The sequence below is a fragment of the Phocoena phocoena genome, chromosome 7, assembly GCF_963924675.1.
Source record: "Phocoena phocoena chromosome 7, mPhoPho1.1, whole genome shotgun sequence".
Taxonomy (NCBI): Eukaryota; Metazoa; Chordata; class Mammalia; order Artiodactyla; family Phocoenidae; genus Phocoena; species Phocoena phocoena.
Window position 1 is genome coordinate 112,352,607 of NC_089225.1, and position 70,506 is coordinate 112,423,112.

Here is a 70,506-nt window from a genome sequence, read left to right on the forward strand (position 1 = left end):
AGTTTGTTACAAGAAGGAACCACTGCACGGTGAATTCCAGCCACCGGAAGAGCTTAGAGAGCCCGGGTCAGCTCAGCTGTGCTGGGCTGATGCTCCCCAGGTCAGGTCTGAGCAAGCAAGCTGGGGAAGTCTGTGCTTCCTCAGGCTTCCCGGGTCTCTCATGTGTCACCACACAAGTTCAGAGGCAGAATGAGGCCTTCCCAGCCTCCTCTGCCTCTCACCACCCATTCTCGGCAGCAAGTCCACCAGGGCCACCTTTCTGTCCCCGCAAAGAGCCCTCTTCCCTCCAGCCCCAGGACCTTCGCGCACCTCCTCCCCTGCGCCCGCACCCTGTTCCTCATCTTGTCTTTCCAGTTCCTCATTGGACCTATGGGTCCATTTTTGGCTACTCTGAGTCTCCTCAGGCCCCGGGACTGGTTTTGTCCTCTCAGGATCCCCAGTGCCTGCACCTTGGCCTTTTGCAGAGCACACCCCCGAAGTAGGAGTGGGCGGTTGTAACCCGGGGAGAGGAGGAGGGATGGTGCCCGGGCTGACATGGAGATGCCCTGTCTAGAAGAGCCGCCCTAGTTAAACAAGTGTCTGTCTGTGAAACACTTCAGGAGCGTTCCCCGGAGCCCGAGTGTGCGCTCGCCCGGGAAGGATCCCGGCCCCGCGCTCGCTCCGCGCTCTCAGGGCTACTCGCCGAGGGCCGGGTCGCCTCGCAGGTTCAGCCTCTGCCCCGGCGCCCCGCTGGCAGGTGCTGGCCAGCCCGGCTCCCCCACTGTCGGCCCTCCCTTTGGGTTCCGGCGGGCCGCACTGCCGCCGCCTCCCTCCCGCCCGCTCCGCTCCCGCCCCCGCCCCCGGCGCGCCGCCCGGCGGGCTCAGTCCTCGGCTGGACGCGCGACGGGCGGACTCGGCTGCGGACATGGCCCGGGGCCTGCGCGGCCTCCCGCGGCGCGGCCTCTGGCTGCTCCTGGGTGAGTAGGGCGGGGGTCCCGGCCACCCCGGCTCCGGCTCGGGACGGGGCCGCGGGCGGCGCCTCCCTCGGGGGAAGGGGCGGCTTCGGAGGCGTCGTGGGCTCTGGAGGGGCGGGCGCTTCCCCCCCCACCCCGGCCCCACGGGAGCTCTCGGCTCAGGAGGAAACAGCGGCCGCGCGGCCCCCCTTCCCGCACCTCTGCTCCCGGCTCTGCCCTGCGGGTGCGGCCGTTTCAGGGTTTCGGAATCAGACCACGGGCCACTGACCTAGAAACTTGGTTAAAACTGAGAATCTGACTGTCACAGGCAGCAGTTGCTGATCTGCCAGTAAAGCCTCCTTTGCAGATGTTCTCTGTTCTCTTCGGGGACATCGCCACAGCTTGCTGTTGTTTGTTGTTGACTTGTCACTTCTGGCTAATAGAAGTTCAAAGAGGGACCCTTGGTGAGGGGACGGGACGCGCTCGGCTTTCTGTTTTGAGGGACTAGATGGAAACCCCGTGGTGACAGGAACCTGCACCAGCCTTAGCAAAATTTCACGAGAAATTTGTCATCTTCACTTCCCTGTCCAAAATGTTCTCACAAAATGCTGAGAAACCTTCCTAAACTGCTTTAACTGCTGGACTCATTTCGTGTATTTAGTTAGTTACCTTTTAATAAAAACCAAATCGGTCTTTTAAAGTGAAAGAATCCAGTGGCCCCGGGAAACCTGTGTCCTGGCTGCCGCACCGATGATGCTGGTCTGAAGCACCTGCTGCGAGGTGCCTCTCGGTGAAGGAGTGACACCACACTGCCTTGTAGCTGCTGGAGAAGCAGCTTGGGGCCGTGGGGCTTGTCTGGGACGAGAGGGGCTGCAATTCCGATCTCCCTGTTCGCACACCTTGCCAAGGAGTGTTGGATCTGCCTAAAACCCTTAGTATCTGCTTCAGTAGAGTGTAATCTGAAAGCTGATCTTGCCACCTAAGTGTTTTGGCTGAAGCTATGTGAAAAGCCCAGTCTTATAATAATATTATTCTCTTCTTTTGCATTAGGATCTATGGGCTTGATGTGGAACTCACTGTTTTAGTTTCCTAAGAAATGAACATTTATGTTTTAGCAAGTTAGAGAGCCGGGTTGGCTCATTTCTTAAACATAAATAAATAAATGTTCTTTACAGCTGTCCAGAAACTGCACCCTCTAAAGCTTGTATAAATAAAACACTATTTCACGGTCACATATAAAGACCTTCCTTGCTTACCAAGAAAATAATACATGTTCTGGTGGAAGTTTAAAATCCTAGAATCTTAACATTATTCTGAGAGGTCTGGCTAATGTTACATCTTGGAAAAAGAAACACAGCTTTATGAGGTTATCCGTTAATTAGTGTCATTGGAGCCCAGCGGTAATTAGAAGAATTACAGGAGCACACAGTTTTCTTCCCAAGTGGTGACGTGAGCTAGATCTCCATGGTGATGAAGATTTTGCTACCCAGAAAAGCAAGGTGGCATTTCTTGTTTTTCATCAATCAGAAAAGAAGGGTGTTTCCAGAGGACCCAGAGTTAGTCTATGATGACTTCATTGTAAGCTCCTGTTTTTATGAGTCCACCTTTACTCAGGAGGGCTGGCTGACACTGTCCTCTATGAACTCATCTGTCATCTGTCCTGGGAAACACGCACCTTCCCTGGCATGCTGGGGGCGGTTGGGGGTTTTCTTGCAAGGCTGCTATATTTATTGAAGTCTGTGGCTCTGTATAAATGCAAGTATAACTGTTTGGAACCGACCGGGGCGTCACAGGAAATGCAGTCGATGTGACAACTGCAGGTTACCGTGCTGTTTGACGTCTGGAGGCGGTTCTAATCCTGGAGTCCAGATCGGAAGGATTCTTTTTGCTAATCGACCTGGTGTGTTTGTTTATTACCCTCTCTATTCTATTTAGGTGCAGGGAGAAGTTTCTGGGTTTTGTCTTCCTTCCATAGGTGCATGCCAGTCGGTGTGCGTAGTGTCAGTCCCAGGCCAGGGCTGTTGAGAGATGTTTATGCCCTCATTGGAAGTGGTGGTAGCAACACGTCAAGGAAATGTTGTAGGTGGAATCCTTACTTAAGGCAAATAGCTAGTTCGGAAAGTCTGGTCCTCCTGATTTTTTTCTCCCAGGGTGAAGCAGTTTCACAGCTTCTACTCAGACGTGCCGTCTGGCAGAGTGTGCGACGTGGGCGCCCCATGCGGTGTGAAGATGCTGAGCTGCCGACCGTGCAGCCCCGCGGGTTTGCCCACCAGCATCCCACTCCTTCGGGCACAGAGCCCGTCTTTCCCAAGGTCCACCTGGCACGGAGGGCTCCCCACCCAGAGGGCCCCGGCCCCAGCCCGTCCCCCCAGGCTTATCTCAGGGAGGAGCGCGGGACCCAGACTGAGCGATCTGTCTTCTCCTGGAGCCTTCTGACTCTCTCCTCTCGGCTGGATGTGAGTGCCGGGTGCCAGATCGCATCCCAGGAACCTCGGGGGACTGGGCGTAGGGCACCTGTCCATGCTGACAGAGGCAGGCAGGACCTCTTCTCACTGAGCCTGACTGAGCCTAGATTGAGCCCCGAGAGGTGAACTTTTCAATCCTGTAACCCCATCACATCTGAGCCAGCCGTGTCCCTTGCAGAACAGTGCCTGATATGTGGCAGAGGCTCACGGGGCTCTGAGAAGGGCACACGCCTGAGGGCTGTGGGATCCCGGCCCAAGAGCCTCTTGCTCTGCTGGGGACTCCGAGAAGACCCGAGGAGGAGACGCTGCAGCCTTAGGAGGGGTGAAGGGGAGATGGGGCGGCTGCTCTGGCCTTAGCGCCTATCCTGGCCGTGTGCCCGCCCGCCCCGGGCTCTTCACTTTCTTCCTGGCAGATGGAGAAAAACACGATGCTGCTGGGGCTCTGTCCTGTCGCCAGGCCCAGCCACCAGCCCTCCACACACACACACACACACACACACACACACACAAAACACACACGGAGCCCCTACAGGGATGTCCTTGGCACCAGCCCTCCCTGCTCCGGGATGGATGACCTTGGGTCTGGGTAACATTTCTAGAGAACGCGTTTGTTCTTAGCGAGGAGGGTTATGTCAACACAGCAGCAAGAGGAGGCTCCCAACCTAAACAAGTTATTCTTTGTAACATAATGACGGTATTGTTGTCGGTGGAGAAAGAAGTTTTTTCCCTAAGATAGTTTTATTTTAGTGTTTTCTAAGACATCACTTCAGTCATCATTCAAAACACAGACGCTAATCAGCTTCATTCAAGCAGGATCCACTGCCAAGTCCCAGCAGGGGAGCAGGGGACCCCGTGGGCCCGAGCACCGCATCACAGCCAAGCCGTTCCTATTTATTCCTCATTAGGCCTCACAGTGTCTCCTTTATTTCCCTCCACGATTGCGCCCTCCCTCCCGGGTGCAGTTCCCACGGTCGATTCTGTGGGACCAGAGACCGGGCCCGCATCCCTCTGCCCTCCACGGCCCAGCCGGGCAGTGCCCACCCTGCTCCCTGGGGCTCTGCACCCCGACACCCGACAGGCTCACCGGGAAGGGTTCTCCTGAGCCAGACCTCACCTGAGAGGCCCAAGGGTAGCAGTTTACCCAGCAAATGACTGAATGGTAACACGTGCCTTACTGTCACAGACTCAGGCCAGTTGTCGGCTGGAATGAAAGCAGTTCATGTATCACATAGCAAATCCATGTTACGGGTAAGAGGCCTGAAAGGCGTAGTCAGGTAACAGAAACTTGGTGACACTGACACCCCAGGTTGGTGCTCTCTGCATATGCCTGTATTGCCTCCAGAAGATTCCAGGGGCCATTTGCGAGAGGAAGGATGGCTGTGGGCTGGGTGGAAGGACAGATAAGGGAGCATCGAGGAAGCACTAATTTCTCCTGGTAACTTTTACTTGTACAGAACACAAGTGGGCCCCAGGGTGTCAGGCCTGGAAGGGGCTTCTAGTAGGTAGAAGCCAGGGGTGCCGCTACACAGCCTACTGCTGGGGGCTGCCCGCTGTAGCCCCACACGAAGAAGCGTCCAGCACAAAACGCCCACGGTGCCAAGGCTGAGAAGCCGCGCTCCCGTTGAGCCACGTCTGCGAAGGTGCCATCTGTGCAGAAAGAAGTAAGCCGCGGGTGGCGGGGCCCCAGATCTCAAACCCCAGGGGGTCGGGAAGAGCGCTCCAGAGCACGAGAACAGTTATGCAAAGGCCTTGGAACTTTCCAGAAGCCTTTGTGATGGAAGCATGAGGGGAAGAGGGCTTTGAGCCAAGCTACAGGAGGACCCGATCCTCCAGGCCAAGGGGAGCAGTTCAGATTTCATTGCGAGGGCAATGGGCAGACCTGGAGGATATTAAATGCGGTGACGAGATGGAACAAATGGTTTAAAGAGCCCTGGGCTGCTGTGCGGGAGCCCAGCGGGAGCTGGGCGGGGGCTGGAGGTGGGAGACAGGGCGAGGGAAGGTGGGGCTGAGCTGGAAGGAGTGGAGAGGCTCCAGAGGGTACCACAGGTGGACAGAGGGCTCGGCCGTGGGAAGGGAGGGAGCAGCGAGGAATGCAGAACAGCTGGGCACCTAGCAGGCAGCGGCCAGAGAGCTGGCGCATCACAGCTGAGGCTTCCAGGAAGTCATAGGGCCCCCGCTTAAATTCAGTGTCAGTGAAGCGACAAATTGTTTTAGTATAAAAGTGTCTCAAGCAATATTTGGGACATACTTACACTAAAAAGAACTCGTTTACCTGCCATTCAAGTTTAACTGGGCGTCCTGTAGTTTTATTTGCTAAAGCTGGCGGCCCTATCCACAGCAGCCACATTGGGTGACACGTCCCCTTGGACACTCAGGGATGGTGGCAAGTAGGCAGGTGTCTGCAGGGCACAGAAGAAGTGTGGCTGGGAGAGACGTCTGGGGCGGCATCCGTGTCAAGATGGTGTGAGAGGCTCGGATATAAGGGATGGCCCCGGGGGTGTGGATGCGGGTGGGGCGCAGGCTCCCGTTGGAGGCCGGGGAGGGGAGGCCGAGGCCGAGGAGAGGCTGAGACAGAGACTGGGGAAGGCAGTTCGCAGGGGCGAGTGTGGAAGAGGTGACAGCTAGTGCAGCCTGGAGAAGGTCAGGTCCTCTGAGAAGGTGCAGAGAGGGCTCACCCAGAGTGCTGCCTACTGAGGGTGTCCTCCCGTGCCGGGGTTTTAGACATGCAGATCTGTGATTCATCTGGAATGTCTGCTGATTTTCTAGCTAAGTGACTGTTGGGATTTGAATGGTGATTGCCCTGATTTGTTGACTGATCTGGGAGGATTTTAACAAGACCACCTGTTCAGGAAACAGCAGTCTGTCCTCAACCCCACCCACAGGATTCCTTTTCTCCTGCAGATTACTTCTTCAATTTCTAGAAATCTTGTGGTTTCTGGCTGCTACTATGACTGGGATATCTCCCCCAATTTATCTTCTATCTGGTCATTGCTGGAACATAAGCTCCTTTTTTGTGCATTTGTTTTACACTTGGCGGTCTTTGTGCACATGGTTTCTAACGGTGCCAGCTTCTTGTTTTGTTTTCGTTCTTCTCCCCCTTGGCTTTTTCAGATCATTAGATCATCTGTAAGGAAGGGTGTCACCTCCTCCCCACGTTGACACTCTTGGTTCCCCGCTCCAGCTGGGTTGGAGGGTGACTCTCTGCTGAGTAGGGGGTGTGGCCGCAGCTGCCTTCCTTCATTCCTGGCTGAGGGCAACAGTGCCTCAAACCTTCAGTCTTTCTCCTTTGGGCAAGATGCTTCTTAAATTTTATTTTATGTTTGCTAGAGACGGGGAGGGGAAGGGATAGAGAATGAGTCTTCTTTCCGTGTGTGAAATACTCTTTTATGATGTTGAGGAAGAATCATTTCTTCCATGGCAGTGCGCAGAGCTCTGAGTTCCCTCCTTGAGGGGCGGGCTGCTGGCACTGGTGAAATGGGGCCCCAGGTGGAGAGGGGGTTCGCCAGTGTGAATCTTCCTGCATTTCTGGGATGAATGGAGTGTTCCTTGGGTCCCTGTGCTGGCTTTCAGCAGACTTGGGAGTCTGTTGCCCACTGCTTATTCTGAGTTATGCTTTGCTATTCCTAAGTGAGATTGCTCTGCACTTTCTTTGGTAGGTTTTCTTAGCAGCACTGGGGTTTCTTCCCAAAAGAGGTTTGTGAACGTTCATTCTTTCTGTCTGCGTCGGGGCAGATGGGATGATGTTAATGACCAGCTCCTCCAGGACCTGAAGGACCTTCATTTTCACTTGCAAAACCATCGAGTGGGGCCCTGTTTGGCAGGAAAGATAACTGAGAACGTTTGCAGTGTCTTCGTGGGTCTTGGTCCTCTTGGGTTTCCTATTTCTCATAGTGATGATGTTTCACATTTTCCTGTGAACTTGTCCATTTTATCCAATATGTCATTAATAGAGGCATCTTATTTTTCTGTTTCCCGCTGTATCTGTGGACATATGTTTGCCATGTCTGGTCTGAATTGGTATTTTCCTGTCATCTCTCGATCAGAAGAGACAGTGATTTATCTCTGTTATTAGACCCCTCCCCTCCCCCCAGAAGAACCAGTTCATTTCCCTTGAATGCCAAATCCATTTGTTTCTGTTCTGTCTTTTTCAGGAATGAAACTTGTTCTTTGGCATCATGGCTGCAGCCCCTGAATTTCTTTCTGTCTTGTGCCCGTTGCTAATATTTTCTTGATTTTCTGTCTTTGTGGGTTTTATATCTTCTTAAAATATGACTTATTTGGAAGCAAGTTTTTAACAATCCCAGTGACTCAGCCTTTTGGTTTCTCCCCCGACACTCCGTGGTCAGGAAGCAGTCGTAGACCACCGCCACGGCTTAGTGCGAGTGAAGGCATCGTTCTGGGCCTTGCAGAATTTCCCTTCTTTAAAAGGCCCCTAAACCCACAAGAAGAGTGTGGAGTTTTGTTTGTTTGTTTGTTTTTTGGCCGTGCTGAGCAGCTTGCAGGGTCCTAGTTCCTCAACCGGGGATCAAACCCCGGGCCTTCAGCAGTGCAAGCACCGAGTCCTAACTACTGGACGGCCAGGGAATTTCCGAGCGTGGAGTTTTTATGTGTTGATTCTAGTCATCATTTTAAACTATATTACTTACGTATCCTTACTTATTGTAGTCCCCCAGCTGTGTCAGGGCTGTGAGAACTGTGTTTCAACCCCACGCTGCTTCTCTGATTCACTTTTCTGTCGCTGAGCTCCTGCACGTTCTGTGCCACTGGGACAGTGGGGAATTCACACACCTAATCCCTGCCAGTCACATCCACGTGAGGAGTTCTTATAGCATAACCTTCTGTGTCCTCTTTATTGTTGTTTTTTTTGTTTTTTTTTTGCGGTACGCGGGCCTCTCACCGTTGTGGCCTCTCCCATTACGGAGCACAGGCTCCGGACGTGCAGGCTCGGCGGCCACGGCTCACGGGCCCAGCTGCTCCGCGGCATGTGGGATCTCCCCGGACCGGGGCATGAACCCGTGTCCCCTGCATCGGCAGGCGGACTCTCAACCACTGCGCCACCAGGGAAGCCCCTCTTCATTGTTTTTTTAATTTTATTTTTTTACTTTTAACTGTGGTAGAATACATAACCACTGTGCCACCAGGGAAGCCCCTCTTCATTGTTTTTTTAATTTTTTTTTTTTACTTTTAACTGTGGTAGAATACATAACCACTGCGCCACCAGGGAAGCCCCTCTTCATTGTTTTTTTAATTTTATTTTTTTTACTTTTAACTGTGGTAGAATACATAACCACTGCGCCACCAGGGAAGCCCCTCTTCATTGTTTTTTCAATTTTATTTTTTTTACTTTTAACTGTGGTAGAATACATAACCACTGCGCCACCAGGGAAGCCCCTCTTCATTGTTTTTTTAATTTTATTTTTTTACTTTTAATTGTGGTAGAATACATATAAAATTTACCATCTTAACCATTTTAAGGTGGTTACAGTTCTGTGGCATTGAGGCTATTCACATTGCCCTGCAATCGTTGTCACCACCCGCCTCCAGAACTTTTGCATCTTCCCAAAATGTTACTCTACCCACGAAGCACTAACTCCCCATCCCCTTCCCCCAGCCCCTGGCAACCACCTTTCTACTTTCTGTCTCTTTGATTCTGACTACTGTGGGCACCTCACATGAATTGGAATCATATAGTATTTGTCTTTTTGTGAGTGGCTTATTTCACTTAGCATTATGTCTTCATTCATGCTATGGCATGTGTCACAATTTCCTTCTTTTTTAAGGCTGAATAATGTTCCCTCCTATGTATATACCACATTTTGTTTATCCATTCATCTATCGATGACACCTGGATTGCGTCCACCTTCTGGCGATTGTGAATAACGCTGCTATGAACACAGGTGTGCAAGTATCTCTTAGAGACCCTGTTTTCAATTTTCTTGAGTAAATACCCAGAAGTGGAATTGCTGGATCATATGGTAGTTCTATGTTTACTATTTTGAGGAACTGCTCTACTGTTTTCCACAGTAACTGCACCATTTTCCATTCCCACCAGCAGTGCACAAGGGTTCCGATGTCACCACATCCTCACCAGCACTTGTTCTTTCCTGGTTTTTTGACGGTAGCTGTCCTGATGGGTGTGGGACGCCCTTTCTCTCTTTCCGGGTGGAACTTGACTTTGTGCTTTATTATTTTTTGGTTTTACATTTGTCTGACTCCACCGCCCACCTTTTGTGTGTTATTCTGTATCACTTAGGCGTTTGATCTCATTTAGCATCCTGTTTTCTCGTGGATTCAGGGCACACATCGACAGGTCCTCCCACACCCAGCACAGAGCAGGCGCTTCAAGGAGGGGAGGGAGGAGGGCAAGCAGCATCCCTGGGCCAGAGCAAGGGGACGGTGGGTCTGCAGGCTGACCGCAAGGATGAAAATCAAGTGACAGGAGAATCCTCGAGGTGAGGGCTTCATTGGAGCAAGTTGCTGCTTGAGGGGGAAGCGGAAGGGCCCCTGGGCCGGGAGGAGGGGACTCTTCCTGCTCTCTCTCAGCCTTTGACTGGCTGCTCAGAGAGTGGCAAGGGCGGGAATTCCTCTTGCCAGGCATGGAGAGCATCCTGGGACAGGGGGCGAGCTGGACCAGCTGACCTCCTGCAGAGGGAGGGCATTAGATAGAACAGACGGGAGAGGAAGAGCTCAGGGGAAGCCGAGGAGCTTTCGCTCTAGAGGAAGTTCAGTGTGACGGAGCCTGGCAGTGGGGAGACGCCCAGGGGCCACGTGGAGAATGCTGGAGGGACCACGGCACCCACTCAGGGGCTGACACAGGGACCCACCAGCCCACCAACGATGGAGCGTGGTGACCGATGGAGCCGGTTCAGGAGACCCCCGACTCGCGGGCGGCAGGAATGGGCACTCAGATGGGCTGGGGAGCTCCTCCCTTGGGCCCCAGGCTCTCCATCCTCTGGAGGGGTCGTCTCCAGGCTCTCTTGGCCCAGCCCCTGTCGGTAAGGTCGCTGGGATGTGCTTCTCCAGTCGCTGTGCAGTGATTCATCTGCGTGTCAGAAAAGCATGCAAAGATAGACTCCCTTAACAAGCGAGACGTTGAAATTAGTTTCTAAAATCATGAAAATCCTTTTGCTTTCCTCTGAGGGCACCACATGTTCCTTAAAGACACCAGTGATTTTAGTGGGAGCAATGGGCTTGAGTCGGCTGTACCTGCTCAGGTAGAAAATGCTGGTCCCCTGGGATTAGGCGGACCCGGTGCCGGCAGGAGGCAGCTCGGCCGCTGGCTCTTGGCTTGACCTCATGTCCTTCAGGGCGCCTGCACGCGGCCAGGCATCCATCTCATGGGACTCCCATCTCTCCAGTGAGACCCCCTCCACGGGGAGGTGGCCCTGGGGAAGCCACCTGCGGAGGTGACTTGGTTCGAGGCTCTCACAGCCTCAGCGGACATGGATCATCTATAGCCTTTGGGGCTGCTTTCAGGGTCTCTGGCGTCGAGGTGGCCGCCCTCAGCATCTCTCCCACGTGGTCTGAGATGAGCATGCCAGGGGTTGCATCCCAGCTCCACCACTCCTGGGCTGTGTGGCTCTGAGCAGGTTACCTAGCCTCTCAGGGCCCCTCCGTCCCCATGTGTAAAATGAGAGAATAATACCTGCCCTGTTGGTTACTTGCAAGGATTAAATAAGCTGATGCCCGTAGAGGGCTTAGGACAGGGGCTGGCGACATGAACTGCAGCTGTCACAACCTTCGATGGGGCCTTCCCAGCATGTGGCAGTGGGAGGGGAAGTAGCAGTCCTTTTGCAATTGATGTGTAACCCATCTAGAGCCTGATCTGCATTCTATCCATTCATACCAACTTGCTTCCAAAGAGAAGACAGACAGTGGCTCTTGATAGACACACAGGCACCTTAAGGCACCGAAATATGACCTGGTATCACATTACGCAGTCCCCAAAACCCTCCAGGAGGGGATGAAATCCACAGAGTATTTAACCAAGGAGGAGAGAGAAGCGTCTCACAAGCTGCTGGCTGAGGACAGGCTGACGCCCAAACCACCCTGCGCTTTCTAGAAGCCAGAACAGACCGGGAAAGTTAAGAGAGCTGTCCCTGGCCAGGAGTGCGGTGTGCCCCAGCACATCTGCTCCTTCAGTGAGTGTGCCGTCAGCCAGAAGCCTGCTGAGGGCTGGCGCTGGGTGTGCAGGAGACACAGTCTCCGAGGCCCCTCGGTGGCTAACCAAGGGTTAGAAGACGGTGCAATGCACGGTCAGAGAGGGATCTGTGCTGAGCAGGGCAGAGGAGGTGATGGTTCACTGGGCCTTGAGGGTTGAGTAGGAGTTTTTACTGGACACACAGAGTTCCTGTTTTTTCACTTTGTCGTCCGGGTTTTTGTTTTCTTTTTCCAGAGTAGACTGAGAAAGGCTGAAGGTAACATGTTCAAACCAAGTTCTGTTTACATCATCCTCTGGGGCATTCAGTGACAGGCCAGGCATGTAGCTGCCTCGGCATTTGGCTCCCAAGTGGCTGTACCCAGGAGAGCCCTGGAAGTGGGTGTTTTTCACCCTGCTGGCCCTAGCTGGGTGAGCAAAAAGTGATTCAGCAAGAACACGCCGAGCAAGGATTTTTCCGATACTATTAGGAAAAGGTCTGGACAGAATACAGAGAGAATATTTTAGAAATTATACTTTTAACCTGTGGAAAACGTAGAAAAGCATAAAGCAGAAAATAAAGATCATCTGTAATTACACCACTCAGAGATAACCCACTCGACATTTCCTTCAGATTTATTGTTTTCATTGAGGTATAACTGACGTAGAATAAACTATGTTTAAAGTGTACCATTTGGAAGGTTCTGGCATAGATATACACCCACGTGGACCCAAGACCGTGAGCATGTATGTCTGTCACCTCCAGAAATGTCCCATGCCTTTGTCCCCTCCCTCTCCCGCCCCCTCCCATCACCCCTGCTGGGCCCTGGGGTCAGGCTGGCACTTCCTGTGAGTCGCTAAGGGCCACTCAGTTTGCAAATCCACAGGGAGGGCCACTCGTCTTGAGGTGGGGTTGGTTCTGTGAACACGTCTTCTGGAAGCCAGGCCTGTTTGCCCACCTGGTGTGGGACGTTCCCATTTCACAGAGAAAGAAACTGTGGCCGAGAGGTGGCGAGGCCTCCTCTGGGGGTGGGGGTGGGCAGTGTGCTGGGGGCCCTGGAGGCTCACGGGCTCTGAATTCAGCCCCCAGCCGGTCACTCTGACGAGCAGGCCCCCCAGCAGGTGCCCTTCCCTCGGCTCACCTCCCACCGGTCACCCCAGCCCTGGGAGGACCGTGTGAGTCTGCGGCTCCATCTCTGCAAACGTGGGGTGGGATGAGTGGCAGCAGGATGGGCCCGTCCTGCAGACATGCACCACAGGCCAAGGGCACAGGCATGAAACAACACCTATCAGGTCCTCACTTCTGAGCCCTCATCTCTCGTTAGAAAACCCAAATGCCCCAGAGCCCCGAGGTCCCCCATGGGGAGGCTGCCGCCCCATCTTTCTGGCCCCAGGCACGTGGCCGTAGGGATCTCACTGCCATTTCTCCTCCCGTCAGGGACATTTTCCAGCTGTTTCTCGAGGCGCCGCCAGGCTCGCTGGACTGAACGATGCAGACGCCAGGGAAAGTCCTGCCTCGACTCGCTGCTGTCCGCCCGGCAGCCTTGCAGTCGGCCTTTTAAAGACATGAGTTATGAATGATTAAATTTGCAGTGACACAGGATTGGAACCCATCTGGCCCCAAACAGCTGGTTTTAAAACTTTGGGCAACTTGATTCCATGTTAAAACCATAACGTTTCCTCTCTTCCCAATGAAAGACCACACCAGGCTCTTTTTGTTTTTACATCTAAGTGTCATTCTCCTCTACTTAAGAATGAAACTGGTTTCCAGATTCACGCAAACAGCTTGCGCAGCCTCATCCCAGCTGTAGGAACGACGGCAAAGAGAACAGCGGCTCTGGGCTCCCCCGGGGCAGGAGAGAAAGGGCAGCGGGGTAGGGGTGTCTGTTTCCAGGGAGCAGAGGTCCCGCCCTCCGGAGACAGACAGTGGCTCACAGAGAGGTGGGAGCTGCCGCCCAGGGACCAGCCCAGAGCCAGGCCGGGTCAAGGCCACAGGGCAGGCCCTGCAGCCAGCCCAGGGCAGGGTGGCGCACAGACAGTGTGGGCTAGAGTGTGACCACTGAGGCCGAAGGGCAGGGTGGCCGCTCAGGCCCTGAGCCGGCCGGGCGGGGACAGGTGGCTGCTGGATGTGTGCAACCCAGAGGAGGGGGCAGCAGGAAGAGGCCGACCCGAGCGTCAGGGAGGGACCCCTCACAGGGGGGACTGTGGCCTGAGGACACGTCCCTCGGAACCCATTCCAAGCAGGCCCTCGGCCTCTGCCCCCCCCCCACCCCCCCCCACACTAACTCTGGGGCTTGTGGGCCCCTGCTTCCCTGACATTCCAGGGACTCGGGAGCCACGCAGCACCCTTAGATCAGGTCCCTCCAGCGCTCACATCAGCCCGTGGCTTTCTGTCGCGAGCACCCAGTGCCCTGAGATGCCCGTGCATCTTCGTTTGCCGTAAACCAGCCCTTCCAGAGCAGGAGGGGAGCCCGCCGCGCTTCCTGACCCTCCTTGGGACAGTCCGAGACACCATGCTTCACTCCCACGTAGAATGTCCACTGATAAACTGGGCGTCACCATCTGGTTCACCTGACAAATATTAACATGCAGAGCCGCTGGGTACCAGGGAGGACATCCGCGTGAGTCAGAAAGAGTGGGCGAGGAGAGGACAGCAAAGCGGTTCTGAGAAAAGAAAGAACCGTCTGCCTGCCCTAAACAAGGCACTAGATGCAGAGGTGGGGCGGGGGGGGGGGGGGGTGGGGGGGTGGGGGGGTGGGGGGGGTGGTGCTGGGACCTTAGGGAGGAGGACGGGCGACATTTGAGCCTGAGCTTTGCCAGGAAGGGCGATCCAGGTGGGGAGTGCAGAGCGGATGCCACGAGCAGTGAGGGGCGGGGGACACACGGAGGGGCGACCGACCTTCAGAACGAGGCTGCAGCTCCTCCCTGAGTCTGTGTCTAAGCCTTCCTGAGCTACCTGCGACCCCCGGCGCAGGTGGGCTTTCTCGGGGTGTCCTGAGAGGGCAGGGGTGGGGAGCTGCCCCTTCCTCACGGCTGGCCCTCGGGTGCACGTGCGCGCCGTGTGGACCCTGAGGGGGCCACACCCGGGCTGTTGGGAAGCGACGTGAACTCAGGGGCTTTTTCAGAGGCTCCAGCGTCTCCCTCCCCGGCCCCCTGAGCGTCCCGGGGGCCTCACTCCTTCACACCCAGCAGGGCGCCCCTTCCCAGGGTGTCAAGGGAGGGTCAGCCCTGCGCCCGCCCCCCGTCCTCTCCTGGGGGCTCCTCCGAAGGGCTTTCCCTCTTGCCAGCCTTTCATCTTCCCCGTTCCCCCCCATTACTCCCGGCTTCTCGAGCTAAAACCCCCGGGGGTCCTCCCCATCTGAGCGGCTTCCAGGCCCCGGCCTGCCTGTCCGGGCCTGGGGGACAGTGGGACCCTCCGGGCGGCGGGTGTGGAAGCAGGCACCTCAGCATGCAGGCAGGTGCAGCCCGAGGCTGCTTCCAGCTCCTGCCACTGGTCTCATCTCCACTTCCACCTGCCGTGGGTTCCCTGCGTTTGCGGTTTTATTTGTAATTAATCACAGAGTTGTACTTTTACTGCTATGAAATGTCACTTTGTTAGCTTGGCCCCCCTGCCGAGATGTGTCCAGCCTGGAGTCTGTCACTTAAATTAGGTAAATGGGCTCGTTAGCCTCCCACCCCGTCACATGTCGGGGGACGTGGAATCCAGGGGCGCGGGGTCGTCACGGGGATCCTGGAGAGGCGTGTGGAGCCCCCGCCATTGCGTCCCCCGGGAGAGCGGAGAGGCCTCGTCGTGGCTCCCTCTGACCACAGCCCTCCCCGACCCCAAGTCTCCGACCCTGCCGGACACGGCGTGCTTGTCACTGGCCACCAGTCCCCACTGTGCTGAGAACCAGCGGTGCCGGGAGGGGACGGCTCTCGTGCACCTCCGCCCGGCTTCCAGGCGCACAGGCTCTGGCAGGAGGTCAGTGCCCTGCACAGGCTCCGGGGCCCCCCGCCAGCTCCCTCGCCTCAGACTCTCGGCGGGGCAGGGACGGAGCATGCTTTTCCTGCCTGCGAGGGGCCCCTGTGCCCGGCCTGCCCTTCACTTCTGTTGAAGGCAGCCCGTCGCTGTTACCTGTAACCAGCACCACTGTCCACCTACCCCTCTCCCAAGTCCACAGGCTTCCTCTGAGAGCCCGTCCTCCCCTCTGCCCCGGCCAGGCCTTCAGCTTCCCGTTCATCTCTCCGTTCTGCCCACCGTGGGCCGGTCAGAGCCCCGTCTGTGGTGTGTGAACTTCTTCATCTACCCTCCTGTCCACCTGCCCAGCCGCTCAGCCATCCCCCCACCCAGCCATTTACCCATCCCCCCGCCTCGTCCCCCCACGCAGTAACTCTTGAGCCCCCAGAGTCGCACACTAGAATGGCTCTTCCCAGCCCCCGGCCGTCACCACCTCTCTGGCCACGCCCCACCTTCCTCACCTACCCCCTCCCTGAGATCTGCAGCAGAGGACAGGTCAGGCCTGGTGCCCCACTTCCTGCTTCCGGCCCGAGCCTCGCGGTCTGGGAGTCGGCCGGGTGCAGGCCCCAACGGGGGCAGGGCTAGTTCAGTCCAGTCTACACCGCTTCCAGTGCTCGGACCTTGGGCCGGCTTCTGAGCCCCGAATCCCCAGTTCCCATCTGTAAGGCGATGATCACCATAGGACCCCACCTCGGGGTAGTCGTAAAGAGCTTTGAGCAGCGCCCGAATATTGTAGGGACTGGAGAACCAGCTCCTCTGCATTTTCCTCTGGGAAGACAGAGGGGGAGGGGGAGGAGTCCGAGGGGCCAGGGGCTCCCACCTGAGCGCACACCCCTACCAGGCCCAAGCGCCCCAAGTGACAGCTTGCCGTCCACCCATGTCCCTGAGTCCCAGAATTCCCAGCGCAGCCCCTCCCCCCAGGGATTTGGAAGGGCCTGCGGGGCGGGGCGGGTGGGTGCCTGCAGGCAGAGGACGCAGCATGGCCTGGGGGGCGGCGGGGGGTGCCTGCAGGCAGAGCCCAAGCAGGGAATGCAGGGACTCCGACCCCACCCCAAAGAGCAGCAAGAAGGTGGACAGTGGACGCTCAGCCTGAAGAGGGGAGGGGAAGGAGGCCTGGCGCGGGGAGGACCCAGTGGAGAAGCCTCCTCGCCTGCCTGGCGTCCACGGGAGCCAGGCTTGGGCTTGGGGGAAATGAGTGAAGTTTGCTTTGTGCACGGCACTGCTTGGCCGTTTGTAATTTCTGACTGTACCTTCATCTAGGCGGGAGGGTAGAAACATTTCACGTGACAGTTTGTCTGCTTGGTGGTTTCTAACTGGTGAACATCCAGACACGGAGGATGTGAGCTCGGTGCTGGGTGCTGCGGCGCGGCCCACAGGTGCCGCGGAGGAAGAGGGGCGGGCGGCGGTCTCCAGGACCCTGTGCCGCTGGCCCTCCCTGGGGCGGGCTGATTCCTTCTCACTCCCCAGCAGAGGCCTGGTGGCCTCGCGGTGATGAACCAGGGTCCGGTCCCAGCAAGCTGTTCTCGCAGCCGCAGTTTCCATGTCAGTGAAGGGCAGGCCTTGGGAACCATATCGGGAGTGGTGTGAGGATGAAACAGTATGTGAGAGTCAGACCCTGTGCCCCGGACAAGAGGAAGTGCGGTCCCCATTCTGTCGCTGTCGCCCAGGGAGACCTCATCATCAGACCTGCTATTAGCAGGCAGGGCCTTTGCTGGGCCCCGAAACAACTGACGAAGAAATGATCCAGTTGGAGCCTAGACGCCCCCTCCAGGGATCACGGGGACCCCAGGGCATCCTGGTGGCCTCAGAGTCAGACAGGGCTCCCCGGCGGGCCCTGGGCTGGGAGCCCCGATGGATGTGGGCTGTGGACAGAAAAGTCCCTGACCCGCAGTGGGGGCAGGCGGGCCCGGCGAGGCCGGAGGGTGACAGTCGTCTGGGGGCTGTCGTTGCAGTGAGCCACCTCTTCATGGCCACCGCCTGCCAGGACGCCACCTTCAGCACCCTCCTCCACGAGCTCTGCCTCGCCCAGTTCCAGGTGGACATGGAGGCCGTCGGGAGGCCGCTGTGGTGCGACTGGGGCAAGACCATCGGGTGAGTCCGCATCTCCGGCGGGGGGGCGTGTCGGGGGCGTGTCGGGGGCGGGCCCGCGGGCCCGGCGAGAGGGTTTCCTTCAAGGCCGCGGTTGCGGTTCTTCACCAAAGTCCAGGGTGTGGATGCGCCACAGGCCGGGTCCAGGGTGAGGGCGAAGGAGGGCGCCCCTGCCAGGTGAGCGTGGACGGTGGGGTGGAGGAGGCCTGAGCGCAGCGACCTGGGGTCACGGTGGGTGGCGGGCGCCAGCGTGGCAGGCGGCGGGCGGAGGGTTCCGTTTGGCCCTTGTCCGGTCTGGGAGGCCGGGAACCGGGAGCAAAGGTCTAAAGGCCGGGCCGAGTCCCTGTGACAGGAGCCCCCGAGTGCAGGGCTGTACCCGCAGCTTCCCTCCATCCCCATGGTCCGGCCAGGGCTGTCCTTCCTGCCTGCTCAGGGCTCGGAGCTTCCTGGAACCATGGGCGGCCCAGCTCGAGCTGAGCCCCTTCCCCTTGCTGACTCAGTCCTTCTGCCAAGACGTCCTTCTTCCTGCCCCACAGGGCTCATCCCTGGGCCCCTCGGCCGCTCAGCGGGGTCGGCGTCTGTCCCTGCCCAGGCCCCGTCCCCTCCGTCTTCTGGAGCAAAGATCATAACTTGGTGTGTCTGCAGGCGCTATCCCAGGTTGTGTTTCTGCTTCAGCGTTCAGGGCCCGGGAGCATCAGAGGGCTCCAGTGGGCGAGGAAAGGCAAAGAGAAATACCCTCCAGATGCCGAGATCACAGGTGGGCGGCCGACCCTGCCAGGTGAGCAGGGTCCGCAGAGTGTCTGTGGGTTTCCAGCCTGGGCTCCGATGTCCTCTGTACAAAGACCTGCACCTCGGTTTACAGCACAGCGCAGGACACACAGGAGCTGGGCGCGGGGATGCTTGCTTCCTGCCCCTGCAATTAACATGGAACCCGCGCGGCCCTCCAGGGTCTGAGCAGAGGCCGAGCGGGCGCCGGGCCAGGTGGGGTTTCCTCACCCTCCTCCTTCTCCGCTGCCTCTTCCCAGACTTCAGGGTCTCCTTTTCTGAGCTGAGAAATCAGTCCTGAGTTAGAAATCAAAGCGGGGCGGGGTTAGAAATCAAAGGGGGCGGGGCGGGGGCCGGATGTTCAAAATCAGCAGAGCCTGTTCTTGAGGCTAATTGGCTTTCTGCCTCCGCTGAGTGATTCGTGTTTAAATTAAAGAGTGCACATTTTTATGATGCAGAGAAAACACCACGAGGGTCCCTGGGGAACCACACGCCCCCGCTCCCGCCCCCAGCTCTGTGCAAGTGATTTGTGTAGACAGATTCCAAACAGGTGGCCTCGCAGAAGAGGTAACGCAATTCGCAAGTGGCGTTCTGAACGAAGCAGTGGTGACATGTTACTAGAAACGAAGCCACCACAGACGGTTTCCGACTCCTCTTAGAGTGCGAACAGGAGTCCTTATCACCCGGGCCCCAGAGTTTGCCATCATCCGAGCTGAGCCATGTGGTGATACAGCTGAAAATAGAAGCCGGGGGTGGAGGTGAGGTTGCTAGGAAATTTCTTTATTTAAAAAGAAAATCGAGATAATCGTGGGAGGAAGAAGCAAAAGTCCTCATCCTGAGAGCATCTCGGCAAATCAGCTGGGGCCAGCCAGCCCCGGGGTCTGTAGTCAGCAGAATAACAGCCCCTAGAGGTGACCACATCCCAATCCTGGGACCTGGGACTATGTTACAGTACATGGTGAAGGGGAGGTAAATTGCAGATGGAACTAAGGTTGCTAACCAGGTGACCCTGAGATGGGGGGATTATATGGATTATCTGGGTGGGTCCAACACCATCACGAGGGTCCTTAAATTGTCCCAGCTTTGGCAGTTACAGCACCTTCAAATTGGCCTTTGTGTTCTTTTGACATCCCCCCCGCACCCCGCATCCTTTTGGGGGCAGTTCCTTACTTTCTGGCACCATGAGATTCTCCAGCCTCATTTTGTGCATTTTCTGCCCCAGTCCTGGAATCAGCCATTTTTCCAAGGAGCCCCGGTTCCTTTGATTAAAGAATGATGCTCAAAAGCCAAGATAAACATACACATATATTCCTACCAGGGATTTAGATGTGACCAATGAGACCACCCAAGCACAGAAAGAAAAATAACATGGGAGAACCCCCCTTTAACCTTGGTGTAGGGAAAAGCTATATATAACGATACTTATTTCAAGGAACTGGCTTACGATCATGGGTGTGTCAAGTTCAAATCTGCGGAGCAGGCTGAGGCTGGAGACTCTTGGGCGGAGCCAAGGCTGCAGCCTTGAGGCAGAATTTCTTAACTTGCTCTTAAGGCCTTTCAGCTGGAGGCTGAAGCCCACCCACATGATCAGGGAGGATCTCTCTACTTAAAGCCAACTAGTTGTAGAGGTGAACCGCATCTCAGAACTGCCCCAGCAACACCTGGGTTGGTGTTTGGTTGAGTAACTGGGAACTAAAGCTTGGGCAGGTTGATGCAGAGAACTGCCCATCACGCTGGGGCTCTGAGTCAGAGCTGTCCTCAAAGGTAGCTTCCGAGGAGTGTCGTTTCCCCCCACCGCATTTCTCCATCCTTTTCACCCCATTCCCACCCACTCCCTGTGGGTACCAGTCTCATTAGCTTCCGGTTTTTCCTTCTTGTATTCCTTTGTACAAATGGGCAGGTGGACATATTTTTTCCCTTATATCCTCTTCTTTCTTACATGAAGTATTGGGTTGGCCAAAAAGTGCCTTCAGTTTTTAAGTAAAAATAAAAGCCACATTTTTCATTTTCACCAAGAACTGTATTGAAGAACGTATTCACCCTTTTGTTCCACTACCTTCTGTCATTTTTCAGGCAACTTCACAATCCCATCTTCCCAAAACTTTTTATCTTTTTGGACAAAGAACTTTTCCAGGTGCCTTTTACAGTCTTCCAGGGAATTGACATTTTTTCCATTAAGAGAATTTTGTAAAGACTGAAATAAATGGAAATCTGAAGGTGCAATGTGTGGTGAATATGCTGGATGAATTAGAACTTCCCAGCCAAGCTGTAACAGCTTTTGCCTGGTCATCAAAGAAACATGCGGTCTTGTGTTATCCTGCTGGAAGATTATGCGTTTTCTGTTGACTAATTCTGGATGCTTTTCGTGAGTACTGTGTCCAGTTGGTCTAATTGGGAGCAGTACTTGTTGGAATTAATCGTTTGGTTTTCCAGAAGGAGCTCATAATAGAGGACTCCCTCCCAATCCCACCGTATACACAACATCACCTTCTTTGGATGAAGACCGGCCTTTGGTGTGGTTGGTGGTGGTTTATTTCGCTTGCCCCACGACCTCTTCCGTTCCACGTTATTGTACGGTATCCACTTTTCATCGCCCATCACAATTTGTTTTAAAAACAACGTTTTCGTTACATTTAAGCAGAGAATCACATGCGGAAATGCGGTCAAGAAGGTCTTTTTCGCTTAACTTATGTGGAACCCAAACATCACAGCGATGAACACAACCAAGCTGGTGCAGGTGATTTTCAGTGCTTGATTTGTATATTTCGAGTGTGTCGGCTGTCTCCAGCGTGGTATAACGGTGATTGTTCTCAACTAATGTTTCGATTTGATCGCTATCAACTTCAGTTGGTCTACCCGACCGTGAAGCATTGTCCGGTGAGAAATCTCCAGAATGAAACTTCGCAAACCACTTTTGACACGTTCCATCAGTCACAGCGCCTTCTCCATACACTGCACAAATCTTTTTGTGCATTTCAGTCGCATTTTTACCTTTTTTGCCGAAAATGTTGCTGTTTTCTTCCATCTTCGATATTAAAATGGCTACACAAAAATTCACCAATTTGACGTCTTTTTTGAAATGCACGCTGATATGACAGCTGTCACATACAATCTAACACAATTGTTTCCAATGACGTTAAAGACAGCTAAGTGCTACTAGAGCTATCTTACAGAAAAAAAAAACCGAAAGAACCTTTTGGCCAACCTAATATACTATACTGTACTACAGATATTCCTATACTATACTATTCCATAGATTGTCTTCTACTATACTGTACTATAGATAGTCTTTTACTATAGATATTCTTATACTACACTATGCTATCGGTACTCTTATGCTGTACTATATCATAATATAGATATTCTTATACTATACTATAGATATCTTTATACCATACTGTACGATAATATAGATACTCTCATACTATACTATAAATATACTATACTATACTATAGATATTCTTATACTACACTATAGATATCCTTTTTGCACTTGGGGTTTTCTTTTTTCACTGAGAAGTATATCCTGGACATCAGTCCTTATCAGTGCACAGAGAATGTTCCCATTCATTTTTACAGCTGGATAATATACTCCATCATGCACTGTGTTTCCATCGCTTTCCTATGAAGAGGCATTTAGGTTTTCCCAGTAGTCTCCAATTTCAGATAGCTTTGAAGTGAATGACCTTGTACAGATGCATTTTCATGTTGTTGGAGCTGTATCTTCAGGTCAACGGTAAGGGCACACGTGGTTTTATTAAGTACTGCCCATTGCTCTCCCGAGGGTGCACCGGTTTGCACCCCACCAGCAGTGGAGGGCCCGTTTCCCCAAACCTCGCCAGCAGACTGTCATCCGACGTTGAACGTTCCCCGTTGGATGTATGAGAACTGGTGTCTGAGTGGAGTGTTAATTTGCGGTCTCCAGTTACAAGTGAATCTGAACATCTTTCCTACGTTTAACGGCCATCCTCAAATCAAGTTGTTTGTTCATGTCTTTTCCCATTTTCTATCAAGACCATTTCTGGTCCTTTTTCAAGAGTTCTTTATAAGTCAGAACAGAAAGTAGCCCTTTGTGTGTGATACATGTTAGATATTTTCTCCTAGTTTGTTAGTTGTCTTTCGACTTGTTTTCAGCATTTTTGGTGCCACGTAATATTTTTTTTAAGTAGTCACATGAGAGTTGATCTTTTATCACCTCTGGATCTGAGTCATAGTTGGAAGGCCTTTCCCTATATATAGCAAGATTCAAGAGGAATCCACCCATGTTTTCTTCTCGAGCTCATGTCTGGTTTCAGTGGCGACATCTAAACCCCTGGTCTACCTGGAGTTAATTGTGGTTTGCGGTGTGAACTATGAAGCAGATTTTGTCTTCTTCCAGATGACCTGCCCGTTGTCCTGTTTATTCACGAACCCATCTTTGCCCCCAGTGATTTGAGACGCCACTTCGCCCTTTACTAAGTTTCCCTGTGCATTTTGCTCATACTTTTATAAATGGTCCCTTTTCAAGCCTTCCCCATATTGCATCGACAACATTAATTTCTCCTCCAGAACCATCAGTGGGTGCTCACTGCCTACTGCACGCTTACTTAGTTGTCAGTTCCCTCCGTCCAAGAAAAGAGTATATTATTATAGCTCGCATTTACTGAGCACTTACTGTGAGCTGGGCATCGTGCTAGGCCCTGAACATTCACTATCTCGTTTAAGTAGGCAGCGACTCAGGAAGAGGCAGAAATGTTGTACTTCCCACTGGATCTGCCCAGGGTCACAGCTAGTAAGGAAGGTCTCTTTGAGTCAAAGTCCCAGCTCTTGACACTCCCCAAGGGCACTAGGCGGCCGCTTCCTGAACCTCAGGGGGCAATGTGGGGATGCTCTCTGTATAAGTGTGGCTCCCCTGGAGGTGGATGCTGGCCTCCAGTGGCCATCTCTGCCCCCGCCAACATCCAGTGGGCCTGGTGAGGTTCATTTGCATTGGATAATGATGCCGAAAGCTCGGCCTCTGTGCACAGGTGCCGAATGGATCTCGGAGACAGAGTTTTGGGTGAAGTAGAAGAGAATAGCTTTATTGCTTTGCCAGGCAGAGCGGGACACAGCGGGCTCCTGCCCTCAAAAACCATGTGTCCCAACCTGGGAGGATTTGGTGAGGAGTTTTATAGCAATAGTTCAAGGGTGGGGTTGCTGGTAAGATTAGGGTGTGTGCAGGGCCTGAGCGCCTTTAATCTGGTCTCACAGTAATCTCTTGATGAGCTTCTCTGGTTCCTTTTATGTGGCCTCAGTTGGTCTTCTCTGGAATGAAGAATGCCAACATCTTCCATTTGTTGGGGGTTTTAGTTCTGTAAAGATCTCAAATACATTGTTCTGTGTGTCCCTTGAGGAGGGACCAGGACCCTGGCCCAAGGCTGCTCTACTGCTTCCTGGCCGCTCCTCCCTTGTCTCTGCATCCCCTCCCTTCCACGATTAGCAACTGTTTGAATCTGCGCTTTAGAACTCAGGGAAGGTCATGGAGGCTGGAGTCTTGTCCCTACAAACAAGAAGCAGGGGACATGGAAAGGCATCCGTGCCCAGGAGCCCCACAGGGTCCTGCTCGGCTTCAATACCAAGCCTGGTGCTCGAGCCAAGGGCAGACTTTCCAGGGTCTCCTGGAACAGTGGAGGTCTGGGGGACCTTGGGGGTGGACAAACTTGTCCAAAGGATTGGGTGGAAGGAGAACGGAAGAGGGACCCAGAGAGAAGGCTAGGCGTAGTGAGGGTGTAAGCAGGAGGGCCATCACCATGACCAGAGCGCAGTGACCAGCGGGAGAGCAGGCACCCAAGGTGGGGACCCGCAGGCAGAGAGCCGGACAGCGGCTGTGGCTCAGGGGGTTCTCCTGGAGCCGGAGGGCCACAAGCCAGGTGGGCGTCTGGCAAAGGGCACGGGTGTTGGGAAGGACGCCTGTCCAAGCCAAGTACAGCTAAGGTCTGTGGGTGAGGCAAAGGCCACAGCCCAGCAAGCAGCACTGGGCCGTTGTTGGGGTCTGGGGTTCAGGGCCAGGCTGCAGCTGAGGGTGGGAAGCCCCTAAAGCAAGCGCAGCTAGGGCCAGAGCCGCCTGGTGCCTGCCGCCTGACGTCAAGGCAGCTCTGATCTGGCAGAGGGAAACTTCTGGGCTCTCCCGAAATCAGAAAAGACTCCAGTTCAAAACAGCTGCAAGTCAGAGATCACCTTCGCACTGAGTGACACAGACGAACACGAGCCAGACAGTCTTCCATAGGCCGCACGCTCCAGAACACTCGGGGATAAAGTCCACCATGGGTACGTCGGGGCCTGGCCCTGCTGGCCGGCTCTCAGCAGTGCTGTGCATCGCTGCTCACGGATAGGAATTTCTCGAGGGAAAGCAGAGGGCTGATGACTTGTTCTAACAGGAGGACAGTGGACATTCTTGAGTGACCTGCCCTGGCACGTGGGCCTGCTCGTTTTTGCGTTTCAAGGTTTGTAACAGAGCTCACCCTGGGACCATAGCTGCACAGCGAGATTCTGTGTTTGAGCCAACGCAGGCACCTCTCTCCAGCAGCCCTGGACCGGGACCCCTGGCTCCTCCGTCGTGAGAATGGCTCGGGGGTTACTCCTGAGTCCTTCCGTGTGAGGATGCTTTGGGGGGCCTCAGACTCCGCAGGTGTCTGACCCATCCCCACTCTGGGTCCCTGTAGGGCCAGTGAGCCCAGCAGGGCAGGCTCCCCACTGTACGCCAGGCCAAGTCCGCCGTGTCCCAGAGGTCAGCTCGTTAAAGTGCAGCCCTGGTTCACTAATGGAAATTTAACATGATTTAACATATTAACTGGGAACGTAATCTAATTGGGGAAGCTATAGAGGACTTGGGGAAATGTATCATCAGAAACTCTCATTTCCAGAGACCTTCCTGTTGGTGTTGTTTGGGGAGGGAGAGGAATCTGGAACGTGCAGAACTCAACCAGGAAAGGGCTGGTTTTAAAGTGACCGCATATCGATTTTCTCCCCCAGACAATAAATGCCGGGTGGATTTAGGAGACCAGGGGGCAGCCCTGCTCCCCCACTTCCTGCACAGCTTCAGGCTCTAAGGTGTCACCTGGGCCGGGGAAGGTATCAAAGGTGGTCAGAGGTGGCCCAGGGGCACGGGGCACCGCCATCGGAGACTGGTCATCAGAGAGCCCAACTTCACCTTCATCCCAGCCTCTCTGCCCCAAAGCCTCCAGGTCTGTAAACCCTGACCATGTCCGCCTTGGCGCACGGCAGCTTCGGGGTCCAAGGGACCCGGGTCTCCATGGCCTGCTCCCGGGAACCCCTCCCTGCCACGCCGGCCCCATGCTGGGCCGTGAGAGCCCTCCAGCCTGGCGCGAGCCGGGGCCCAGCGATGAGGCTGGGTCTCTGGCCTGCGAGTGGAGGAACAGCCCAGTGAGTTAAGTGAAGGACCCAGAGCAGCGCAGAGGGCTTGCAGACCTGCTCCTGCAGCCGTGGGCTGCAGGCCTAGCCCCCCAGTTCCAGGTGCCTGTTGGTTTAGCCCTGGTGCGCTGACCCACCGCAGGGTCTTTCCTGGGCCTGCCGTGATCCCCGGCCTGCTGTTGGAACAAAGGGCCTTCTTTGTGTGTCCGGAGAAAAGGGTCAGGTCAGGAAATTTTTCCCAGCTCAGCGGCAGCATTGGAACAGCTGCTTTGGTTTTGATCCCAAGGGGAACTGAGAGCGGGCGTCTTCCTTAACCACGGAGGTCTCTCTGGGGTAGCGGCCATCACCCTCCCGGGGTTCCTGCTGTGCTCGGCCCAGCCCGCCTGGGGCTTGGGGGGCCCACGCCCAGGGTGCTGGGCAAGCCTCTCACCGGAGCCCTGCAGGATGCCTGGCCTGGAGACCGGCCCACCTGCGCGCCCCTCACAGCCGGGAGCTTTCGGATCTGGGCCCCGGGCCCTCGTTGGTTGTCTGTCAAGGATCTGCCCTGATACTCACCCGTGCTCGGGTCACACGCTCGTCGGGACAACCTGGCACAGACGCCCCTCCCACACCCTCTGCCCACCTGCATGCCGGGGACCCTCCAGGTGTCCCACAGCACAGCCGCCCCCTCAAGCCAGGAGTGCGGACAGCTGGCGGCCAATCTTGGACCTCTGGGGGCCTTCGGGGAGGGGCTGTGCCAGGAACACCCGCCAGCTCACCCTGAGAAGCCAAGCCGGCTCTGCTCAGGCCTCGGTCCCGTCCCCTGGCCCGGCCTCAGCTGGGGCTCCTGCCCTCGGGGAAGAGGTGGAGACACGGCTTTCCGCAGGCGGCTGAGGACGGGGCCGTGGGCCTCCCCAGCTCTTCCCCGACCCTTTGCTGCTTCATTTCACCTCCCGCTGGCTCTTCGGGTGTGTGGAGACGCCGCTACTTGCTGCTGCCTGTGGGCCGTGGGGCGGGAGACCCCGGGCTCCCCGCAGCCACCCCGGGTGCGTCAGGTCCCAGCTGTGACAAGGAGGCAGCACGTGCTCAGGCTTGCTGGGCGGCAGAAGAAAGGGGTGCCCTTTGCCCCGTGCTCTCCAAGGCGGCTTCCTGAAGCCCGCACCCAGATGGCATCGCGACAGAGCCTTCGGGAATGCCAGCTCACGGGGGAGGAGTGCACCGTGCGCCCCGAGACCCTGCGGCGCCAACACGGGCCTGTCTGCTGCTGGTGGGCCGGGGGCTCTCAGGAGGCCTGCCAGGCCCCTCCGCCCTGGCCGGGGAGCTCAGCCCCAGCTGGCCTGGGGGACGGATCCAGGGCTGGGACGATGGGACCGATGTCGGGGGCGAGGCATGCTGGAGAAGGCAGGCAGGCGCCGTCTGGGGCTTCGAGCACCCCGAGCTGGGCTCCTGGAGGTGGGGGTGAGGGGCAGGAGGGTCTCAGGAAGCTCCCAGACGATGCGCCTGCGGGCCCACAACCGAGGAGCCCGAAGCTGGGGAGGAGGGCCCGGCCCTCACCGTCCACACCTGGGGCCGCTCCGTCGACCTCAGCTTCCCTTCTTCTCCGCTGCTGCCCTGGGAGGGGACGAACGCATGTCCCCAGATGCGGGGCTAACTGACCGCTGGGCCCTGGCACCCGGCCTGCCGTGACGTCTTTTTCCATCAAACCGTTAACCACCCTGTTTCACAATCTCCACAGTTTGCGTATCAGATCAGGCCAGTGTCAGGACATATAAGGTCATGAGGAGATGACACTCGGCAGATCCCGGCCTAAGCGGAGGGACAGGCAGATGGAACCCATGCGGTGACGGGGCCTCCCTGCTCTGCGCGTCCATCCCTACTTCCCACAGGATACACTGCGGTACCCCCTTCCCCCCAGCCCGGGAAACCCAGGACCGTCCAGGCAGATGGGACTTCTCTGTCAGGGGAGCTGCGCACACACGGAAGGGGGCAGGCCGGGCTCGTGATGGGAGACGAGGATGGGGTGTGCTCTGGTGGGCAGGGGAGGCTGGGTGGGGGGATCCTAGCAGACGTCGCTTCGTAATGCTGTCTTTACCCCAGCGCTCCCCCTGCCCACCAGGGCCCCTGCCCCAAGCCCGGTGACAGGGTCTCCCGGGACGCATCCGCTCGTCAGTCACCCAGGTGGTGGTCCCCTGTCCCGAGCACGCTCAGAGTCTTCTGTGGGAGGGGTCCGGGAGCCGAGGCACAGCACAGCAGCCACGCCCCAAACATCTTTGGAGGTCACCTTTCTCCCCAAGCATCGTACAGGACTTAAGCCCTGGACACGTGTGCGCAGGGTGCCCTGCAGGCCGCGCTCGGGACAGGCCTTAGGTCTGAGATCCCTCCTCTTCAGCTCTTGTCTTAGAAATGGAGACCGCACTGTGTTCAAAACACGCTCCTTTGGGGTAGCAGGGAGGGTGAGTTGACCCTCACTGCCAGGGCAGGGGAGGCAGCCTAGGTCGACGGCAGGAAGGCCAAATTAACATGTCCTGATATTTCCAATCCTACTTGTGTTGAGCCATTTCCAGGGTTTTGATATTATAAATGATGCTGCTATAAGAACTTTTGTACGCCGAGCCTTACTTCCTTTTTGACTAATTTCTTTAGGAATTCTTGCATGTGGGCTTGCTACAACACATGCCATGAACATTCTGTGGTTCTTGATAGGTTTGGCCCAGTCGTCCTTTTAAAGAATTTCACTAATTTACATTACCAGCAACATATGGGAAAATATGTATTTCCATATAGGTTCCTGAGTATTGAGTTTGTAGAGACTATTTTTGCAGGTTTAAATGAGATTTCCTTTTTGGTTTCAAGTTGCCCATCTTTGGCCCCTAGGAGGATTGAGCTGTTCTCCCTCAGTTGTTTGCAATTTGCTTTTTCTCAAACACAGATTAGCTGACCTTAACCGTTGCTATTTATACTTGAGTCATTGGGGGTATTTTTTTTTCTTTTTTTTTTTTTTTTCTTTTGGCAGTACGCAGGCCTCTCACTGTTGTGGCCTCTCCCATTGCGGAGCCCAGGCTCCGGACTCGCAGGCTCAGCGGCCATGACTCACGGGCCCAGCCTCTCCGCGGCAGGTGGGATCTTCCCGGACCAGGGCATGAACCCATGTCCCCTGCATCGGCAGGCGGACTCTCAACCACTGCGCCACCAGGGAAGCCCCCACTGGGTGTATTTTTAATTTGCTTTTACAAACTCTTGACTATGGTAGAGATTAGCTCTCTGTCATTTTGTTCTAAATATCTTCATGTTTCATTTGTGTTTATTCTGGTGATGTTTATTTTCTATGTTTTAGTTAGTTAGTCCGTTAAACATGTGTGCCCCTACTCTCTCCTCAGAGCTCTGTGATTTTGGCGGCGTCCTATCTGTTCCACAAATTTGGTTGACTCACGCGGCCACACATTATGTTCTGTTTCTGTTTAGTTGTTCTGTATTGTGAAATAATGTTTATCTTCTTAATACAGTGGGTAGTTACATTGAGGCATGAATTAAAATTTATATCCTTCCTATCTCGATTATCCTAACATAATTTGTTAAATAGTTTTTCCTCAGTCGTTCGGTTCTTCTTAGTTTAACACATTTAATACCTTCTTGTACACATTAGAGTCTATTTCAGTTAATTTTTAACTCTGTTTTGGGGGCATATTCCAGCACTTAAATTATCATGGCTTTATGATATTTTCTACAGTTTAGGAGAGCTCCTCCGAGACTAGTGTGTTCATGTTTGTTAGATTTCACATTGTGTTGTGCTCTCTTTGATATATTTTCCACCTATTTTTCTGAAACAACTGGAGAACCATTTTGCCAAATTCCATAAAAAGTCCTATTGAGATCTTAATTGAGCCAGCCAGTATCAATCAGTCAACTCAGGAAGCATCACCTGTTTGCAAGAGTCCTTCCCATGGGGAGCCCTGCAGGCCCCCAAGCGTCCTGAGGATTGGCAGCTGGCCTAGTTGGATTGACCACTTGTTACCTTTGGGTGCCGTCTTATAGCAATTAGAAAAAACAAGCGTGGGGAAGAAAGAAGTGTGGAGCTCCAATAGGACCACCTGGGTACGAATCCTGCTGATTCTTTCACTGCTTACACTCTCTGTGGGCCTCTGTTTTCTCCCCAGTGAAAATAGTATAATAGAATTTTCTTTTTCTTTATTTTTTTTGGCTGTACAGCGCGGCACGCGGGATCTCAGTTCCCCGACCAGGGATGGAACTGGCGCGTCCCTGCAATGGAAGCGCCAAGTCCTAACCACTGGACCTCCGGGGGAAGTCCCATAATGGCATTTTCTTGATTGACAGTTCCTGATTTCCCTCTGTTCGAGTTTCCTTAATCGGGTTTTAGGAGTAGACTCCTATTGGCCTAATGGAATATATGTGTTTAGCTGACGATTGGGGTCAAGGGTAGGAAATAATTGATGTTCCCTCGGAAGTCTGAATGAACTCATCATCGAAGCCATCAGCTCTGGGTGGTTTGGGGAATTCCTTTCTCCAGTTTCTTCCTCCACTATTAATTAATTTTGGCTGTTTCTTATTTCCTATTTGTATTTCAGCTATATTTATTTGGGCCGTATCCTCCAGATTTCTCACTAAAACACAAGGATGCGTAGTATCCCTTTAAATGTTTACTATCCTCTATATCCAAGTTTTGTTTTATCTTCGTGTTTCTCTCCCCCTTTTTTCCTTTGGGTGGATGCCACCTCACTCATCAAAGGGACATCAGGAGGCCCACTTTCTCATTAATTGTGCCCATTTTTATAGTCTTTAGAGAATAGGCTAGGTTTTACGTCACAATGTCTCTTTTAAATTTTTGGCATTAACTCAGCATTCACTCTCACCTCTTTTAAAAAATATGTACTTTCCTAAGATATCATTTAGATGCTTAGTTCATCATTTTTTCTCACTTTTTTAAACATAATAAAGGCATTTAAACCTGTGATGTTTCTTCCTAAGGACCTCCTTCCTCACTTTCTGTAGATTTTATGTCCGTTTTTCCATCCTTTTTTCTTAATAGACAGGTATTATCTTCTTAACAATCTTCTTCAGACAGCTTTTTCTTTTCTTTTTATAAAAATTTTTTATTGGATTATAGCTGATTTACAATGTTGTGTTAGTTTCAGGTGTACAGCAAAGTGAATCAGTTCTACATATACAGGTATCCGCTCTTTTTTAGATTCTTTTCCCATATAGGTCATTACAGAGTACTGAGTAGAGTTCCCTGTACTGTACAGTAGGTCCTTATTAGTTATCATTTTATATATAGTAGTGTGTAAATGTCAATCCCAATCTCCCAATTTATCCCTCCCCCCGCTTTCCCTCCTGGTAACCATAAGTTTGTTTTCTACATCTGTGACTCTATTTCTGTTTTGTAAATAAGTTCATTTGTGTCATTTTTTAGATTCCACATATAAGCGCTATCATATGATATTTGTCTGTCTGACTTACTTCACTCAGTGTGACAATCTTTAGGTCCATCCATGTTGCTGCAAATGGCATCATTTCATTCTTTTTTTTGGCTGAGTAATGTTGCATTGCATATATGTACCACATCTTCTTTATCCACTCTTCTGTCGATGGACGTTTAGGTTGCTTCCATGTCTTGGCTATTGTATAAAGTGCTGCGGTGAACACTGGGGTGCATGTATCTTTTCAAATTATAGTTTTTCCAGATATAAGCCCAGGAGTGGGATTGCTGGATTACATGGTAATTCTATATTTAGTTTTTTAAGGAAACTCCGTGCTGTTCTCCATAACGGTTGTATCAATTTACATTCCCGCCAACAGTGCAGGAGGGTTCCCTTTTCTCCACACCCATCCAGCATTTATTGCTTGTAGATTTTTTGATGATGGCCATTCTGACCTGTGTGAGATGATACCACATTGCAGTTTTTTTTTTTTTTTTTTTTTTTTTTTTGCGGTACGCGGGCCTCTCACTGCTGTGGCCTCTCCCGTTGCGGAGCAACAGGCTCCGGACGCGCAGGCTCAGTGGCCATGGCTCACGGGCCCAGCCGCTCCGCGGCACGCGGGATCCTCCCACACCGGGGCACGAACCCGCGTCCCCTGCATCGGCAGGCGGACTCTCAACCACTGCGCCACCAGGGAAGCCCCACATTGCAGTTTTGATTTGCATTTCTCTAATACTTAGTGATGTTGAGCATCTTTTCATGTGCTTTTTGGCCATCTGTGTATCTTCTTAGGAGAAATGTCTGTTTAGATCTTCTGCCCATTTTTTGATTGGGTTGTTTGGGTTTTTTTTGATATTGAGCTGAATGAGCTCTTTGTATGAGATTAAACCCTTGTTGGTCCCTTCGTTTGGAAATATTTTCTCCCATTGTGAGGGTTGTCTTTTCGTTTTGTTTACAGCTTTTTCTTTAGGCAAGTGTATTTTCTTTCTTTTATTTTTTGAATTTTATTTTATTTATTTTTTATACAGCACGTTCTTAGTAGTCATCCATTTTATACCCATCAGTGTATACATGTCAATCCCAATCTCCCAATTCATCCCACCACCACCCCACCACCACTTTCCCCCCTTGGTGTCCATACATTTGTTCTCTGCATCTGTGTCTCTATTTCTAGGCAAGTGTGTTTTAATTCTCATATGTTTTATTTCTGTTTGGTTCTTAATCTCTTCTTGATGTAGTGAGAGAACATAGCTCAAATCATTTCTGCTCTTGTATCTTTATTGAGATTTTCTTTGAGATCTGGTATATGATGACCTTTCTCTGAACATACCATGAATACTCAAAAATGAAGCATGTTCTGTTCATTCTGTTTAACTCCCACCAGAACAGTCATGAATTCTGCGTCGTTGTGTTATCCAGCCCTTTGTGTGCTTCTGAATTTTTTATGTGCTTGACGATGATTCGGTTCTTCCATTCTAATCATATTGTTATTGTTTCTATTTTATTTTTCTAGCGGGTCTTATGTCTATGTTTCGCTCTGTTTTTATAACATTGAGATTCCATGTTACTGTGCTCCCGTTATCAACCATGAAATATCATTTTATGTCTCCTCATCATACTTAATAGTTTTTGTTTTAATGATCCGTGGCTTCATATTAACATCAAAACCCTAGTGTTTCAGCTGCTTGGAGTTTACCCGTAGCTCTTCTCGGGCTTCCGTCTGATTCCGTCTTTATTGTCTCGTTTGCAGGCAGCTTATTGCTGACTTTTATCTGTTCCATCTGGAGAGTGACAAGCATTGAAGCAAAGAAAATTACATCATATTTGCCCTTTCTGTTCTATTTTCAGGCGCTCCATTTTTGGTTGCTGATTTCTTTCCTCTTCTCCCTATTGTTGAAACATGATGTATTTTCTTTTACCTTTTAAAGGAGGTGGAAATATTGCCAAAGCTAGTTTTTCACTCAACCAGCCATGAAATGTGAGACACGGATGTGCTTATTCCTGTACTGATTTTCTTACATTATCAAACGACATACTTTGGCTTCTACTTGATGAAAGAGCAGGAGTCTCTGGGGTTTTGGCTTCCTCCATATCTGTCTGTCAATCTGTCCATCTATCTATCTATCCAGCTATCTACTTATCTATCTACCCCTCTATCCATCTATCCCTCTATCTACTTATCTGTATCCATCTACCTACGTACCTACCTATTCTGTCTATCTGTCTATCTATCCAGCTATCTACTTATCTATCTACCCCTCTATCCATCTATCCCTCTATCTACTTATCTGTATCCATCTACCTACGTACCTACCTATTCTGTCTATCTGTCTATCTATCCAGCTATCTACTTATCTATCTACCCCTCTATCCATCTATCCCTCTATCTACTTATCTGTATCCATCTACCTACGTACCTACCTATTCTATCTATGTCTATGTATCTATCCATCTATCTACTTATCTATCTACCCCTCTATCCATCTATCCATCTATCCCTCTATCTACTTATCTGTATCCATCTACCTACGTACCTACCTATTCTGTCTATGTATCTATCCATTTATCTACTTATCTATCTACCCTTCTATCCCTCTATCTACTTATCTGTATCCATCTACCTACCTACCTATCCTATCTATCTATCTACCTCTGTCTACCTACCTACCTGTCTGTCTATCCATCCTGCAATCCATCTATCTGTCTATCTACCTATCTCTTCCTCTCTGCCTCTCCTCATTGATTTCAGCTAATGTTCTGAACCCTACTTCTTTCTCTCTGCCTCTATTTCGGTTTTTTTGTACTCTTTGTTGTTCTGGCTTTTATCAGTAATAACTGTTGATCTGACAGGGCTCTTGGTTACTTATCTGTGCAAATAGACTGTTAACTCAAACATGGCATTATTTTTAACATCATCATTCCCTTTCACATGCCTCTTTTCAATTCATGCAACTATTTGAAGTAGCCCCTAGAAATAAGCCATGTAATTAGTACTTTCTCAGACCTCAGAAATTTCCAAGGAGCTTTTCGCTGGCTTTGTACTCGAGTGGCAGCTTGACAGGATAATAAACCTACGATGAACAGCCTTGTTTTCTGAAGTTCATGAAGCTGTTGTCCCATTGTCTCTGGGTTTTCACTATGTTATCAGGGAAGGCAGAAGAGATTTTGGTTTGTCTTTTAAATATGAACTCCTTTTTTCGGGCGTGGTTGCTCATGGGTTGCTAGAACTATGGGACCAGGAAGAGATGGCAGAGGCGTAGGGCAGGCACACAGGACGTGTGCCTGGAGCCCTCGTGACTGTGTCAGGGCTGCCTGGGGGCAGCTCTCAAGACACATGTCCTCATACCCTGGCAGCCAGGACCACTGGGGCCATGAGTCAATGGGCAGCACCAATGCCTGACACCCCCTCTCCACTTGGTCCCAGAGCAGGTGGGAGAGTTTTGAGACCTCCTCCCAGAAGCCAGGGTGGTCTGCAGGGTCCCTGTGACACTTACTTCCATGTGTCTTCATCCTCCCGGTGTGCTGGGGCTGCCCCTGGTCCAAGCTTGTGTCCCAGGGTGATTTGGGGTCACGAAGAAGCCCCTGAGGATGACTGGGAGCTTTGCCCTCGCTGCGGGGTGACAGTGGCTTGCCCTCCTGCACGGGCACGTGTTCCCGGGGAGGTGGGACAGAGTGTCGCCGGGCCAGGGGGCCAGGGGTGGCCTGCTCCTACCCTACTTGGTTATGTTTCTTCTCCATTGGGCAGCAGCAGGGGCCGCAGGGAGCAGGCTCCCTTTCCTGGAGCCATAGCCCTGTGGGTTTAGGCTTCGGGACCTGGACGCACCTCCTCCCAGCACCCTGGATGCTGGGGAGCCCCTCACGCTCCCTGGGGGTGAACCCCAGCAGTAGGAAGGGATCGCCCCCAGCTGCAACCCCCCACTGGGTGTCAAGGCCGCCCTGCAGGAACCTGGTGAGAGGTCACCCTGCCAGCCGGCATGACCTTCTGCCCAGGGCGAGGATAGGACAAGAAGCTGTCGGGGTACAGAGAAGCCACAGCCACTGTCCCCTGTCCTGGTGGCACAGTGACCTGGCCTGGGATAGTGCCACCCTGCCCGGAGGTCATCTTCATGGGACCCTGGGGGATGCAGGCTGCCATGCCGTGCCAGCGTGACCGCTGATGCTACCCTGCATGCTTTCCTGGAAGCAGCACAGGGTGGGGCATTTCTCTGTGTTCCCCTCCCGCCAGCCTGGCGTCTGCACGCCTGACCAGACAGGCGGGCCGTTTCGCGTTTCCTGACAGCGTGTCCCATGCCAGGCCCATGCGGAGTTCCGCGTGAATGTCCTACCTGCTGGCAGGTCTCAGTGGCTCCGTCGAGTTAGGGGAGGCCACGCTCCCTTCCTTCCCCCCAGCTGCAATGCCCACTCGGGGCTGGACTGGGAGACAAATGGTGCCTGCCCTCAGGGGGCTTTCCTTCAGAGACAGAGGTTCCTCCACAGCTGTGAGGTCGGGGATGCCCAGGTACCCGTGTGTGGGGTGTGGTGAGCACCTCAGTGGGGGCTTCTTAGCCTCATGACTGCCTCCTACTGGGGCGGGGAGGGGGGACTCACACCCCCTTGCTGTGGGCCCGGGACCACTGTACCTATTTTAAAGGTGGAAGCCCCGAGGCTCAGTACTCAGAGTCCACCACTGGCCGATGTTCCATGGTGTACAATGTTCCACGGCCCTTCCCCCAACACTCAGTGTCACCCTGAGCTCCGAACAAGGCGGGGTGGGGCAGGAGGGGCACAGAGGGAAGGGGGCCACCTGGACAGAGGCAGCAAGCTAGTGGGATATGTGGGTGGGTCCTTGAAGGCTTTGGGGAGCTCTCGGGGGTTCCAGGAGAATCCAGTGCATCAGGGAGACAAAGGGCCTCTTGGGCAGGGTGGGCAGAGAGCAGTGCTCCACAGGGCCCTGGGGGCAGGGCTGAGGGGGGATTGGAGGAAGAAGCCCTACCCTCCAGCCGCCAGCGCCAGCGTTGTTTCACAAGGATAATGTCCCCGGGGTGTTAGTATCCAAATATAGCGCCCGGCTGTCCTGCCTAATGCTGGCACCCAGACACGTGTGCTCACCCCTGTCCCGGGGAGGGCGGGAGCCCTGAGGCCCTGGCAGGCCCGGGTGCGGCCGGCCGGTGGCTTCACCTTGCTGGACCCGGGTGTCCGCCCAGGGGTCCCAGGAGGTCCCAGGGTTGCAGCGGGTCAGAGCGGGTCACGTGTGGCCGGGCCCACGGTGGGCATAGCCCCCAGCGTTCTCAGAGCCCAGGGCGGGATCACTGCGGGCCCAGTCTCACCCCACCTGCCAGGCCTCGGAGGACACCCACTGAATTTCAAAACTGTGGCTTCGTCTCCATGAGCCTGGAGCCTGGTTCCTGCGGCGGTCTGTTCTCCGAGGAGGCATCGTGCCCCGCCACCCGTGGAGAGCCTGGCTTGGCAGCTCCCAGGCTGTGCCTGGTGCCCAGGCGAGCTGCCTGTGGAGCCAGGGATGGATTTAGAGACCTCTCGCTTCCTGCCGGCCTGAGCAGAGGCGCCCAGGTTCCTTCCTGCCCGGAGCAGGGCCCACAGAACAGGCGCAGGGGAGGAGGCCGAGAGGCCAGGGTGCCCCCTCCCCAGGAGGGGCTTCAGCGGGGAGCAGGGGACAGCGGCCTACGTGGCGGAGCCACACAGAGCCGAGGCGGGCCCCGGGGCCACCACCTCGCTGCCACCTGGGGCCCGTCGCTCGGGCCCCTCCCCAGCTCCCCGGTCTGTAAGTGGGGGAGCAGCTGTGAGGGGTCTCCACGTAAATAGCCATAGTGTGTCCTGTCCTCTGGACGGCAGAGGGCCAGGCCTTCCACTGTCACTGGGGTGCGGCGTGTTGCCATCAAGGGTCACAGCCGGCTGCGGGGGGTCTGTGAGCTTCATAGCCCAGTCTGAGCGGGTCCCCATTCTGCATGCCCACAGCTCCCTCTTATTTACGGGGCATCCATCACCCGGGGCATGAGAACTGGGCCTGGCCTGTCCCAGGGCCCAGCGTGCACGTGCTCGCAGCAGGAGCCCAGAACCCCTTGTGGATGTCCGACCAGCCCCACAACTGCAGTAGGGCGTCTGGAGACGCGGAAGGGTGAGCTCCACCCGCCCCATCCAGGTACCTGCCTCGCTCGGTCTCTGCAGCCTTGGGTCCCTAGAACCTGATCTCCCCGCCCGGTGCCCAGCAGCCCCTTCGCCCCCTCTAGGCCTTCCTGCTCCTGCCCTGTGGGTGCGTCTCGCAGGCTGGGCCCGGCTGAGGAAGCCCAGGGGCCAGCAAGGAGCTGATGCTCTGTCTGCAGACCCTGGAGAGGGAACAGGTGCCGTGGCCTGACCAAGGCCAAGCTCAGGACACCAGGGCTGGGTCACGAGCTGCCCCGTGCGGCGGCAAAGCTCTGGGTTATCCACCAAACTCTGTTGAAATCTTCCAGAAACATAGGAAAGCACTGGCGTCCTCAGTTGATAGCAGTTGCCTTGGTTGGGCGCTTCTCCCTACGGGGGTCGGGGAGTGGGGACCACTCCCACGTGCATTGGTTCCCTGGCCTCCATCTCAGCCCTGGGCTGTCTGCCCAGATGGAGATTCCACAGCTCAGAGACCCTGAGTCTCTCGCCCAAGGACACACAGCAGCTTCACAGGGCAGCCAGCCAAGGTAGAAGCTGAAATCCAGCTTGTGCTCCTCTACCCAAGCCACGTGCACTGCCTGGAGGAGGGGGCACCCTTCCCACTCCACACAGGGCCCCACACGGCCCCTCCCACGGCCCAGCCCCCATGTGACTGCCCTCACTGCTTCCAGGTGGCCCGGCCTACCGGTCTGGATGCCGAGCTGAAGAATCTGCTCAGGGCATTCGCCCGCTCCTTCCCCGGAGTCCGAGGGCTCGGTTGTGTGGCTGCCATGGGAACACTGACAGCTCTAATGTAGGGGCTGCAGCCTGTGCTTCAGAGAGGTGTGTGTGTACTGGGGGCCTTGGACTCCCCACGGCAGACCCCATATCCAGGCAGGAACCCCAGATGCCCCCAGGGCTCCTCTGCGCACATTGGGGCCCCAGGGCAGCCCAGGCTGGAAGGGATAGTGACCCCCAACACCCCCTCCCTCCCAGCCCAGGCTCGGGGGAACAAGGGCTCCGAATGGCTCCTGGTGTTGCATCGTTGGTCAACATCATCCGTTGACCATCGTGCACTGAGCCTTACGGTGCGCCTGTCCCGGGGCCCGGAGTACGGCAGGGAGCTGAGCTCTGCCCTCCCTGAGGTCTCAGTCCGGGGAGGACGGACAGCAAGTGGGCAGCTGCAGCAGGAGCAGAGGGATGGGCGAGATACGGGGAGGGGGGCGCGGGGCGCAGAGGTGGCATTCAGGAGGTGTATCCCCAAAGTACTGGGTTGGAGGTTGGAGGACGGGGCGTCCGCAGGCGGGGGTGGGAGGACCGGGGCAGCGGCGAGAGGACTCTCCTGCCTCCCTGCTGTAGAAGCAGGGCTGGGAGAACCACACCCCTCCGGAAGAGGAGGCGTGAAATCCCTTCCGGCCTGAGAGTCAGGGAGCAGGTCATTCCTAAGTGGGCCCTGAGAAGCAGCCAGAAACAAGACCGTGAGAGAGGAGACAGGCTTGGACTCCTCCGTGTCCGCAGGGTGGGGGGGTCCGGGGGGGGCAGGTGGAGAAGGACTCGGTTCTAGGGGAATCGAGGACTGAGGTGAAGTGCCTTTGGGAGCCCTGGGTTCCTGAAGCCCCTCAGGGCCGTCTGTACTGTGTGAGGGGGAACCCCTCTGTGCAGCATCTCCCAAACTCCACTGACACATTTTCCTTGGTGGAACGTCTCAGGGGTGGGACAGCCAGGCTGGCTCCAGGCCAGGAGAAGAGAGCCTGAAAGAGCGAAAGACAGAAGGGGTGAGGCCAAAGGCCCGGGGTGGGAGGGGACATGGCGAGGATGTGGCCAAAGAGAGCTTGTTCAACAGTGGGGTCCCACCGTCTTCCCCGACCACCTTGCTTCCACCATTGTTCCACTGATGGTACCTCCAGATGGGCTGGGAGTGTTTCCGGAGGGATTGTTGTCTCCTACCCAGCAGAGAAAAAACCAGCCCTTTTCCATTTGTCTTCCTCTTCTTGCCTTGGAAACCCCCCTCCAAGGTTCTTTATTCTCCGCTTTATTCGTATCGTTCATTTTCCGAGAGGATGGCGTCCGTCCACCTCGCTCAGCAAGTGCCCGCAGTCGGGGTGGTACAGTTTAGCCAGGGAGCTGGTCACGAAGATGGGAGATGGGATTTACCTCCTCCATTCAGCAGGCTTTGTATGAAGCCTGTAGTGTTGTTCTGTTCATTTACTGATCCGAGAGTCTTAGTGGACACCTCCTAGCGCGGGCTCACCAATGCTGTCATTCCTGGCAATTCCCAGTGCTCCCAGGGAAAACGGGGTGGCCCAGATGCCAGGAGTCTCTGTTCTACAACATAGTCAGAACCTTGGAAACATTCCTCTGCAAGTGTGAGTTTGCACGCTGTGCTCACACTGATTTCAAAACGTTCCTGGTGAGGTGTCCTGTAGGTCAGCCCTGGGCCGGCAGAAATGCATGACGACTCCCGTCACTTGGTGTCGTTGGACTTTCCCAGCTTGATGGGACCTCTCTGATCTGCCTGGTTTAGGAAGGGCTTCGTTGTACAGACCCCCACTGCAAGTCCCGGAGGTGCGGGTGGGCTCCAGGTGCACCGCCGGCTTGGGTCCTGCCGGCCCAGCACGCATTCCCAGAAGACACCAGGGTTGGAAGTGAAATGTTTTGAATCAAACCATTAACAGGACTTCCTTATATGCTCCCTGCAGCGTCAAGAAAAACAAAAGATGCCCTGTCCTGCACTGCCTCCAGGCAGCTCCCGTGTGCCCACCGTAGGTTGTGGGAAAAGTACCCCACGTGGGCTTGGTTACCCACCCTGAAGGCCACTCGGCCCTCCTGTCTGTGGTCAGAGGCCCTTTGCAGAGATGAGCTGGCGGGCAGGCTCGCTCCGAGCCTAACATAGGCCAGGCCCCTCTGTGGCTTTCTGTCACCAGAGGAAGTAGCCCGATGCGTGGGCAGCCCCTCCCCGCTTTGGAAGGGCTCTGCGGTGACTATGAAGCCTTGGCTGGGAGCCCTGACACCAAAGGTGGAAACCACAAGGGAGAAGACAGACCTGGCCGCCTAAAAATCAAATAAATGGATTCCTGACTGTAATGAAAATGCCTCAGTGGCAAATGTGGTGTTTGCTACTGGCTTGAGAGAGATTTTTTTTAATCACATTAAGAAGAACTTCTTGGTGCTTTACAAGGTTGGGGTTTTTTAAAATCAGAAACGAATGTTCAGTTTTATCAAATGCCTTCTCAACGTGTATTGAAATGATTATATGTTATTTTCCTTTGACAAATCGAAGTGTGATTTTATCATAATAGCATTAAAGCATTCCTGAAATAAACCTATTTTATTCTATTGTGTATGGCTAGCTTAAAATTGCTAGCCGTTTAAATAGGACTTCTATGTCTATTTATAAGTGAAAGTGAACATCTGTTACTTGTTCGTGAGGGTTCTGAGGCACGTGGGCAGGTCATCTTAAGAGGTTTGAGATCAGGGTTTGTTAACTTTTTCAAAGAACTGGGAAGCTTGACATCTTTTTCTGTGATCTTAAGAATTTTTTTTTAACATCTTTATTGCAGTATAATTGCTTTACAATGGTGTGTTAGTTTCTGCTTTATAACAAAGTGAATCAGCTATACATATACATATGTCCCCATATCTCCTCCCTCTTGCGTCTCCCTCCCACCCTCCCTATCCCACCCCTCTAGGTGGTCACAAAGCACCGAGCTGATCTCCCTGTGCTATGTGGCTGCTTCCCACTAGCTGTCTATTTTACATTTGGTAGTATATATATGTCCATGCCACTCTCTCACTTCGTCCCAGCTTACCCTTCTCCCTCCCTGTGTCCTCAAGTCCATCCTCTACATCTGGGTCTTTATTCCTGTCCTGCCCCTAGATGTGATCTTAGGAATTCGAAAGAACTACCCGGGCCTAGCACCTTTTGTGAAAGTAATTCTTTAACAACTTTTTCTGTTTTTTCTTCTCAGGTTTTCTACTTTTTAAATCAAGATTTGATCATTTGTCTCCCCAAAAAGCATCCCAATTCATCAAGGATTTTCCGATTTTTAACATACATGTTTTGTACGTTAATCTCATACTTGTTCTAATCTTTTATCTGAGGTTTTGTACAGGGGTGTTTTCTCTGCTTTTTTTTTGGATTAGACTATCCAGAAATGTGATTTCGTTGTAGCTATTTTTCTAAAGAATCAACTGTTGAATTTACTTTTTCATTTTTATGTTTTTTAAAATATCAATAAATATTAGTTTTTAATAATTATTAATGCATTTAAATTATTTGCCCTTTGCCTAGATTTATGTTGTGCTTCTTTTTTTAAATGTCCTGATTTGGATTCTTCATTTATTTTTGGTTGGTAATAAGACAATGTACGGCTGCAGATTTTTCTCAGAATTCAGTTTTGCCTGTATTTCACTGATTTTCACGTGCAGTATTGCCATTAGTTTTTCTTAACAGCCTATCATTGAATTTTTAAATCTTTGTTTGACCCTAAAATTACATGAGTGATCTTCCGTTTCTAGGGATTCCATTTTTTAAAATTTATCCTTTTCTTACTAATTTCTAGTTTCTAATATTATAGTCAAAGAATACTGACTTAAAATCTCCACTTTGAGAATTTGTCAAGTTTTTCTTTGAGCCTAAATAGGATCCAGGGACTTTTGAAAAGATTGTTGATTCTCTGTAGGATAGAAACTTCCTCATATAGTCACTGAGTCAGGCTTATTAACTTTAGTTTTCATTTTTATACTAGTTTCTATTCACCTAACCTGAAGATTTTGTTGAGTCCGTAGCCATTACTCACAGCGGTAGGCTGTCTGCGTCCTATGAAGCTACGAAAACGCTCTTCTCAGTGTGAAACGCCCCCTCTTCCCGTTTACTGTCTTTTGCGCTGGAATGTGCTGTGTTTGCTAAGACCGCCACTCCTGCTGTCCTACTCACATCTCCAGGCAGATCTGTCTCATTCTGTCCCTTCTGCCTTTGTTTCTCTTGCCTTTGAGATGACTGCTGTGAACAGGATGAGTGGGACTTCTCTTCCCCACACTCTCTCTGCCCTCGTGGAGTTTGCAGTCAAGTTGTCGAGACCAACAGTGAGTGAATAATCGAGAGTGAAAGCACAGGTACAGAGTAAGACACAACTATGATGGGAACCCCACTTTGCCGGGGATCCAAGTGAGGCTGAAGCATAAGAAAGCACCTGTTTGAGGAAGTGACGTTTGAGGGATACACAGATGTCGACCTTTAAAGATGGGGTTAAGAGCCTTACAAGTAGAAAGTGCAGCTTGCGCAAAGGTCCTGAGGCAGAAGTATCAGCCAGGGCGGCCAGTGAAAGGGAGAGGGTACAGTTGAGAGTGGAGAGGTGGGGGCCACATGAGGGCTTTTGAATCCAGCACTGGTGCAGCAGGGAGCATTGAAGGCCTGAAGCAAGGGTGAGTCTGTGTGGACAGTGGGCTGGGGGAGGCGGAAGGCAGAGGCCAGGGCTGTGGCCCCAAGGGCCAATGGTGAATGGAGCCCAGGGCTTCAGAGAGGAGGAAAGCAGGGGAGGCGGTTGATGGCTGCCCTGACTAAGCTGGGTTGGGGGAGGAGAAGGGGAGCAGAGATGCCCAGGCCCCAGCCCATGCTCAGTGCAGAGAAGTGGAAGCTGATATTAGAAATGTGGTTGTAATAACCCACCAAGGCTAGTCACTCTGCCCTACTCCTGGTCACAGTGACAGGGCTGGAGGAGGGGAGGGGACCCCCGGAAATGGGGGGATCCATGGCAACTCAGAGGGGGCAAGGCTTCCCAGGCATGAGAGATGGGGCTGGGGTGGGGGGCATCCCGGGAGTCAGGTGTGGACGCCCGTTGTGCACTGGACCAAGGCTTCAGATGGGAGTGGGGATGTCACGGGTGTCGGATGTTGCAGTCTGGGCGCCGGCGGAGGAGGGAAGGAGCGAGGGCTGCAGAGCGCCAAGGCCCCTCACCTGGCGGGAAGAGCGGAAGCAGATGCGCCGGGCTGCTGATGAGGGAGAAGCCTCGAGAGCCAGGGGCGAGGGAGGCAGCGAGCGGGGTGCTGACGGCGAGGGGCGAGGTGAGGCGGAGGAGGGAGGGTCCCTAGGAGAGGGATCGGGGAGGAGGGACCAAGGAGCGGAGGTCCCCGGGAAGGGGGCGCCATCTGGTAGCCTCGCCCTTCCTGCAAGGAGGCCGGGAGGCCGGGCCGCTCCTGCGAGCCGAGTGTCCTTGGGCGCCTGGGACGGGGAGCCGGCGGGGATGGGTGCGAAAGGGGGTCCTGCCCTCGGAGCCCACCCCTGCGTCCCCCCCCCACCTACCCTCAGGGCCCTCCCTGCCCCCAGGTCCGGACGCCCCGCGGGACCGGGCGTCTAATCCCCGCAGCATCCATGCGGGGACGGCAGGGAGGTCCGTTCCACCCCGGAGGCAACCCAGACCCTGGAGGAGGCGAGTGATGGAGCGAAGCCGCCGGCCCGCCCAGGCCCTGGGGACATTTGGGAAGTGAGCGGACATCCGGAGCTCTGCAGCCTTGAAGGTGTGCGAGGGCCCGCTGGCGGCTGAGCCACCGAACTAACGCATTATGTCGCTCGGAGGGGCCCAGCCCCCAGCACTGCCGCCTGGAGCAGGGCTGCCAGCCAGGTGTCCCCTAGGCGGGGGGTCCCAGAGCTCCTTCCACTGGAGTGGCCAGGGGAGAACCCCTTGTGCTGGAAGCAGAGGGTGGGAGAGAGGGTGTCACCGCGGTGGGGACGCTGCCCTGCCTGGGACGGGGTTTACCCCACGCAACTCGAGCAGAGGTAGGTGGGTGGAGGGAAGAAAGGCCGCGCGCTGGCTGCCGGCTCAGCAGGGCCGGGGTCTGCAGGACTGGGCTCCCCAGGCCGGGGAGGCGGGCAGGGGCCACCGCAGCCCTCTGAGCCCTGGGCGGCGCCAGACGTGGAGGAGCCACGCCTCCAGCAAGGTGCAACCCCCCAGGCAGCCGGGGCTGCGGCCCCCAGCAAGCCCCTCTCAGCCTGTCTCCCACCCAGTCCTCCCAGCTGCTTGGGCGTTAGAACAGCACACGAGCCCCCTGCACCAAAGGCACCCCGCTGCCCCAGACACGAGGAAATGTGCGCCCCACGGCTGCAGATTCAGGGACCTCGATGTCCAGTTTTCTGCAGGCCTTTTCCTCAGTGAGCTGTCTAAAAATATAATTATAAAAATAATGTATGCTCACTGCGGAAAACTTGGAAAATGCCCCCGAAAGCGGAGATAGGAGAATAAAAGTCCTATCACTGCCCTCTAGTGGTGACAACTCCTCCTAACATTCTGAGGTCTTCCCCTCCTACATGGACCATTTTATGCTGAAAGCACATTGTATAATGTGGTCTCAACTGCTTTTTCTTTTGTTCAACATTGTAACATAAATATTTTCCTCCTCCCAAATATCATTTTAATAGCTACATAGCCGAGGCTCTTATAAGCAATTTCTTCATCACTGTCCTATTGTTTGCTCTTTTTCATAATTACAAATCTGTAATGTTCATTTTCTTAACATTATTTTTGTCTACATTTCATGTGATCGACTTAGGATAATTCCCAGAAATAGAGTTACTGGCTCAAAGGCTGTCTGTGATTTTGAAGTTCTCGACACATAATTGCCAAACTGCTTTTCGGAAAAAATTTACCAGTTTTTCTTCTACTAGCAATGATGCAAGCACCTGCCTCATTTCTATACCTTCACCAGCACTGAGTATTCTCATTTTTTGAATTACCTTGTTCTTTTATTATTATTGTTGTTGTTATTATATTTATTTATTTATTTTGGCTATGCCGGGTCTTAGTTGCGACGTGCGCACTCTTAGCTGTGGCATGCGTGCGAGGTCCATTTCCCAGACCAGGGATGGAACCTGGGCCCCCTGCATGGGGAGTGCAGAGTCTTACCCGATAGACCACCAGGGAAGTCCTGAGTATATTCTCCGTTTGAAAATGGATTCTATTTGGATGTTTGCTTCTTTTTTTCCTTAAAAGTGAGGTTAGACCTTTTTTTCACCTGCTTTTCAGTCAGGCTCCCCAGGCCGGCTTCAAATGGGCCCTGTTCACCTTCACCTGCCCCGGCTGCCAGGGTGCCGAGGGTGCCACCTCCCCTCCTCCCAGCAGGTATTTAAAGCTGCTGGAAGCCACCAGGTTGTGAATTGTCCTGAGTTGATGGAAGCAAATACTGGTCCAGAGAGAGTGAACCAAAATAGTGGTTCCTCCTCAGATATTCTGAGGGCTTAGACACACATTGCCTGGTCAACGTTTACTCGAGTTTATGGAATAAGAAATGGACCCTTAAGGGGCCACACACCAGTTGTCAGGAAGCTGTCCACTTACGGGGCACCTGTTATACATCAGGCCCTTGACCTTGTTTAACTTGATCTGCCCAGTAACCCTGTGAGGGTTAAAGAGAATAAAGAGAACAAGGTTTGGATGGGTGAGATGCGGCCCTTGGGATCACTCAGCATAAGAGGTGGAGCTGGATTTGAACCCAGTTCTGTGGGGCACCAGGGCCCAGAGTCACATACTCCACGTCGGGGCCAGACAGGGCTAGTTGGTGTCCCCAGAGCAGACGACTCCCCTGTGGGCATCAGTGGGCACCTTCCTGTCAAACAACCGTGAAGCATGGTACCAGAAGCCTTGACTTGGGACCCAGATATATTGGAAACTACTCCCACCACAGTGTTCGGGAACATTCCAAGCAAAGTTCACTTAGGGGCCCACAATAGAAAGTCCTGGCCAAGAAAAAGGATATCATTCCATTACATGAGAACTGAAAATAGAGGTTGAAAGCAAGCATATTTTTTCATGATTATTTTGGCCCCTTCAGTCAGTACAATGTTCTTTTGAACAGAAGAATGTCTGTACTCTGGAGGAAATTCTTTTATCACATCCTTGCTGACAGGGCTCGCAATATTTATTGAAAGTTTCAGCTGTTACTTCGGTATAAATAAACAGGATGAAGTGGGCAGCCGACTGCCCATTAGGGATATTTTTAGACGGGGATGGCTTTGCAGACTGGAAGGGTATTTCAAGGAGAGAGTGCCTCGTCCCAGAATAGCCCACCACAGGCTCAGACTCAGCGTGGCCTCAGCGTGGGGTCCCTGGTGTCACAGGTCCCTGGGTCAGGGGGTCCTTCCCATCCTGGCTGGCCAGCCCGGAGGTGGCAACACCTCCTTCTAGGGACATCCCAGCTTCACTCCTCAGGCAGAGCGTAGGGAACAACATTCAGGACTGACTGTGTGTCACTGCGTCTGCAGAACACCTAAAACTACACGTTGACTCAGTGGGCCTGAGGTGGGGAAAAAGATGACCATTCAAGCTAGTGTTTGTAACATGCAGCCCTGTGGTTGATGGACGGCCAGCTCAAAAGTCTGGACTTTGGTTTTTAGTAATACCTGACACACTTGCACTTACCTTGTGCCAGGCCCTTGATGTGTGCTAATTCATTTTTTTCACAATGAGACCCAGTCTGTCCTGACTTCCCATGGCTTTTTCCACTTCTGTTTTCTACTTGGAACACGAGTCCTCGTTCACTTAGAAGAACCACGCACCCCTGTGGGCACGGGTCCTGCACACCCTCCACTGCCTCTGCCCACTCTCTCCCCCGTTGTGCCCCATCCACTTAGCTGCTCGCTCACATGGACTGAGGGAAGCCCTGTGTGCCCTGTGCACTTGGGGTCATGACCCAGAGGGCAGCCAGGGCAGAAAAAACAGCGACCTAGCGATTGAGAGACTGTATGGTAGGTGCTGGAGTAGAGGGGTGCTTGGGTGCTGGAGAGGCCCCAAACTTTTCCTTTCAACAGCCTTTCAATACCTCTCTGAGCAGTTCCTCGATGTTAACTTACGGCTTCTGTTCCATGTACTCACTTCCTGGATAAAATAAGGAAAAGTATATTTTATATATCTTCATTTTTCCTGTTTAGGGAGCTCCTCATTTCTTTGTATGGGTCCAGAATTCCTTCTGTTACATTCCTTTGACTGAAGAACTTTCTTTCACATTTCATGAAGCACAGGTCGGGTGGCAATGAATTCTATGAGCATTTTTTCTGAAAAGCTCTTTATTGCAAGCTCATATTTGAAAGATGTTTTTGCTGAGTAGAGGATTCTGGGCAGACAGGGGGTTGGGGCCCTACCCCCTAGTACTTGAAAAATGCCACACATTGTCTTCCAGCTTGCATAGTCTCAGTAAGAAGTCTGCTGTAGTTCACATCACCCATTCCTGTGTAAGTGTCTTTCTTCCTGAGTGACTCCAAGACTTTTTTCTTGGATTTTTTTCATCATCTTTGTTTTTCAGCAGTTTGACTTTAATATCTAGGTGGCTGTTTGTTTGTTGTTGCTGTTGCTTTGTTTTTTATCCTGTTTTTTTTTGGTGGGGGGGGTTCTCTGGCCTTCTTGGATTTGTGATTTTTCATCTCATTATTTTTGGAAAATTCTCAGCTATTATCTCTTAAATATTTCTTCTGCCCAATTCCTTCTCCTTTCGGAACTCAAATTACAAGCTGGAGTTGACATCATTGACAGTGCTGTTAATTTACCACAGCTCTTGGATGCTCTATGTTTTTCTTTTTGTTTCAGTTTGGGTAATTCTACTGATCACCTTCACATTCACTAATTCTCTCCTCAGATGTCAAGTCTGATGACGAGCTCATCAAAGATGGACTCTCTGATACTGGGGGGTTCCCCCGCACCCTCCAGCATTTCTCTTTAACTTCCTTACAGTTTCCATCTCTCTGCTGAAATTCTCTATCTGTTCATGCATATTTTCTACCTTCTCAACCACTCCCTTTATCATATTAATATTTTTTAAGTCCCTGTACGATAGTTACCATATCTGGGTCATCTCTGAATTGCTTTATCTTTTGACAATGGGTCCCAATGTTTTATTTTTTTATTTATTTAGTTTATTTAATTTATTTATTTTTGGCTGCATTGGGTCTTCACTGCTGCATGCAGGCTTTCTCTAGTTGCGGCGAGCGGGGGCTACTCTTCGTTGCGGTGCGTGGGCTTCTCACTGCGGTGGCTTCTCTTGTTGCAGAGCACAGGCTCTAGGTGTGCAGGCTTCAGTAGCTGTGGCACACGGGCTCAGTAGTTGTGGCTTGCAGGCTCCAGAGTGCAGGCTCAGTAGCTGTAGTGCATGGTCCCAGTTGCTCCATGGCATGTGGGATCGTCCCAGACTAGGGCTTGAACCCGTGTCCCCTGCACCAGCAGGCGGATTCTTAACCACTGCATCACCAGGGAAGCCCCTAATGTTTTAGTGAATGTTGAACTTGCATGTGTAGAACAGAAGAGATTGAGATAAATAGTATTTACATCTGGAAATGAGTAAGCCTCTTGTGTCAGGCTGTTAGTGTGGGATTTAAGTCAATCTTGTGAGGAGTTGAGCTGGGTTTGGGATTTGTTGTTGCTGTGGTTTCCTTCAGAGCGCCACAGGCCTCAAATACCTCTGGCAATGGGTTACCACTGCCTTGTGCTCAGGGTGGGGCTAGAGAATTTTCCTTCATGTGGTGTGTCCCACCCTGCATGCCTGTGCCACAGAGTGGGTCTCTCTCCACCTCCCTGTGGCAGATTGCTGTTGCTTGTCTTTTTGTTTTGTTTTGTTTTGTTTGTTTGTTTGTTTTGCGGTACTCGGGCCTCTCACTGTTGTGGCCTCTCCCGCTGCGGAGCACAGGCTCCGGACGCGCAGGCTCAGCAGCCATGGCTCACGGGCCGCACAGGCTCCGGACGCGCAGGCTCAGCAGCCATGGCTCACGGGCCCAGCCACTCCGCAGCATGTGGGATCCTCCCGGACCGGGGCACGAACCCGTGTCCCCTGCATCGGCAGGCGGACTCTCAACCACTGCGCCACCAGGGAAGCCCTGTTGCTTGTTTATACCAGGTTCCCTCCCTCCTGGTCCAGCTTCCGCTTAGAAAGCCACCGTGCCCTCGACCTCAGGATTCCTGCTTCTCCTCCCCGTGGCAGCCAGACTCTGCCCTGTATCTGTGGGGTCTTGGTGGGAGATTCCTGCCACTCCCCCAGTGGAAAGAGACCTCAGTTTGGTATCTTGCAGGCTCCTAGGTCCAGGATGGCTTCCTGCTGCTCTCCCAAGGGAAAAGAGTCTTTTACCCATCCTTCTCCTAGGCACGGTGTGCCTTCTTGTGCCCTGGAGCTAACAGGCTGTGCCGTCCCTCCCTCAACTCAAGGCTCTGCTTCCTGGAGAGAAGGGTCTGGGGAAGTAGGAAGGGCTTCAGGCCCGTTCAGCTGAAGCCACTGATCATCAAGATCAGCTGCTCATCCCCCAGGGGCCCAAGCCTGTTGCTGCTTCTGTGAGAAGGGTTTGGGAAATGTGTGGTGTTTGTGCCTGGCCCCAAACAGCAGCCGATCCCCTGCCTGTCCCTAACCTTTCTCACGAGCACCCCCTGGAGCCTCATGGGAAAGATCAGATGGTCGTGGAACCCCGCTCAAGGCATCTGGGGCCCCAGAAATTCCAGAATGACCCTCCAGCCCACGCTAAACCCTGGGCAGTTCAGCTATTATGTAGCTGGTACAGCAGCTGCGTCTTTCTCCTCCTTGAAACTCAGGTTACTTTGCTGCCTTGCAGTCTCAGCTCTCTGATGGACTCAAGAAAATGTATGATTTTGTAGTTTCTTCAGCTTTTTTTGCTGTTCATATGGGATCAACACTGTGTTGCTTTCTCCATCCTGAGCAGAAGTGACTCTTTCTGGAAACTACTGAATACATTTTAATTTCCCCCAACACTGAATCTTCATTTCTTAAAAAACGGGCTTCCTTGGTGGTGCAGTGGTTAAGAATCCGCCTGTCAATGCCGGGGACACGGATTCGAGCCCTGGTCTGGAAAGATCCCACATTGCTGTGGAGCACTAAGCCCGTGCACCACGAATACTGAGACCACGTGCCACAACTACTAAGCCTACGCACCTAGAGCCCGCAAGCCACAACTGCTGAGCCCACATGCCGCAACTACTGAAGCCCATGTGCCTATAGCCCGTGCTCTGCAACAAGAGAAGCCACTGCAATGAGATGCCCGCGCACCGCAACAGAGTAGCCCCCACTCGCCGCAACTAGAGAAAGCCCGCACGCAGCAACGAAGACCCAATGCAGCCAAAAATAAATAAATAAGTTTTTAAAAAATAAATAAATAAAATTAAATAAAAAAACAATTTACTCAAAAAATTAAACACAGACTTATGATATAATCCAGCAATTCCACTTCTGGATATACAGCCAAAAAAATTGAAAGCTGAGACTCGAGTAAATAATTGCACACCCATGTTCATAGCAGCAGCATTTGTCACAATAGCTAAAACATGGAAGCAACCTGAATGTCCGTCAATGAATGGATAAACAAAATAAAGTATGTACGAGTGATGGAATATTATTCAGCCTTAAAAAAAGGAAATTCTGACCCAGGCTACAACATGGATGAACCTGGAGGACATTATGTTCAGTGAAATAAGCCAATCACAAAAGGACAAATATTGTAGAGCCAACTTATATGAGGTGCCTGGAGTAGTCAGATTTCATAGAGACAGAAGGCAGATGGGAATTACCAGGGACTGGAGGGAGAAATGGGGGTGAGTGTTCAATGGGGACAGAGTTTCTGTTTGGGAATGAAACAGTTCTGGAGATGGATGGTGGTGATGGTTGCACGACAATGGAATAGTACTTAATGCCACTGGACTGTACAGGTAAAAATGGTTGAAATGGTAACTTTTATGTTCTTTATATTTTACCACAATTTTTTAATAAAAAATTTACTGGTTCTTGCCATGTGCCAGGTACTCTTCTAGGTACTGGGATTACAGAGGTGAACAAAATAGACAAAATCCCTGACCTCATGGTGTTTACACTCAATAAGCAAAATAAATCTGTAACCCGCTACAGTGAAGGGTGACAGTGCTGTGGGAAACTCCTCAGCAAGTGTGGGAAGATGGGGGGGGTGTGGGAGGTCAGGGTAGGCCTGGGAGGCCTCACAGTGAGTCCTGTGGACACCTGGGGGGCCCTTCAGGCTGGAGGGCGTCTGCTTGGGGTGATGCAGACAGCAAGGGGCTCAAGAGGCTGCACATCTGCCCACGCCTGAGGGCTCGCTGTCCCAGGCTGCCTTCTGAAGATGCCTGGCTGGTCCATCTTCTCGTTTGCCCTTGGTGTGGCATCCCAGCTCCTGGAATCCCTTAGCCCCAGCTTGCCTTCTGGGGTGTGAGCACATGCAGGACATCTAGGGAGCCGGCACAGGACCCGCGCAGGACCTGTGTCTCTCAAGCCAGGGCCACCACCTCAGGGCTTGGACTTTGGGGGAGCTCGCCCCAGTGGGGAGTGAGGTGGGGAGCCCCTGGCTGGAGTCCCACCTTGATCCCCTGCCCACCAGGGACTGACGACCTGCTTCTCCATCTGCAGGAGCTACGAAGAGCTCTCGGACTGCACCAGGCACGTGGCGCAGAAGCTGGACTGCTTCTGGCCCAACGCGGCGGTGGACAGGTTCTTCCTCTCCGTCCACCAGCACTACTTCAGAGACTGCCCCGTCTCAGGCAGGGCCTTGCAGGACCCGCCCAGCAGTGTCCTCTGCCCCTTCATCGTGGTGCCCATCCTGGTGACCCTGCTCGTGACGGCACTGGTGGTCTGGAGGAGCAGGCGCCTGGAGGGCATCGTGTAGGCTGGGGGCTCCCGTGCCCAGCAGGGGAGGGGGAGGGCTGTCGCTCATGGAGGCTGCCGGGCAGGCCAGAGTGTGGGCGTGGGGGTCGAGCCTGGCCAAGGCTTCTGGGACTTCAGTGCCAGAGCAGACCCCCGGTCCCCTCTTCTTCTACCCAAGAAGAGCTCACAGCAGGATTCCGGCGTGGTCACGGCACAGGCATTGACCTAGAAGCCACTCTAGGAAGGGCAGCCCAGGTGCTGGGAGGGAGCAGAGCATAGCTGTCAGTGTTTCCGCGGAGGGTTCTGAGCTGTCTCCCAAGGTGTTTATGAACCACCCCCTGGCTTGATCATGGATAAGTAGTTTGTGATAAAGGATGTCCTTGAATTTGGGAAGCGTCATTCTTTCTGGATGTGGACCCTCGGGAGTAGAAGGATGGGAGAAACTCTAGCCCCTTTGGATTTTGTCTTTCTCTGACAGGAGGCGCCCTCACAGGTACCTATATGGGGGACGATGATGGGGAGGCCCCATGGGGGCTGAGCGCTGTGCGTGCGCTGAAGCTGCTCCCCGGGATTCTGAGGCCCCGGCCCCTTCCCCGCCACTCTGTCTAGAACTACTGGCTCAATGGGCTGCGACTGGCAGACAGGAGGAGGCCAGGTCTGCTCAGTTTTTACTGAGGCCCCTCCCCAAAGATGCCTCGCCAGACCCCGGTCCAGGCACCCACCTCCATTCTGTCCCCCAGGGTTTCAGTGGCTATTTCCTCTGCACCCATCCAGGCTGCTGCTGCGCCCCATTCACCATGCTTCCCAAGCTCCAGTTTCCAGAAGGTTCTGGATCTCCAAAGGGAGCTCCCTGCACCATCCCTCCCAGATGGCTCCTGAGCTCAGAAACCCCCTCTGAGTTCCCTACAGCCCCCAACTGGCTGCAGCGCCACGGGCCCAGAACCTGCCCCTTCTCAGGCCCACTGCCCTCCACGTCGGCCTCCCCTCCTCCCAGCTGGACAGCCACCCAGACACGGGGCCAAGGCCACGGCCCCCGAGCTCTTCAACATTTGCTGAACCCGCGCTGGGGCTGAACGGGCCGGACCCCCGCAAAGGCGCCCCAGTGGCGACGGGCCCGGGGCTGGGCCTCGCCGGCCCGAGAGCCCCGACCGTCCCCCTGGGCAGCCCCCTGCAGCGACGACGGGCCATCCCTCGGGGCGTCCCGCGTCCGTACTCCGGAGCCCGGGGCGGGCTGGCCCGGCTCCTCGGCCTCCCCACGGCGCGGACTCCCCGCCAGAGCAGCTGCCCCCGAGGCCGCGGACGCCTCAGGGGGCGTAGATCCTCCTCCCGGAAAGGGGCCGGCAGAGGGGCCGCCGGGAGCAGGCGGGGCCGGCAGCGGGTGCCGCGGTCGGGGCGGGACCGGGGGCGGGGCGGGTCCCGACCAGCCTCGTCCCGTGACAGCAGGGCGGCGGTGCGCACGCGGAAGGACAGCAGCGCCGGGCTCGGGGGAATCACCCCGTGACTTGGGACACGTGCATTTGCCGGAGGCGGCGCTTCGGAACCGCGGCCCCTGCTTCCCTCCTGCAAGTCCGGCCGCTCGCGGTGATTCGCGGGGACTCCGCCCCTTCGGCACCGCGGGGCGCGCCCGACCCCTGACCCCTGACCCCCGAACCCCGCAGGCCCTCGCCCGCAGGCCGCACGGCCCAAGGCCCAGCGCTGAGCAAGGGGTCCTTCCAGAGTCAGTTTTCCGACTGTGGCGTCTTCAGGGACCGGGCCGTCCCTCCCCACTGGCCGGAGGTGCGTGGGGTGGGGTCGGGGTCGCCCTTGGTGGAAAGGCGTCTCCTGCCTCAGGTCTTCCTAAGTGGCCACTCACTTCTGCACCACCGACGGCAGGTTAATGAGATTTTCCAGTTTTGACCAAGGAAAGTAACCTTGTGCGGGACAGCAGGCCACTTGTTTCTCACATTTCAATATGTAGCCCCGTATGACCGTTTTCACTTGAAAGAAAACGGACTGAGGGGAGCTGGTCCCTACGAGGCAGAGGACGGTTTTATCGGAAGAATGTGTTTTCCGAGCGCTCTCGTCTGAAAGGTCTGCTCTGAAAGCTGTCCCCTAATTTCATGAAGTCAGAATGTCGCGTGTTCCGGAAAAACGATTTGGGTACCTGTTTTCAAACCTTTGGAAGTGCATTTCCTGCCATCATAGCCTACGGAGACTAATGGTGTTAAACCCGACAGAAAAGGCCAAGCTCAGCCCCGCGACAGCCTTCCTACTGTCCCCCCACCCATGGCTCTGTGCCCGCACCTCCTCGTCCATAAAGTGGGAAGGGTAATGGGGTCTCCCTCGAAGGGGGATGCGTTAATTAAGTAAAATGTAGCCCCAGGTTTCCGCCCGCATGGGATTCTGGTGAGGCAGTTGTTGGCACGGCACCTATTAGCTGGGGAAGGTTCTAGATGCCAGGAGGGTCTCAGGAGGGTCGGCGAAGCCATGGGGGTCCCTGCGCCAAAGCCCGCGGCCCGGAGCCCCGGCTAGCAGGCCTGCCGTGACCCGCCCGCTCCGCGCTCTCGCGAAGGGCCTCGTGGAGTGTGGCCTGCAGATAAAGGCCCGATGGGTAGCTGGGCTGGCAGGGAGCCGTGGGGCAGCCCCACTCCCGGTGATGGAGGGCCTGCCAGGCTCCTGCTCAGGAACCACCCCCGCAGAGCGCAGAGCGCAGGCACACGCTGCGCGCTCAATGGTAGCTGTTAGTATTAAAACGTTTTACAGCCAGTGTCACTAACGCTAAACGATATCATTTTAAAATTATCCAAGCTAACGGAAGAGAACAGTGATTGATCATTTTTAAGTATTTTTCAGGTTTATTAAATATGTTTTAAAGTACACAAAAATTGGGTCTTGTCTTTAGAGACAAATTTTTTTTTTAATTGAAGTGTAGTTGATTTACAATGTTGTGTTTCTGGTGTATAGCAAAGTGATTCAGTTATAAATATGTATATATATTCTTTTTCACTTTGTTTTCCATTATAGGTTATTACAAGATATTGAATATAGTTCTCGGTGCTCTACGGTAAGACCTTGTTGTTTACCTATTTTATATATAGTGGTTTGTATCTGCTAATCCCAGACTCCTAATTTATACCCCCCCTTCCCCTTTGGTAACCATAAGTTTGTTTTCCATGTCTGTGAGTCTGTTTCTGTCTTGCAAATAAGTTCATTTGTATCATTTTTTTTAGATTCCACATATAAGTGCTATCATATGATATTTGTCTTTGTCTATATGACTTATTTCACTTAGTATGCTAATATCTAGGTCCCTCCATGTTGCTGCAAATGGCATTATTTCATTCTTTCTTGTGGCTGAGTAATATTCCATTGTATACGTGTACCACATCTTCTTTATCCATTCATCTGTCAGTGGACATTGAGGTTGTTTCCATCTCCTGGCTATTGTAAATAGTGCTGCAATGAACATTTTGGTACATGACTCTTTTTGAATTATGGTTTTCTCAGGGAATATGCCCAGTAGTGGGATTGCTGGGTCGTATGGTAGTTCTATTTTTAGTTTTCTAAGGAACCTCCATACTGTTCTCCATAGTGGCTGTATCAATTTACATTCCCACTAACAGTGCAGGAGGGTTCCCTTTTCTCCACACCCTCTCCAGCATTCGTTGTCTGTAGGTTTTTTGATGATGGCCATTCTGAGAGGTGTGAGGTGATACCTCAAGGTAGTTTTGATTTGCATTTCTCTAATGATTAGCGACGTTGAGCCTCTTTTCATGTGCCCGTTGGCCACCTGTGTGAGACAGAATCTTTTTTGCTAGATAGAGTTTCGCTAGATGTTGCGCTGTTGTATGCACACATGGCGTGCGGTCTCTACCTTCTCAGCACGGTTTCAGGCGTTCAGTGGCATCTTGTTCACTGTCGGCACGATGCCATGCACCAGGTCTCCAGAACTGACTGATGTTGCTTCACTGAAATTCTGTGCCCCTTGATGAGCAGCTCCCCATTTCCGTCTCCCCCCAGCCTGTGGCAACCACCATCCCACTCTTTGATTCTATGAACTTGACTATTTCCGGTACCTCTTGTAAATAGAGTTCTGCAGTATTTGTCTTTCTTTGACCGGCTTATCTCATTTAGCATAATGTCTTCAAGGTTCATCCATGTTGTCACATATGACAAGATTTCCCTCCTTTTTAAGGCCGAGTAATATTCCGCTGTATGGATAGACCACACTTTGTTTATCCCTTCATCTCTTGATGGACATATAGGTTGTTTGCACAGCTTGGCTATTGTGGATAATTTTTAAACATTTAGGTTGGACTTTGGAATGTGTGTTTGCGAGTACATTTGAGTATATGTGCACCTGATCTGGAACTTTCCTTCAAGTGAAATAGTTCTGCTGTAAAGGTTTAGGAGGACCCAGAGAGCATTCAGGTTTCCCTCTTCCTCGTCAGGTCACCAGTCTTGGCTGGCATGGAGGCCAGGTTCTGCTCGCCGGGGGCTTTCCGTCCATCCTGGGTTTGCGGTCAAGTGTCTGCACACCACAGGGCTGAGGGCAAAGAACCCAACACCAGTGAATAAGGTGCTTAATGAGAATTAATAAGCCAAAGCAGAATTTTTGTATTATTAGTTTGTTTGAGATTTTATTATAAATAAACATATAAACAAACACAAATGACTGTCTTATTACACTCAGCCCTTCTGCATCCTCAGATAGAGGGCCAGTTGCAGGGGGCTTGAGCCTCTGCAGATTTTGGTATGTATGGGGGTCCTGGACCCCATCCCCTGAGGATACCAAGGGACAACTGTAGTTTCCTAGGCCTGCCTTTAACAAATTATCGCAAGCCAGGTGGCTTAAAAATGACAGAATGTGTTTTCCCTCACAGTTTTCTGGAGGCTAGACGTCCCGAGATCGAGGTCCTGTCAGGGCCACGCTCTCCCTCAGGGCTCCAGGGGAGGGTCCTTCCCGCCTCTTCCAGCCTCTGCTCATGTCGGCATTCCTCGGTGTTCCCCGGCTCCGAGCTGCATCCCACCAGTCCTTGCCACCTTCTGTCTGTGTGTCTTCGTGTCGTCCCTTCTTATAAGGTCACCAGTCACATTGGATCGGGCCCACCCTGATCCAGCATGACCTCTTTTTAACTTAACTAATTACATCTGCAAAGACCCTATTTCCAAGGAAGGTCACATGCTGAGGTTCCACGTGATCATGAATTTGTAGGCGGGGGGACACTGTTCAATCCAGCACACTCAAGATCTGGTGCCACCTCGGCCCTCCCGTTTGTCTGGGCCGTGAGAGGGGACAACATCTAATAACCTGTTGCAGAGGCTGTTTCCAAAGCCCAGCCAATCAGGTGATAGAACGAGACCGGGTGTCCCAGGAACTCCTGAGAAAAATGCCTTGTCCCCAAGGCTAGGGTGCAGGCCATTGTTCCCACAGACAGTCTAACAGCTGCTTCAGGTTTGCCTTTGAGAGCCAGGGACCACTCCGTGCGTGCGTGTGTGTGTGTGTGTGTGTGTCTTTGCATGTGCGTATGTCTGGGTGTGTGCACACATGGGTGAGGTAAGCAGAGGCCTCTGGCAGCTCTGTCCTGGCCCCCAGCCCTAGTCCTCTGGGCAGAAGCCACCCTCAACCACTTCCGTCCCACACCCCGGGCTGTGAGGGCCCCTCCCACGTTATCTCCTGGAGGGTCACTGAGTAGATGGTTGACTTTTCCAGGAAACGAGTTTCTAAGATGCCTTGAGAAGCGTTCCTGGAATTGCTGTGTGAGTCGCCCATCCTCTGAAGAGGTGCGGGCAGGGGGCAAGAGCCGCATGAGGTGTCCAACCTTGGCAGCTGCTGTTGCAGAATGAGCACCTGCCAGGGTCACGCGGGATGATGCCAGACTCCCCAGGGCCACCTCAGGCAGGAGCTGTGGGGCTCCTCAGGGCCCCCCTGCTCAGGGGTCCACCGTGGGATGGGGTCAGGGAAGAAAGCGGGAGCTGTGGGCCCTCCCCACCGAGGGGCACTGCTCAGGCCCAGGGTGAGCCGGGGAGGCAAGGGGTGATGTGCACAGGTGACATCACCACGCCGGGCACTGCTCTCCCTCTGCCCACCTGTGTTCTGCACTCCTCTCATGAGTCTTTCCCTGGGGCTGCCTGTAAAGTCAGAGAGGGACAGTGGTGGATTACACACCATCACAAACGATCACCCTCCTGTTTTCCCACCAGGAGCGCCCAGCCGAGCAGGTGGGCCCCTGGAGGGCTGCATGGAAGCAGCTAACCTTCTTCGGCTTCCCTGACAGGCCAACAGAGCTTTCCGCTAAGCTGGCCAGGGAAGCTGAGGACAGTTTTAATTTGAAAAATAAGATGAACTAGCTTTCTTTGTGTCCCAAGCTAGGTAAATGGCCCCTTCTCCAGAGCTTTGTCATGGAAATCCCCAGAAAATAATTGGTTGGAAGTCAAAGAACCCAAAAAAACAAAGGGAAAGGATTTGGGAAGTGGACTTGGCCAGGTATGTATTGTTCCCAAATTGCTCACATTAATGAGCTCCCAGGGATACAGTTGCTCTGGAGACAGGGCTTCCTGCAAGCCAAGAAGCAGCTCTGAACTGAGATCATCTTCACAGAAAGGACATCCCTGGTGGAGATGGCAGCTCGGGAGGGTGCAACAGCCTGGGGCCAAGAGAACTAAGATCCAGCAGAATGCAGAGTGAGCCTCAGGCTGGACACGTGGATTCCCTCCGGAGAAAAACCCTGAGTCTCCTGGAGGTGAAATTCCCTCTTGCGCATCAAATATGAAAATCAGTACAGTCTTCATGGAGGACAGATTAGATATATGTACCCAAAGTCTTGAAATGTTTGTTCCCAGTAATTTCCTTCCTAGGAATGTATTCCAAGGTCATAATTAGAGACGTGCTAAAGGACTTGTGTGGAATGACCTGCCCCCAGGGTTATTTATATGAGAGTGAGTGGAAACGTCTTGAGTGCCCGCACTAGATGGCTGTTCAAGTAGATTAAATCCAGATGATGGTGAAAAACTTTAAAACTTAAGTACGTGGGGAATTTTTCTCACAGTATAGAGTTAATTGGAAAGGGCAGATTATAAAACAAGGAAGCGAGATGATCTCCATTTGGGGTACGTGTATGATTGTGTGTGTGAGAGAGTGTGCGTCCCCAGGCCGTATCTAACCAGGATAAGACGGTATAACATGACTCACAGAAATGGTAACGACGCGCTACAGTTTGGATCTAGCTGCCGTGTTGCAGTTGCTGGGATGGAAGGCCATTTAGAGCCGTGGTCAGGGGTCCCAGGGCTAGACTCAAGCTCGCTGGGATCTGGCTGGACCCCTGTCTACCTGTGTGGCTTTGAGCAGCTTCTTCATCCCTCTGATGAGTTTATGTGCTTGGAAAAGATGGCCTGTCATCCGTCATCAGCCCCATCCCAGGGACTGTGTTTAAACACCAAAGAGCAGGCTCCGGGCCAGGGGATCCGTATGTCTGTGGGGTAGGGGTGGAGGTGGGGTGTGGAGAGCAAGCAGTAGGCTGGGGGCTTTGAGAGAGTGAGAGGAAAGAGGTTTTAAGACAACTTTTCTCTCTTTTATGAGCGTAACTGCCCTTTGGTTCCTTGTAAAACAAATTTAGGAAAGATCTGCAGTATTTCTCAAGGCTATTTTTGGAGTTGAACTTGGATCTGACTTTGGTTTCTTCTCCATGGGAACATGGTGAGATGGGCCGTGAGGTTGCCCATCTTCACTCGGTTTCATAAATGTGCTACAGGGAGAGAGGACACCAGACTGATGGCAGCTTCAAGAATAGTTTGCGTATGGCCCTCAAAAGCATCCCTCCAGGCTAACGCCCCCCAGCCACAATCCCTGGGCTGTGGATGGCTACCGAGGAGCTCCTTCCCTCCAATGGGCCGTCTTCCCAACAGACACGCTCACGGGAGGCCGGGCAGGTCGCTCCCTGACTGTTTTCTGAGTGGGGGCGGAGACAGGCAGGGGTGCCTGCAAGTCAGTGCAGCCAATCATCATGATGGCACCTCCACCCCAGCGCCTGCCCAGGCTGCCCAAGGTCACACCAGAAGCCTACTCAGCCTCTCACCCTAGCACCTTCTCCTTACGAGAAACAGTCCACATTAAGAAAGGATAAAACGGGTAGCACAGAGGCGACGGCACCAAACTGCCTGTGATCGAATTGAATCCCAGCTCTGCACGGTAAAAACGGGCCTGTTTCCTCACCTGTAAAGGGGTGGCCATAGGTGCTGTGGGGCGTCGCTGTAGAAAGCCCCTGGCACTGTGCCCAGCACAGCATAAACCCTCTTTCCCTTGGCCGTGGTGATGCACTTTCACGAAGGATCTGAGGTCTGATGGCTGCAGAATGCACGTGCCTGGGTATCCATTTCTGTCTCTCAGTGTGGTCCCAGCCCCACTGCGCAGAGGGCGGGAGGTGTGTAAAGGGACAAGAATCGTGATAATTCAAGTGGCGACATTTGGGGACTCTCTCCCACTCCTGGGGTCCATCCCATTCGGTGCAGGCAGAGCTGTTAGCTTGGGCTGCTGTAGCAAAGTACCACAGGTGGGGCCGCTTAAACAACAGAAATTTATTTTCTCACAGTTCTGGAGACTGGAAATCCAAGATCAAGGTGTCATCGGGGTTGGTTTCTTGTGAGGCCTCCCTCCTTGGCTTGTAGACGGCCATCTTGCCCTGTATCTTCACATGGTCATCCCTCTGTGCATCTCTGTGTCCTAATCTCCTCTTCTTATGAGGACACCAGTCATATGGGATATGGGATTAGGGCCTACCCCAGTGACCTCTTTTCACCTTATTACCTCTTTAAAGACCTCATCTCCGGGGACTTCCCTGGTGGCGCAGTGGTTAAGAATCCGCCTGCCAATGCAGGGGTCACAGGTTCAAGCCCTGGTCTGGGGAGATCCCACATGCCGTGGAGAAACTAAGCCCACGCGCCACAACTACTGAGCCTGCGCTCTAGAGCCCATGTGCCACAACTACTGAGACTGTGTGCCGCAACTGCTGAAGCCCACATGCCTAGAGCCCGCGCTCCGCAACAAGAGAAGCCACCGCAATGAGAAGCCCATCCACCGCAACGAAGAGTAGCTCCCGCTTGCCGCAACTAGAGAAAGCCCGCACGCAGCAACGAAGACCCAATGCAGCCAAAAATAAATAAATAAATTTATCTAAAGAAAAAGGTCCTGTCTCCGGGACTTCCCTGGTGGCACAGTAGTTAAGACTCTGCGCTCCCAATGCAGGGGGCCCGGGTTCGATCCCTGGTCAGGGAACTAGATCCCACATGCCACAACTAAGGAGCCCGCCTGCCGCAACTGAGACCCGGCACAACAAAATAAATAAATAATAAATAAATAAATATCCTATCTCCAAATATAGTCACATTCTGAAAAACTGGGAGTTAGGACTTCAACACATGAACTGGGGGTGAGGGGGACACAACTCAGCCCTAACAAGGGCCCACCTTCCCCAGCTGTGGAACTGCCACTCAGGTGACAGTCAGCTTTTCCATTTGGCCTGCACCAGCCAATTTAAGCTGCAATGGAACTAAAGGGCTATAATTCACCATGAAAATTAGCAGAAAACAGCATTGTAGCAAGGTGATTGCTATAGAAATATCACAAGATCAAATAAAAAACCTGCTTTAAGATGCATTACACATTCTTTCTGGGAGGGAGCAAGGCTGCAGGGGCAGGGGAAGATCTCAGTGGTGATTCCTAAGAGGTTCCCAGAGACGGTGCATTCGAGGGCATTGGCAGTCTGGCAACATAGACTTTTCATCTTGTCTCATTGTTTGAAAAATGGACAGTTCTCCTCTTGCCTGGTGCCGGTGTTTCTGCACAATAATTTTTCTTCTTTTTCTTTTTTTTCTTTTTTGGGCCCAGAAATGGAACAAAGAAATGAAGGGCTAAGGAGAGAGAAAGAAAAAGTACAGATGTTTTTCTTGAATTAACCAGGTCAACCATCAGGAGAGCAGGGAAAAGAGGAAGACTGTTAGAGAATGTTAAAGAGATGCCTGCAGAATCAGCCTGCTGTGAGCTGTGGGGAAGGAGGGCGGGTGAGGGCAGCCTGGGCCTGCTTCCCGAGGGTGAGGGTGAGAGATGCCAGCCAGCCACCTACAGCAGGCCAGGCCGGGGAGAAGCACCGCGGTGAATGAAGGATGCTCTCGACTTATCTCTGCTCCCCTAGCCTCCATCAGACTGGGAAGTTAGGCCCATTTTGCAGATAAGGAGACTGAGGCACAGAAAGGTGACAACACAGGCCCAGCTATCCCTGACCGTGGGTGCTGGAGCCAAGATTTGAAGCCGGAGCCCTCTGGCCCCCAGATCCCCGGTTCTCTCACCTGTGCCACCTCCCTTGGTTCAGGAGAGTGGAGAACAGTCAGGAACTGAGGGTTCCAAGAGGGCGACAGGGAGAGGTGGGTCACAACTGGGTGTTTGCAACTCCAGGTGGCACGAGTACAAGTGGGCCCCCCTCTGCAGGACTCGTGTTCCTTCCTCCCCAAGCCCTCCTGGCCCTCCTCTGTCCCCACACAGCAGCCTCACGACTGATCCTTCGGGAAACCGTGGGACGGAGACCCACTTGGGGAGGCCCCATCCATCCCTTGCAGCCCCACGAGGTGCTCTGGTTCTCATCGGCCCACCAGGTTGGAGGAAGCCTCCACGTCTTGCCTGGGGGAAGAAACTGGGAGGCCTCTTGGTCCTTCCACCGCGCCTCTCCCCAGAGCTTATGGAAAGGAGGGTGGTGGTAATAAGTCTTCCTGCCTCTCAGCCTCCTGTGCTCCGAGGAAGGGTGACAGCTTGACCCCCAACCAGAGCAAGCTGTGCTTAAACTTTGGGGACATAAGGTGGCGTGTCTGAGGGAGGAATGTTTGTGTAGCCCAGGAGTAGGGCTCAGTACCCTGTCCCAGGAGGAAGGGGCCAAGCAGGGCGCCGCAGACACGCCCCCGGGCCTCCCGCTGCCTTGTTCAGCCTGCACCTCCTAATAGGCCCCAGCCCCCAACCCAAGCCCAAGGTTGCCGATGGGAACATTCCTTTCCGTCACCGTTCTTTCTTCTCAATCCCCAATTTTCAATTAAAAAAATTTTTTTTCCAAAACTGGTACCAATATAACAGTGATTTTCCGTTGGCGGGTTTGGATGAGGGACTTTCTTAGTTCATAGTTTCCTTCCTTGTGATTTTAAAAAGATAACTGCTTTCTAGCTTTCAAGTCCTGGCGCTGTAGAAGGTCATGCCCAGCTGGAAATGATTTTACGGATCAGGAAACAGGCTGGACAGGCACCCGCTCAGACGCGGCCTGTGCCCGCGGCCTTTTCTGCCCGTTTATCGGCCTGGGGGACACCTGGCTGCCACTGGCTGGGTCCTGACTTGGCTCCGTCGAGGGCGGGGGGCTCTGGAAAGAAAACTGGGGTGCAGTTCAGACAGTGCCTGGCTGGCGTTGCCTGGCTTAGCGGACAAGGTGAAAAAGCCTGCACCGGGTGTTCGGCCCTCCGCTAGGGGCGCTCGCGAGTCGGAGGCCGCGGCTGGAGTGGGGCGGGGCGTGGCGGGGGGCGGACCCAAGGCAGGAGGCGACCTGTCAGCTGTGCAGCAGCGCCTGCCACCTGCCCAGCCCAGGACCCGTCTTGTCTTCTCTCTCTTACTCGGGTCCCTCATCTTTTTCACTGAGGGCTTAGTCACATGTACAGCGCAGAACAGCTAAAGAACTTCCCAGTGTTTAAAGCAGTGCCCCGCACACGGTTGGCACTCAAAAAGTACTTACTGAATTAACTCACTGTAATTACCGTGAATTGCAATGCCATCAGCCAATCTTGTATTGTCAGGCGTTTAACGTATTAGCAGTTTCCCTCTGTTTCTTATTGTCTTGCCAATAATAAGTAACTTTTATTATATCAATAGAAATAACCTGTGCATTGTAGAAACAAAATAAAATAAGCAAATAAAAAGCCTTCATTCTTACCATTCAGGTAATTCTAACATACGCTTTGGCATACAGTCTTCCAAACTTTAATTTGTACTTAGGTAGTACATGGTTGATAGATAAACCAAAAAAAGAAAAAGAATGGGCCCATACCGTTTTGTAAATGACGTTTTAAATTTTTAAAACGTCATTTAACAAAATGACTACACAGTCTTTATAATTTCTAAAGGCGGGGTTTGTCTGTTTTGCTTATTGCTGTGTAAAAATAATGCTCGGATGTGCATGTCCTTATTCTATTCCTTAAAACAAGTGTTTAGAAATAGAATTTGGGAAGCAAGGGGATTCAAGCTTTCTGTGAATATTGCGAGATCCATTTTGAACGTTTGCGTCACCCACTCACCAGCACCTGAGTCTCTACTCACATATACGGCTTTTTGTGTTGTGCGTGTCTGGTTACCTCGAGGCCAGCCTCTTCTTGGATACTGCCCATGGGAGTCTTCTGGAGCAAATGACCTCCCAGGTCCTTTACCCATTTCCAGATGATTTCACTCCCCAATAGCACTCTGCTTGCACAATTTGACTATATACACATTTTCAGGAACGTATTTAATGCACAAAATGCCTCTGTTTTCTTTAGCGTTCTTGCGTATATATGCATAGGTGGGTCTGTAGTTTTTCTCTGGGGAATCCTTTTGTCATGATTTTGTGTTTCATGATCAGATTTGTGTTACCATGTTATTCTGTGCCCTGGAATGGTTTACAGAGCATGAGGAATGCAGAGAAAGTAAATGGAAATACATGAGTAAATGTATGAAAAGGTATGTGACAGATGTATGATAAGTATATGAAAAGATGCCCTTCCTCAAGGGGATCAGGGAATGCATTATTCAAACAATAATGATACTATGGGCTTCCCTGGTGGCGCAGTGGTTGGGAGTCCGCCTGCCGATGCAGGGGACGCGGGTTCGTGCCCCGGTCCGGGAAGGTCCCACATGCCGCGGAGCGGCTGGGCCCGTGAGCCATGGCCGCTGAGCCTGCGCGTCCGGAGCCTGTGCTCCTCAACGGGAGAGGCCACAGCAGTGAGAGGCCCGCGTACCGCAAAAAAATAAAAATAAAAAAAAATTAAAATGATGCAGAGGGACTCCCCTGGTGGTGCATTTGTTAAGAATCCACCTGCCAATGCAGGGGACATGGGTTCGAGCCCTGGTACAGGAAGATCCCACATGCCGTGGAGCAACTAAGCTCGTGAACCACAACTACTGAGCCTGCGCTCTAGAGCTCGCGAGCCACAGCTACTGAGCCCGCGTGCCACAACTACTGAAGCCTGCACGCCTAGAGCCCGTGCTCCACAACAAGAGAAGCCACCACGATGAGAAGCCCGCGCACCGCAATGAAGAGCAGCCCCCGCTCACCACAACTAGAGAAAGCCCGCATTCAAAAAGGAAGACCCAACATGGCCAAAAATTAAAAATAAATTAATTAATTAATGTGATACAAAAATGACAATGGAGGTGGGTCAAGAGAATGACTTAAATATTAAAGGCCTTAGAGAGGTGTGGAGAAAGCTGATGGAGCAGTTTTGCAAACCTGCCCCTCTTTCTTGGGCAAGTCAAGCATGCTGGGCTGGACGTCACATCACGCTGGCCAACCTCATGGCTGCTGAGACCCCAGTCAATGCTTGATGGAGTCTTTGTTCTGAGAATCTGCAGGTGGCACCAGCCCCAAGAAAATGATGGCTCCTGGTTCCTGGAGCTGCACTTGGAGCTCCGCCCACGATGGCCTGGCAGCCTGGATCACTTGAATCCACCCGGGCTCTGCTTAGGAGGGATGATGAGGGACACCAGGGCCCGAAACCCACACGGCTACAGGCTCTAAGTATACAGCTGCAACTTGAAGAACACAGACCTCACAGCGGATGCTATCAAGGCCTTCTCTGGCTCTCCTGGGGTGGTTACAGGTGCACCCCACACCTGGAGCAGGGAAGGGGCTGGACGTACGTGTGTGTGTGTGTGTGTGTGTGTGTGTGTTTGGCGGTGGGGTGAGGGGAGATGGGCGGGAAGGATAGGGCAGTCCATTGTTTGCAAGTAGCAAGCAGATCTCTCTTTAGGATGGAGAGAATTAGCTCTGGCACCACCTCTTTCTATGCTTTGAGAAAACCACTACCATCAGCCTTTTGTTACAAACCCTCAAAGCTGCTCCCAAAATTCTTCTCGGGGGCAGCCTGGCCGCAGGAGCCTCACAGGTTCTGGAGTGGAGTGAACTTGGGGTTGGCTGAGCCAGAGCTGTGGCTGAGGTTTTTGTCTCCCCTTCCTCAGGCGAGAGTAGGTGACTCTGTGTGTGAATTGAGATCACCTTGACCTTGAACTGTGGCTTGTTCTGGAGGATCTTGAGTGTTTTGCCAGGGAGGGGCGACACAGTAAACACACATCCACCCATACAACGGACAACCATGTAGCCACTAAAAAGAACAGGGCAGATGCGTGAATACTGATAAGTGAAAAGAGTATAACAATATGATCCCATTTGTGCACTGAAAATGTCTAGAAGGTCAAACTGGAAACTTAACAGTGGTTGCCTTTGGGGGACAGTTACTGGGGACTGGCTTAGGAAGGGAACTCGTGTACCCTCTTAAACTGTTAGAATATTATATGTTCATGTATTACATAATATTTCATGTGTAACATTATAACTTTTAAAATCTAACCAAACCAAACGGGGTCCAAAAGTTAAAAATGATACCAGCAACGCTTTTCACACCGGTTAATGGTACAAGGATGCTCCAAGCAAGCATCCTTTCAACAAGCCAGGTTCCAGCCCTGCCTCCCCCTCCTCCAGGTCCCTGGGCCCAGTTCTGAGTCCCAGCGTGGCCCATAGGGACTTTAGCTACCATAATCCCATCTGCACTCCCACGTCACCCCAAATGAACACATAACTTAACACAAAATAGCATGTTCACCACCTGAAGACAAATTTCTTCCCTATGTCTTTCACCTATTTTCCAATTCCAGTTGACCTGTATTCCCGAGGCCCTCTGCATCAGCTACCTATCGCTGTGTAACAAAGCACCACAAACTCACAGTGCGAACAACAGATGTTTCTTATCTGGTCATAGGCCAGGCATGGCCTCACTGGGTCCTCTGAGACTGCAGCATCTCACAAGCCCATAATACAGGCGTTGGCCGGGCTGCATTCTCATCTGGAGGCCTAACTGAGGAAGGACCTGCTTCCAAGCGCATTCAGGTTGTTGGCAGAATTCATCTTCTTTTGGCTGAGTGACTGAGGGTGCTGCATTTTGCTGGCTGTCGACTGGAGGTCCCCCGCCCCCGTCAGGTCCTTGCTAGGTTCCTTGCTAAGTGAACTTCCAGAACGTGTCTCCTTACTTTATCAAGCCAGCAAGGAGACTCTCCAGTGTGTGCTAGTAAGACAGTCTTACACAGCTACATCCTAACGTAGTCATGGGGGTTACACACCATCACCTTCCCCATATTCTACGGGTATAAAGCAAGCCACCAGTTCCACCCACCCTCAAGGGGAGGGGATTATGCATTACAAGGCATGAACTTGGGGCCACCCTAGGGTCTGTCTGCCGCACTCCCCACGAGGAGATTTTGGAGCTGCCTCTGGGAGGGCCCTTGGGGAAGAGTTCTGGGGTGCTACACGGCAAGCGTCAGGGGAGCCTTGCAGTGTTTGTGCCTTGGCAGGCTCTCAGGTTCACAGCGGCGTGCCGAGAAAGGCATTTAGCATAGTAAGATCAAAAGGCTGCATCCTAGCCAAAACTTTTGCCAAGTAAGATTATGCGTGATATTATTGGTGGCCCCGAGTTGTGCAGTGCACACCTGCACAACTCTCCCTGGCAGCCCGGAATCACACCTGTGGATGAGAGGCTTTTTCAGAGCCTTACCTCTCTGAGGAGTAATATCTGGTCCGACTCCAGTTCCACCAATGGACCATATGTCTGTACAGCTGAGTTTACTTTACACTACACCCTCTTTCCTAGCTAGTCCTTGACTTTTCTATTCCTCAAACACATCCAGAAAGCTTGAAAGATTTTCTCTGGGATTTTTGACTGTTTTTACCCAAGGCATCCAAAACTCACAGCTTCTGAGTGTTTATTTTCTCCCACTGCTGGGTGGGTCTCTAGAAATGGAGCATCAAAGTGAGTTGGAGTCTCCAATGAAAATCCTGATCCTTCCAGAGCAATGACCGTTACAGCTGTCACACGGATGGGGACAGCCCACTGCCACAATACATCTCAGTTGCAATGTCACAATTACATGCTATGACATTGACATTATGATATAAAACCTCAGGTTGTTAAATTATTCCCAGACGTTTGGCACCGCCCAAGACTGCTGTTCAATTAACAATAAACATACAAGGTGCAGAATTTCAGGACAGCAGTCCTTTTTCTTGTGTCATCCTTAATTCTTATAATTCACGACAATGCCACGCATTTATTGAGCACTTACCATGTTTTACATATTTCTCCCAATGGTCTTCTAAGACAGGCACAATTATAAATACCAATTTACAGATGGAAAGATGAAAAACTGTGGCTTGAAGAGGCTTAGACCCTTGTCAAGGCAAGGCTGAGCCGGGACGGCAAGGTCTGTCTGGCACAGAGCCTTGTTCCACCTGCAGGACACCGATACCTGTGCGTTATGAGCGCAAACCCCTCACCTGGACCTGTGTGGGCAGCGCCCCTGGGTTGCCCCCATCCTGCGGTGACTGGTTAACGCTGACATGCATCTCTGCAACCTGCATGAGCGTCGGCCGCCGGAACTACACACAGCCCACCACTAATGGGTGGAAAACCAGGCGGGACACCTTTAGTTTTCATGGATTAATAGCGCCTGCTTCGCACTCCCTGGTGTAATGATTTCTGCCAGCTCTAACTTTTTTTTTTTAACATATGTGACGCCAAATGATAACAGGCTCAGTAAAAAAGCGACCCCTACCCCAAAAAAGCAACCCAAACCTGGCCCTCAGTTTCCCAAGCAAAATTTCCATTTTGACTTTGCCCACCTGGAGTCCTGTTCTTCCATAGCTTTTTTTTTTTTTTTTTTGGCTGCGCCATGCGGGATCTTAGTTCTCCAACCAGGGGTCAAACCTGCGCCCCCTGCACTGGAAGCACAGAGTCTTAACCCCTGGACCGCCAGGGGAGTCCCCTTCCACAGCTTTCGTGTGTTCACCTTTGACCCGGGACAGGGGAGCTGCTGGCCAAGGGCACTGCCCCCACTGTGTCCCTCCCCTGCATGTTTCCTCCCCCCAGGCTTGGTCACTGTGCTCCCTCCCGGGTCTGCAGGCCCACCCAACCCTAGGCCTCCAAGCACTCTTGCCTCTACTTCTGAGGAAGAACGCGGGGGACTCTCCTAGAGAACTTGGAAGTGGCAAAGATCAAGAACCTCCCTGCTTTCAGGGCACCTGGCAGAGGCCAGGCAGGGGGGCTATTGGGAAGCCCGGCCCCTGCCGCTGGGGTTCATTTCAGGAAGGTGAAGGGCCAGGAGACTCAATTCCTTGGGCCCCAGCCTTAGAGAAGAAATGAATTTTGTGCTCAAAAATGTCTGTCTCAGCACATGTCTAGTCCTACAAACCTGTGACCCCCAAGAAGGGCCCTTTGTGCCTCCCAGGGCTACGGAGGAGGGACCAGCCCTCTCCCAGGCTTCTTGAATTCTGCAGCCCTGCTCCTCCCCACTTACCCCCCCGTCACTCTCAGCAGATAGCCTGGCTTCCTACGTGAGCAGATAGCCTGGCTTCCTACGTGACTGACGCACAGCAGGGGCCGTCCCCCGCACCTTGCCTTCCCTGTCACTGTGGCCTTCTGCTTAAAGCCCCACCCTCTCCTGTCAAGGACATCCCATAAGCCATGATCCTCTAGCTCTCTCTGGCACCCTCAGTGTTTCCCTCTTTAATGGGATGATTCCTACTGATAGCCTACAAATAAACTACAAAACCTCCCCCCCTTAATGAACCCTCCTTGGACACGCCCACATCTCCCTCAGTTACCCCATTTCTCCACTATCCCTTATAGAAAATTCCTTTGAAGCGTTTTCTATCCCTGCGTCTCCAGCTCCTTTCCTCCCGTTTTCCCTTGAAGTGACACAAGGCAGGCCTGCATCCCCGCCACGCCTCCGAAGTAGCTCCTGCAGGAACACCAATGACTTGGCTGTGGCCAATTCTCACGTCACCTAACTTGAGCAATCAGAGACTTTCAATGCAGTTTTCTCACCTCCTTGAAGTATGTTCCTCACTTGGCTTTCAAGGCACCGTAGCCTCTTGTTTCTCCTCCTGTTTCACTGGCCACTGCCTCTCAACCTCCTTTACTGGACATCACCCCGTCCGCCCGCCAATCTCGCCACCTTCTAAACTTCGAAGTGACCCAGGGCTTGGTCCTTTTCTGGATCCACACTCACTCCATGGTTGTTCGCATGGATTTCAGTACCCAAGACTCCTAAATTTATTCTGCCATCCGGACTTCTTCCTTCAACTCCAAATGCACACATCTAACTATGACCTCAATATTTCCATCTGGAGGTTTGCTGGGCATCTCAGGAGACTCTGACTCTGGCCAAGATGTTGTCACAGGGACCAGATTTATGCAGCCGCCTGGAACACCACAAAATAAATCTGGACAAAATATACGAAAGAATAATTTTCAAGACACTGCATGCCAGACAAGGTGGAAA

At 53.0% G+C, this 70,506-nt stretch overlaps 1 protein-coding gene across 1 annotated transcript; it reads left to right on the forward strand.

The window, feature by feature from the left end:
• The first annotated feature begins 897 nt into the window (after window positions 1-897).
• Window positions 898-51,962, forward strand: RAMP1 (receptor activity modifying protein 1). Its single transcript, XM_065881102.1, has 3 exons — window positions 898-956; window positions 17,484-17,622; window positions 51,693-51,962. Exons 1-3 carry the CDS (start codon window positions 905-907, stop codon window positions 51,946-51,948), a joined length of 447 nt encoding a protein of 148 aa, XP_065737174.1. The 5' UTR covers window positions 898-904; the 3' UTR covers window positions 51,949-51,962.
• The last annotated feature ends 18,544 nt before the right edge of the window (window positions 51,963-70,506 follow it).

What these genes read in the sequence shown, in the direction of transcription:
- RAMP1 (XM_065881102.1), top strand. Translation starts at nt 905, where the DNA reads ATGGCCCGGGGCCTGCGCGGCCTCCCGCGGCGCGGCCTCTGGCTGCTC. An exon ending in CGGCCTCTGGCTGCTCCTGG is followed by an intron (nt 957 to 17,483) that starts GTGAGTAGGGCG and finishes CTGTCGTTGCAG; the next exon opens with TGAGCCACCTCTTCATGGCC. An exon ending in GACTGGGGCAAGACCATCGG is followed by an intron (nt 17,623 to 51,692) that starts GTGAGTCCGCAT and finishes CTCCATCTGCAG; the next exon opens with GAGCTACGAAGAGCTCTCGG.